Raw genomic sequence first — 72,089 nt, 5'->3', positions numbered from 1 at the left:
TCCATGGAACATCCTTACGCTCCTAAAGCATTTTCCTAGCATTCTTCCAGTATTTCTCCTTCATTCCTCTAGCATGTCCCAAGCATTGTTCCAGGATTAATCAGTGTTCCCTCAGGCTGCTGGTGTGCTGAGACCACCCACTGTCTGTCATGCTGACCAATACTATCTCACTGTGTCCTGGTACTCCCCTGTCTGTCTGTATGCATCTGTTATATCTTGTCTTATATTTAGATTTAAGCTCCTTAGAGCAGGGATTGTCTTTTTGTTCTATTTATACTGCACCTAGCACAATGGGGTCCTGGACTGCTGGTCCATGACTAGGGCTCCTCAGGACAGTGGAACTCAAATAAATTAATAGTAGTTAATATTTTCTGATAAAAATCTTCCATTCATCATTTCCCCTCTCCCACCCCAAGCATTCTCTTAGTATTCCACCAGCATGCTCCAAGCATTCCTCTAGCATTATCCATGCAGTTCTTTAGCATTTTTCTAGCATTGGCACCTAAATTATATGGGATAGTAACAGGTGCTTAAGAAATACCTAGCTAGATTATGCAAGCATTGGTTGTGCATTTCTTCTGGGTGCCCATCCCCCAGCCCTATGCCCCCAGCATACAGGTCAGGTTTGAAATACGTCAGTTCCATGAAAGTCCAGCAGGGTTGACTCAGCTCTTCATTTTTCTAGAGTAAATAAACTGAGTTCCACCCAGTTTATTCTGTGTGTTTCCTTCCAATGGGTCCTTAAAATCCAGCTGCTGCATACAACACTTTCCAGAAGAGTAGGCATATTCTGTGGAGTCCTTCATCAGATTTCTTCTTTTGGCCAAATTTCTCTTCCAGCACCACTCCAGTGTCACCTCAGCATTCCTCCTACATTCCTACAGAACTTTTTCAATGTCCGATGGCGCTCATCACTGTAATATCTGAGCACCTCACAATCTTTAATGTATTTACCCTCACAACACCCCTGTGAGGTAGGGCAGTGCTTCTATTCCCATTGTACAGATGGGGAACTGAGGCACACAGAGGTTAGGTGACTTGTGCAATCCTCTGCATTAAGCCATTATCTCTGGCAGCACTGTATTTAATTATCACCCAGTATTTTTCTAGCATTCACACTCCATTTTTTTTTGGCATTTTTGCCAGCATGGGGTTGCCTCAGTTCATGCTTCCAGCAAGTTGGATCCATGAGACAATACATCTAAAAAGCATCATTACAAAGGGGAAGCATCTCCACCAATGCTACCCAACACAGAAATTTCCACTCTGGATCAGGCCTGAGGCCCATGGATTTCAGTATTTTGACTCCAGCAGGGGCCAGCACTAGATGCCACTGAAGGAAGCTGTTGGCGGAGAGGCAGCGGGACACTCTTTTCCCCACTCTGTGATGTCCTGATGATGCTTCTGGTCTCTTCCCAGCATCACCTGTATGGTTTGTGTAGGCCTAGGAAAAATGGCAATGCCTGCCCCTCTCAGACTACTCAGTTATTAACTAAAGGATTACAATCTACCACGTAGTACCTGTTGTAATGCTAGACAAACCACATGGCTCACTGCTGAGAGTAAGGAGGACATGGTGGCATTTCTAGCTGTCTGGATGCTCAATTTTGTCCCTGAGAGCCATCATCAGTCTGGCATGAGTGTCACAACATTATGGCCTGGCTCTCTGGCCCATGTATATTGGTATAGCTCCACTGAAGTCAATGATGTCATTGGAGATATCGATTTTAGTGGATGGAACTATGTTAACTTACACCATCCAAGGATCTGGCTCCAAATTGCCATTTGAAAATGTTCTAAATTCAGTTGTAAGGTAGCTACTGCTCTAGCATTCATGTCCCCTTGCTAAAAACAGGCTTCCCTAAAGTGGCTACTGACAGTCCCCCGAAAAGTGTTTCACAGTAAAAGCTGATGGAATTAGCAGGTGCAGATAATAGCCATTGTGCATTTAGGTCACAATTTTCAAAGGTGGGTGCAATAGCCAACTCTTTAAAAGGTGGAGATGGGAGACAGAGTCAGAAGGAAAGGAGACAGCCACGTTACAGACAGGAGGAGCCTGCTCCAAAACCAACAACCACATCTGTATTGACATAATTATTTAGAATTTCTACAAACATAACACGCCCAAGTGGCTGGGCCTCCGTCCCTGATGCCAGAGAAAAGGCTTCATCCAAGAAAATTCCATTAAGAAATTCCCCTACAAGTGTCCAAACTAAACACAAGTTCCTTTTAGTTCCTTCTTTCTGAGAGAAACAAGTCTGGTGTCTTGTTGTCAGCAGGCCACTCCATTTAGGGGCTGACCCCTTGCAAAAGCAGCATTTGCATGCTGCCTGCTTTCTTCTTGGCTAAATGCACTGGTGCTCATCAATAGCTCAGGCTGCTCTGCTTCTCTGCAGACTCCATGCAGCCTAATCTCTAGGACTCAACAAAACTGCAATTATATTTGTTTACCTTCCCATCAGAGTCTCAGTCTCTTTTTTAACTGTGTTTACATCAGGTGTTCAGGGACCTTGTGGATCCCAGGAATTTAGCCTTTACATCAAGGAAATTTCAGCTCATTATATTTTAGGGTTAACCAGTTTGTTATCTAACTGGATTCTGCAATCACATAATAAGGCCAAAAGCTGAGATCCTTGTTCTGTTTTCACTCCATCTTTACTAAGACAAAACTCTCATTGATTTCAGTGGGAATTTGTCTGTCAGCACTCACTTTGCACAGGTATAAATGACTACAGGGGATGGTAGGTAGTGAAGAATCTGATCCCATGATCTCCACCAAGGAATAAGAAATCCAAAAGACAATTTCCACTTACAGTGCTCTTTCTCCTTCATCCCTACTGAGTCATCTGTCAAAGGAAATTCAAACCCCATATGTAGTCTGCAATTATATTGGATTGGTTTGTTACCATAATACATTACAAACTCTGGTCTAATCTGCTGTTATATTATGGTACACTCCATTCTCTAAAGCATTTGTACAATCAATCAGTGGCTATACACAGCATATCATTTAAAAACTTTCTATTTATTCTTGTTTCACTCAATTATAGGATAAAATTGCAAAACATAGAGTAGGACTATAATGCTAATTAAGACAGGCATTAGGGCATTTCAGTAGTACCAATCAAAACATAAACTTACTCATATTAACCATAAACCAATACATTTCCATCTCCAGCTCACATGAGTTCTTTGAAAAAAGAAAAAGAGTACTTGTGGCCCCTTAGAGACTAAAAATTTATTTGAGCATAAGCTTTTGTGAGCTACAGCTCTCTTCATTGGATGTATTCAGTGGAAAATACAGTGAGGAGATTTATATACATAGAAAACATGAAACAATGGGTGTTACCATACACACTGTAAGGAGAGTGATCAGGTAAGGTGAGCTATCAGCAGGAGAGAAAAAAAAGCTTTTGTAGTGATAATCAAGGTGGGCCATTTCCAGCAGTTGACAAGAACGTCTGAGGAACAGTGTGTGTGGGGGGGGTGGGGGGAGAAATAGTTTTACTTTGTGAAATGACCCATCCACTCCCAGTCTCTATTCAAGCCTAAGTTAATTGTATCCAGTTTGCAAATTAATTCTCATTCAGCAGTCTCTCATTGAAGTCTGTTTTTGAAGTTTTTTTGTTGAAGAATTGCCACTTTTAGGTCTGTAATCGAGTGACCAGAGAGATTGAAGTGTTCTCCGATTGGTTAATGAATCTTATAATTCTTGACGTCTGATTTGTGTCCAATTATTCTTTTACGTAGAGACTGTCCAGTTTGGCCAATGTACATGGCAGAGGGGCATTGCTGGCACATGATGGCATATATCAAGACTAACAAGGCTGCTGCTCTGAAATGAGTTCTTTGGTTACTTTTCTCTTTTTGTTAAAGTATTTCATCCATTCTCCACTGGAGTGGAGGTATACACAAGCTGTCAAGTGAGTGGCAAATTACATAAAGCCAGAAGTCAAAATCAAATGTTTAATGCCAAGTACAAAGAGACTTACAGTCATGGAGAAATAATCCTCCTGTAATGGATTTAAGAGAGGCATGTTTTTAATTAAAAATTATGATTTGTTCATTGTATTTGTTTATAAATATGAGTTAAAATGCAGTTGACATTCATTTTTAGAAGAACGTTTGAAATCATCTGTGCCATATTCATACAGTAGACAACATCACACAAGCTCTTTAAATTGGAAGGGAGAGCAAGAGGCAATCAGAGCTGTCTATATGATCTACCTAATTTAGGGCAGATCAGGGTGTCTATCTAAATCCATAGTTAGGCACCTAAATAAGTGGCCAGATTTTCAAAGGTGCTGAGCATCTTTGAAATATTCCATTCAAGTCACCAGAACTCCCTGTGTGAGGAAAGGTCCATGCTTTTAGGATCAGGTCCTATGACTGATACTAAGTCTAGAATTATTTTTGTTCAGAATATCTTGAGGATTATATGAAATCATAGGGCCTTGCTTTGAGTTCAAGGGGAGCTATGCTTAAATCCGGATCACAGGAACAAGGGTGCAATCAGAGACGAAAAGGAGTAACTAGGTGAGAAATAAGTCCCTTCAAAATCTCTTGATCAAATTTTGCATACATACATTTGAAGAAACAAAACCAGTGCTACAAAAGAGGCTGAATCTCTGCTTCTGAATAATCACATTCAAAGTTACAGGCCAGAAAAGACTGAATTAGTATGATCATGCTTAGAGAGTGGTAAAATCAATGGAGAATTGGAGTATTTGAACCTCTATGTCAAGGGATAGTTGCTTTTTAGATTGTGTACATGGTTCTGACATATCACAATGATGGGATAGATAGAAAGAACAACAAGGAAATGTACATGTTATACCTTAAACATAAATACAATGTGGATAACAATTAATAGTTTACATTTTTAAGTTTAGGAGTAGAACCCCATTCGAAATAGAAATATGCAAGTATGACTTTCAAAATACATGCAGTTAAATAATATATAAGTAGCACCTGAAGAGGTCTAAGCAAAAACAGCTAGAAATTGTCATAACACTGGACACAGATGATGGGACCAGAGAGGAGATTAGGGGGGATAAACCCACTTTCCCTTAATCAAAACAACCCTCCAGCCAGCAGTTTTCTAGATACTGCCATTTAAGTACTTCACTTTTGGGATGATCTTGATAGCGCCCAAATGAAAAAGTGTTGTGCTGTTGGGGTCAGAAATACTAATTAGTGACTGCAAGCCTGGAAGTCATACGAGATTGTTTCTGAAAAGCAAGAGCCAATGGCAAAGGTTCATAGGTAAGAGTTCCAGAAAGCCATGTTAATAGCTTTGAATCGCCTAACTGCAGGTTAAAAATTCTACATTCCTTCCTCACCAAAAAAGCAGGATACCACCATTGATGTATTATTTTACCCCATTCACTGTGGTGTAGGATGGACTGCCTGCTACGCACAAAAACCTCCTCTGGACTTAGGGAGTGTCAAGGTTCCTTTCCCACTCTGAACTCTAGGATACAGATGTGGGGACCTGCATGAAAGACCCCCTAACCTTTATGCTTATCAGCTTAGGTTAAAAACTTCCTGAAGGTACAAACTTTGCCTTGTCCTTGAACCCTATGCTGCCACCACCAAGCGTATTAAACAAAGAACAGGGAAAGAGCCCACGTGGGGACATCTTCCCCCAAAAATATCCCCCCAAGGCCTACACCCCCTTTCCTGGGGAAGGCTTGATAAAAATCCTTACCAATTTGCATAGGTGAACACAGACCCAAACCCTTGGATCTTAAGAACAATGAAAAAGCAATCAGGTCCTGCTGTCTGTAGGCAAGGACTGTTCTGTCTCCCAAGATTTGTGAGAGCCCCCCAACCTGAAGCAAATACTCACCAGCAACCACATACCACACAACAGAACCACTAACCCAAGAACCTATCCTTGCAAGAAAGCCCGTTGCCAACTGTGCCCACATATTTATTCAGGGGACACCATCACAGGGCCTAATAACATCAGCCACACTGTCAGAGGCTCGTTCACCTGCACATCCACCAATGTGGTATATGCCATCATGTGCCAGCAATGCCCCTCTGCAATGTACATTGGTCAAACTGGACAGTCTCTACGTAAAAGAATAAATGGACACAAATCAGATGTCAAGAATTATAACATTCATAAACCAGTTGGAGAACACTTCAATCTCTCTGGTCACGCGATTACAGACATGAAAGTTGTGATATTACAACAAAAAAACTTCAAATCCAGACGCCAGCGAGAAACTGTGGAATTGGAATTCATTTGCAAATTTGATACAATTAACTTAGGCTTGAATAGAGACTGGGAGCGGCTAAGTCATTATGCAAGGTAACCTATTTCCCCTTGTTTTTTCCTACCCCACCCCCCCCTCAGACGTTCTTGTTAAACCCTGGATTTGTGCTGGAAATGGCCCACCTTGATTATCATACACATTGTAAGGAGAGTGGTCACTTTAGATAAGCTATTACCAGCAGGAGAGTGGGGTAGGAGGAGGTATTTTTTCATGCTTTGTGTGTATATAAAAAGATCTTCTACACTTTCCACAGTATGCATCCAATGAAGTGAGCTGTAGCTCATGAAAGCTTATGCTCAAATAAATTGGTTAGTCTCTAAGGTGCCACAAGTACTCCTTTTCTTTTTACTAACTTAAGGAGTTATGAAGAGCATTCCTGATCTGTTCCCAGCCAAAGCATCACACAGACAGACAGACCCTTTGTTTCCCCTCCCCCCAACCCCTCCCGCCAGCTTTGAAAGTATCTTGTCTCCTCATTGGTCATTTTGGTCAGGTGCCAGCGAGGTTATCTTAGCTTCTTAACCCTTTACAGGTGAAAGGGTTTTGCCTCTGGCCAGGAGGGATTTTATAGCACTGTATACAGAAAGGTGGTTACCCTTCTCTTTATATTTATGACAGGGAGGAACATGGATAGGGGCCAGAAAAGCAGAACCTCATGGCAAGGTACAAATTCTGGGGTTGAAGAGGAGGGTGCTGTTTTTGCTAGTCTGTTGCTGTCCTGCTCAATACAGTTGCAGAAGTCATTACTGTGTCATTACTCAGGAGCCCTTCACTGTTCTCTAAAGATAGCTGCACCTTTGCAGCATAGGAGACATGGAGTGTTCTGCACATGCTCCTTTCCACATGTGGAGAAGGTGAGAAAAGTCTGGGAGGAATGGTCTGGATGGAGAACAGGTAACTGCCTCCAAAGAGTGCAGCAGTAAGTCAGTTGGGCCTTCATCCCATGAAACACTGAACACGTTAAAAAAAGGCAGCCCATTCTGCACTACTATGAATCTCCACCACTGGGCTGCATGGTGCTGTATATGTAACTTTTGCAAGAGGCTTGCTGTCTATTCTCTAGGTTTGTCCCCTTACATTGGAAGCTGAGTGGGCAAGGCTCACATTTCATTCTTCATTTTATACAATGTCATGCACAACCTCAGCACTCACCATATAATGCTCGTCATCCACAAATAAAGTGGAGTAGCATTGCTGGATGATCAAATAACAAAGAATAACAATAGTTGAGAGTTAACTATTTGTAGTGCAGGAGCATTCAGAGCAGCATGAATCACAAGCAACACCCTACTGTGCTAACCATTTCCAAACATAAAGGAAAACAGTCCCTGCCTGAAAGAGTTTATAATCTATGGCTCCAATCATATAAAGATTTTCACAAGTACTTATCTTTATGCACACTGAGTAATCCCACTGAAGTCAATAGAACTAATCACAGAGTGTAAAGTAAAATACATAGAATTATAGAACTGGAAGGGACCTCAAGAGGTCATCTAGTCCAGTCCTCTGCACTCAAGGCAGGACTAAGTAGATCATCCCTGATAGGTGTTTATCTAACCTGCTTTTAAAAATCCCCAGTGATGGAGATTCCACAACCTCCCTAGGCAATTTATTCCAGTGAGTAACCCCTCTGACAAGAAGTTTTTCCTAACGCCCAACCTAAATCACCCTTGCTGCAATTTAAGCCCATTGCTTCTTGTCCTATCCTCAGAGGTTAAGAACAATTTTTCTCCCTCCTCCTTGTAACAACCTTTTATGTACTTGAAAACTGTTATCATGTCCCCTCTCATTCTTCTCTTCTCCAGACTAAACAAACCCAATTTTTTCAAATTTTCCCTCATAGGTCATGTTTTCTAGACCTTTAATCATTTTTGTTGCTCTTCTCTGGACTTTCTCCAATTTGTCTACATCTTTCCTGAAATGTGGTGCCCAGAACTGAACACAATACTCCTGTTGAGGCCTAATCAGTGCAGAGTAGAGTGGGAGAATTACTTCTCGTGTCTTGCTTACAATACTCCTGCTAATACATCCCAGAATGATGTTTGCTTTTTTTGCAACCGTGTTACACTGTTGACCCATATTTAGCCTGTGATCCACTATGACCCCCAGATCCCTTTCCGCAGTACTCCCTCCTAGGCAGTCATTTCCCATTTTGTATGTGTGCAAAAATGCTTAAGGCTTTAGCAGAATCTGGGTCTAAGAAGTATGTGTGTGAGATGGACAAAATCATATGTACAATTTGTATGTACATTTATACTATATTTGAACTCTTCTCCCTGGTAATTATTACTGTCCGAAGTATATGGCAAGTCCCCCATTTGCCCATCAGCATATCGTGGCTGATTCATATAGGTATTGCAGCAGAAGGAGGTCCTGAATGAAGTCTGAAGGAGGAGAGGTAACAACCTGACAACTCAAATGTGGGAGAGTATGCCCTGTGGGAAGATATCCCGTGTATAAAGAAACTGCCATGTGTCTTCCCCCTTATCCTTCCCATTTTCCTCTCTTCCCTTCTGGAAAACAGAAGGACAGCAGAGTGTCTTAAACCATGTTTTATACGGAGGTGTGAGTGCTGTTAGCTAGTGCTGAGTAAAACCTGGAATCTCTGTCCGATGGGAAATTCCAAGATGTAGAAATCTGCTTTTGTTCCAAAGCAGAATGAAAAGTTGAAATTGTTGAATTTCCCACAAAATCAAATACTGTGTTCTGGAAAACTTCATTTCAGGACAGCTGAAATATTTTGTTTTGTTAAAATCAAAAGATTTCCATTTTGGTTTTGACTTTTATATTACGTTATATGCTACAAAAAGCAAAATGACAAGGTAATTTCAAAATAAAAAAGTCAAAGCAAAACTCTTCAATCTGATCACAATGAATTGTTTTGATTTTTTCCCCTGAAACAAAATATAATCTGAATCAACACCTTCCTGTGGAATGTTTTGTTTTAATTAAATTGGCGTTTTCAGACACAAAACTGTTCAATCAGAAAATTTTCCACCAGCTCTATTGTCAGGTCTACAGATCATCATCATCCTAATGATCCATAGTTGTAGCAGAGTCTCATCTTCTTTGGTAACACCTCTGTCCCTGCCACACCCCTTCCTCTACTCCTTCCCAATTTTCCCCTGATGCATCCATAATGTGAGCCAAAGCCCCTAGAAATCAATGGACAGACTCATTGACTTCACTGACCTTTGGATCAGGCCCCCAGCGTGGGGAACGAAGGGCAGACCAGCCCTTGCATAGCTCCTCAGATGGAGCAGTATGCCCTCCAACCAGGTATGAATTCCTCCTCTGCAGAGTTCCACTCTTTGGCACCCTTCTGGGCATCAGAGGGTGCCAACAGCATTTCAAACTAAATGAACAACTTCATCCATCACTCAATACACTGCTGCATTATAATGGGACTCCACATCATCCCTAGAGCAGAAATAAGCCACCCAACCAGCTTCACATCACATGCAGCAAAATCTCAAGCACAGGAATAACACAAGGTTAGGGGCTCAATGTAAGTTTGCAATTACAGGGGCCATTGAAAGAGAAAATGCTGGGCCCCAATGCTGCAAAGCCCTCCATGAAGAAAACTCCCATAGAAATCAGTGCACAGGGGGAGTGCAGGATTCGGCCCCATGGGCCATACTTGATAAAGCAGTACGAATTTCCTACACCAATAGGGAAGGGATCAGGACATACCATGCGGTTTATTGGGGGATTACGCATAACAAATATATTGGTTGGAAACTCATTTTGCATAACAAAATACTCCACTGAAACACAGGGCTAGGCAGAGGCTGGAGCATCTCCCTAAGCATCCCTCTAATGTCAAATCTTACAGAACAATGACATTCACTGAACCAGTAACAGCACTCAGAATAGATTTCCATTAGCAAAATTGTGCCTCAAATTAACCTCATTGGCTGTGATACTGCCCTTGGACTCATGCCCACTCATGAACACACCTTGTATGACCAGGCCCAATTCTGCCACCTTACTCGTGCTGAGTGGTTCCTTACTTCATGTGTAGTCCATATGGACCTGATTCTGACAAACTCACTCATATGGTGTAGTACCGTACTCTGCATAAAATCAATACGGCTACGTTAAGAGTAAGGCGCTACTCACTTTTCTTAAGGGTGATAGAATCAGGTCTCAAAGCGCACTTTGGAAAACTGTGGAACACATGTATGTTCGTATATATCCTCTCCCGTCACATTCACACAACATTCATATAAACAAACCCTCCCTTCATCCATATAAACTCACCCAATGGATTCACAGACTCCTCCACATATATACACACAGATACCCAGACACAATCTGCTATTCTGGATGCTCGTTACTATTGGGTTTGATAGCACAGTGCAGACCTGAGAAAACTGACAGTGTTTTTGACTGGTTCAAAAAGGTTCACTCTTTTCTATGAGAACTGTGGGTCCTTTTGATGAAGCGTGGCTCATCCCTTTTATTGGCCCTGCTGTTCTGATGCAGTCTTTTTTGGGGTACTCTTTTCAAGGAATTCTCTGAAAGTTCAGTTGACCTGCCCTCGGTCTCCTCTTCCAGCACTCCTCCCCAGCTGGAGCCAAGTGTACTCTTTCTTCCACATTTTCTTTTTTGCTCTCTTTGCCTACACTTCCTTTCCACAGGGATCCAGTATTTGCCTCTATAGCCTTCCCCATGAATCACAGTGAATGATCAGCTTAGACCAAATATTAATGCACTCAGTGACACAGATGCAGAGAACAGAGATGGAAAAGACCTATTAGGTCATCTACTCCATCTCCCTGCCAATTCAAGATTGTTTGTTTCCCTATTGTACACATGCTAGTGCTTTGTCCAGCCTTGATTTAAATCGTTCAAGCAATAGAGTTTCTACCACTTCCTTCAGATGACTACAGAACAAGTATCAGACTCTCTGTTGCTCTGCACTTTGGATAGTCACTTAGGCCAGTGCACAGTGAATGCCAGATGGGTGTAAAACACTACGGGCCTCATTCTCATTTACAATGAGGCCATTTTACACTACAGAGAGGCCTTAAAGTAGAAGTAAATTATATTTCCACCTCCCTAAGGCTCTTGGCACTACTAGAGTGATGCAAAGTGGCCTTAGTGTAAATGAGAATCAGGTCCTACCATTCTGATTAGGTAGCATTTTACATCGTTTGGACCATTGGGCTTGATTCTCACCAAAGCCACTTTACACCATTCTGGCAGTGTAAAGGGGCCTTAAAGTGGGAGTAAATTATATTTATACGGACTTTTATAAGTCCTGGATCTGTGTAAAGTAGCTTTAGGATAAATGAGAAGCAGATCCAGTTTGCACTGGTGTAAACGATTGCATAAGAGACGAGGCAGATCAGATCCCGTGTATTTAGCCAAAATTTCCTTTTCCCCATATTTCAATGCTAAACTGTGCATCCTGTTTGCTGTAGAACTCCATCCTGGGCTCAGAAAACTTGAGAGATGGCAAGGGAGATGACGTAAAGTGGTGATTTTAGAGAGCTCTTCAGTCTCTAAACTTCTAAATTGAGTGCTGCTGTTGCCTGACTCATAGACCAACAAGCCTCAGACCTCGCTTTATCTGAAATTCCTTGTTGCTTGTGGGATCAGTTTAGCTAGGATTATCACTAATGCTGCATAGGATCACCAGATGTATTAGCACTGCAACACTATCTAAGACACAGTGCTAGATAACCCTATTGCCACTGAAATCAGTGGGAGTACGTTTAGGACCTCCATGGGTAAGCATGAAGTCAGAGCATGCAGGCATAGAAACACACATACAATGTCAATTTCAAACAGACTACCACAGTCAAATGCTGCACCTAATTAAACACCCATTCAAGCAGCGATAAATAGCAATATATCAAGTAACAGGGAAATGTTTAATGGAATGTCACAGGAATTTGATCCTTTCTTACTTAACAGTAATGATCACAAAAAGGGGAAAAGAATGTTTATTATATTCACAGCTGATACTAAATTGGAAGGACCAATCAACAATGATGACAGAGAAATAATACAAAGGGACATACAAAGGTTAAAATTATAGACAGGAAATAAAATGAGATTCAAATTTATCGGGTCTTTTACTCTTTATACAACAACAAGATCAATGTGAAGAGACCACTAGGCACAGCTGGGTCCCAAATAACTGTGTTTACTAACTATACACAATATGCAATGTCTGCTTACATACATACTGCAGCTCTAATTGGTTTCTGGAAGTTTCTAAGACTACATCTATATCTGAGCTGAGCTGTGATGCCCAGCTTGTGTAGATGTACCTGCACTAGCTCTGTTCAAACTAGCGCCTAAAAATAGCAATGTGGCTGAAGTAGCAGGGACGGCAGTTCAGGCTAGCCACTGGAATACAAACCCCCCCCAGACCCTCTGGCTATGTACTTGTAGGGGGGCATTTCAGCAACCAGCCAGGTGTCCTAGCCACTGCCAATTATTGGGATGGACTATCAGTTATTCTGCTTGCTGCATTTAGGAAGCCTTTGCAGGAACTTAGCATAACTAAGGCAAGCCGGGAGGGGTAGGCAGCTATCACATGTGAGCTTAACTCGACACCCTCTCTGACCTGCTGGGGTAAACGTCTGTGAAAAACTGGAAGTCTGGATATATTTTAGGATTGTTGTTATGGGGAAATACGATTGCCAGACTAATGGCTCAAAACTGCTTGCTTAACTTTTTTTTTTTGTAACTCCTGCTTTTGCCTAATGGTTGATTTTGTTTCGTTAGCTATTTCACACTTTTGATTGACATGTCTTTGTAACTTTTTGGGTATAAGAGGGGAATTGTGGATCTGAGTCAAGCGTATCATTTTTGGACACATCAAGAATATCTCCAGCCACAGCTGGAAGGCTGGCCACTGGAAACCTGCGGCTGAGTCACCCCAATACTGCTTTAAACTCCTGAGGGGTAATCCTGAAGGGAAATGATGAGTTTGGGGTGCACTATAACCTATTGTATTTGTGTGTGCTTGAGACTAAACAAAGCAGTGACTTCGAGTAAAGGCATTCTAGTGGGAGTGCTGGAGACTAATAAAGAGCTGGCTTTAAGTGAAAGCAAGTGATTTTGATTTGTTTGTTTCAGCTAGAGGTGAAAGTAAGCCAGTACTGTCCGGTACGGCATACCGGCAAGAGCCGGTGCACAGCCGACCATACCGGCAGGGGCCAGCTTCCCCAGGCTGGCAATTGAAGAGGGCTCTGGGCATCAGGTGGGAGTCCCGAGCCCTTTAAATTGCCACCAGAGCCCCAGTGCTGGAGCCCCGGGGTAGCAGCGGCAGCCAGGAGCCCCAGGGCTCCAGTGGCAATTTAAAGGGTCCAGGGCTTTAAATTGTGATTTAAAGGGCCTAGGGATTTAAAGCCCCTGCCCCTTCTGGAAGAGGTTCCACCCCTTCCGGTTGAAGCCCCGCCCCCTGCGCAGGACCCCGGCCCTGTGTACCGGTGAGTCCCTTAAGTTACTTTCACCCCTGGTTTCAGCCATATGGCAGACAGAAACGCTGCATCCGCCTTGGTCTGTCCTGATATCACCTCATGGAGAGTAATGTTATCAAGAGCTTTGGGTTCAGGGGAACCCCAGGTAACATACTCAGGTGGTAGCCAAAGCCATCACCCGTACTACCCCAGCTATGCTGCTATTTTTAGTATGTTAGCTTGAAAAACATTGAGCACCACTGGAGGACTCACAAACTATTTAAAGGGATACTACCCAACTCTAATATACTACAAAACTGGAATGTGCAAGATGATACATCTGTTGCATACTTGAAAATACAGAACTGCAGTAGGAGGGATAAACCTGGAAAGCTGTAATGTGGAAATAGATTAGAATTGATAGCAGAAAACAAATTAGGTATGAGCTTCCAATGTAATGGCATAGCTGCCAAAACTTCCTGTGTGAAGCTGTGTTGTATACAGAGGCATCATGTCACAGATGAGGGATGTGATAGACCCTCTCTGAACAGTGTAGGGAAATTACAGTACTTTGCTCAGTTTGGGTCCCCTTAAAATTGGAAAGATATCAGCAAATTAGAGGGTATTCATAGAAGAATGACAAAAATGTTTAAAGGAATGAACAGATCAATGTTATGAGGGAAGATTAAAACAAGCAAATATGCATAGCTTGGCTAGACAAGGATTGAGGAAAAATATGACTGTCTCCAAGTATTTGGGGATGTAGAAAAATTATTTTAGGGTGAAACAAGGAAGTATAAGAGTGATGAAATGTAATTATGAATAGGAACTTTCAGGCCAAATATCAAGAATGAATTGCCTGTTGTTGAGATCTGTGGAATAATCTCTCCCAAGGGAAATGCCAGGCGCATTGTCACTTAGGAGTCAGTTAAAACTAGGACAGGACAGTGGAGAATATATTGTAAGGAGCAATCCCACATTGGCTAGGAGATGGACTTGAAGATAATGGAATCAATCATCAAGCAATCAACTGGCAAACACCTAGACAATAATAAGGTGATAAGTAACAGTCAGCATGGATTTGTCCAGAACAAATCATGTCAAACCAACCTAATAGCTTTCTTTGATGGGGTAACAAGCTTTGTGAATAGGGAGGAAGTGGTAGATGTGGTATACTTCGATTTTAGTAAGGCTTTTGATACTATCTCGCATGACCCTCTCATAAACAAACTAGGGAAATACAACCTAGAAGGAGCTACTATAAGGTGGGTGCATAATGGGCTGGAAAACCATTCCCAGAGAGTAGTTATCAGCGGTTCACAATCAAGCTGGAAGGACATAACGAGTGGGATCCTGCAGGGATCAGTTCTGGGTCCGGTTCTGCTCAATATCTTCATCAATGATTTAGATAATGACATAGAGAGTACACTTATAAAGTCAGTGGATGATTGCAAGTGCTTTGGAGAATAGGATTAAAATTGAAAATTATCTGGACGAACTGGGGAAATGGTCGGAAGTAAATAGGATGAAATTCAATAAGGACAAATGCAAAGTACTCCACTTAGGAAGGGACTATCGGTTGCACACATACAAAATGGGAAATGACTGCCTAGAAAGGAGTACTGCAGAAAGTGATCTTCGGGTCATAGTGGATCATAAGCTAAATATAAGTCAGCAGTATAACTGTTGCAAAAAAAGCAAACATCATTCATAGATTCATAGATACTAAGGTCAGAAGGGACCATTATGATCATCTAGTCTGACCTCCTGCACAACGCAGGCCACAGAATCTCACCCACCCACTCCTGCGAAAAACCTCTCACCTATGTCTGAGCTATTGAAGTCCTCAAATCATGGTTTTGCAGGATTGTTGTAACTAAGACACAAGAAGTAATTCTCCCACTCTACTCTACACTGATTAGGCCTCAGCTGGAGTATTGTGTCCAGTTCTGGGCACCACATCTCAGGAAAGATGTGGACAAATTGGAGAAAGTCCAGTGAAGAGCACCAAAAATAATGAAAGGTCTAGAAAACATGGCCTATGAGGGAAGATTAAAAAAATTGGGTTTGTTTAGTCTGAAGAAGAGAAGACAGAGGGGACATGATAATAGTTTTCAAGTACATACAAAGTTGTTAGAAGGAGGAGGGAGAAAAGTTGTTCTCCTTAACTTCTGAGGATAGGACAAGAAGCAATGAGCTTAATTTACAGCAAGGGAAATTCAGGCAGGACATTATGAAATACTTTCTGTCAGTGTTGTTAAGGGCTGAAATAAATTGCTGAGGGGGGTTGTGGAATCTCCATCACTGGAGATTTTTAAGAGCAGGTTAGAGAAACACCTGAGACCAGTGGTCTAGATTGTCCTGCCATGAGTGCCGGGGACTGGACTAGATGACCTCTCAAGGTCCCTTCCAATCGTATGATTCTATCAAATAGGTCTTTTCCAGTTCTGATATAATATTATGGTTTTGACATGGTTTTCTCTCAAACACTGTATTTCAGTTGCCGTTAGGAAGTAGCAGGGGGGAAGTAAGACTGATCAACCCAGTTCTTAGTACCATTTGCATTTAATAGAAAACTCTTTGGTGCATCTGATCGAAGTCAGACAGTGTGAACACAAAGGAAAGGAGAGGACGCACTTTTGTGCAAGGAGCAGCCATTAACGTGGTTCTTGTATTTCTTCACTGTAGGACCTGGGGAACCACAGAACCAGCCCACAATGCTAGACAACTTGGGCATGTCAGCTGGGAACAAGCCTCATAGTCTGGGTAGATAGATTCAAGCTAGTAGTAGTCTGGACATTGTGTCATGGGCTGCAACTCAGGCGCTCACACCCAGGGGGTTGGCTGGGACGCTATTTTTAGCATGCTAGTTCCTCTACCTGGGCTAGAAAGCTCGATCCCAGCTGTAGTGTAGACATACCTGTGACATTACACCCCATATTCTTCATAGAAATGTGGTTATGAGATGAATATGACATAACTAAGACCTACTGTATGCAAGATGGCTCATGTAAGGTATCATTGGAAAAGTTATGATTTACTGAATGTGATTATCCAATTTGTATGCATGTATCATTTCTGTATCTCAAGTCAGGCATATTGACCATGTAACAAGTACAGCTGTGTGTGTGTGTATTTGGGAGACACCCACCAGACAACCGGCCATCACAGCCTTGTTGGCCCATTAGGAAGAAACAATAGGACTGTGAAGATACTAATCTCTCTCCTTCCTGAGAGGCATCCTGGGACGCAGCTCTGACACTGCCAGGTCAGGTGGTCCTGTCGCCTGGTACAAAGTACCACCTTGGACACTGCTGGCACTTTTCCACTGTAGGGGGATGGGAATAAAACAAAGGATTCCCGCCTTAGGCAAATCCTTTTTAAGGGCTGGGGAGGGGATTGATCTGGACTCCTTCCCAAGAAGAAGGACTGCTGAAAGAACCTGAAGGGACAAAGAAACTAATCTAAAGGGAAAGGTAGGGGTGAGTCCAGTCTGTAAGAAGAAGAAACTGGAACTCTGAGCTACAGAAACTCTTCATCTTTTTGTAACCTGTTTCTTTAGAGAATCAAGCTGAGTTTGCGTGTTTTGTTTTACTTGCTCAGTAATCTGCTTGGTCTGTTTGTTATCTCTCATAACCACCTAAAATCTGCCTTTTATAGTTAATAAACTTTTGTATATTATTAAACCCAGTTTATGCAATTTCTAATTGGGGTGGGGGTAAAAGTTGTGCATATCTCTCTTCACATTGAGGGAGACGGTGAATTTTTATGAGTTTGCACTGTGCAGATTTTTCTATACAGCACAAGACATTATACCTTTGGGTCTGCACTCCAAGGGAGGTGGGCATCTGAGTGCTGGGGCAAGTCCCTTAAACTGAGTCTTCCCAGAGCTTATCTCAGTGTCTGTGTCTTTCTGCAGCTGGGTGTGGCCCTGCCTGTGTGTGTGCAAAAGGAGGCTTAAGACCCCGGTTCAGCGAGACAGGGTAAAGGGGGCCCAGGCTGACAGAAGAGGCAGGCTCAGTGGTGTCTCAGTACATCAGGTGGCACCTTAAAAGGGAGCAACCTGTCACAACACCCTCAAAGGTCATAGAGAGGAGGGGGGAGGAGCAGATGGTTGGCCGACACCGTGCCCCTTCCCACCAACATGTGGACTAAGGCTCAAGGACGAAATGCATGCTGCCCCTCCCAAACGCGGGTGAAACACTGTTCCTCAGGGTGCTCCCCGGTGCCACCAAAGATGTTCTCCCTGCCTGGGTGCTCCTCAGTCAGACTGTCTCTGGTGGCACACGGCTGCTCTGCTCCCAACTCCATCCTGGCTGTGGCTCACACAGCCCTTTATAGATAGGTTTGGAAGGATTAGATTTGGGGTAAATTTCATCCTTGCAGAGCATGGTTTACCTGCAGAACCCCAGATCACACAATGACACTTAGACAAACCAAGGATTTCAGTTACAATAACATACTTGATAGCTAGCTATATTACCCCAATAGCATAAGAAAGGGAGAAAATTGGACATGGGTATTAAATTTGTTCATGTGAAACAAAATAGCTGGATAAAGCAAAGTATTAAATCACTTAAAATACAAAATTAAAGATCTTATTCGCTGCTCAGTGATCTGTCCATTATAAATTCACCTCTCCCTGAGTGTAAAAACAGAATGAAAAACAATAAAGTTTTTATTCTCCCTGTTCTTTCCCCAAATCTCACTCCTCCTCGATATAATTGAACTCTAATAATACACTCAGGTACCAGAATAAAGCACATTACTTTGTCCTTATGCCTCCTACAGTCTTGCCTGCTGCTGAAATGAATCCCGTAATAATTTGGGGGATGTTAGCTTTTTTTTAAAATATATAGCCTAGGGAACATGAATGTTTTTGTATTTTTTTATGGCTGGATTATTTGCCGGTACAGTAAGACGGGAATGTGGAAAGAACAATGGTTCTGAGACTTTTTTTGTTCAAACCTATTTCCCTAGATGGCAAGTCCAATGCAAACAGGGAAGAACAGCTGATTAGCTGCATGTTTGTAATACATCTCACTAGTACATCAGACTTACAGTAAGTGACAGCACATTTTAATGCATTTCCAATATTATGTGCTTTCAATATTTTTATCAGGAATCTGAATCAGCTAACTACATTTGAGACATATATCAATTTAAATAAATGCATTCCTTGTAAATGTACACAGAAACCAAATGCCCCTAGGGAAAAAAAAAACAAAAGTGTTATTTGCAAGGTCCAGCCATAAACAATTGCAGTTATTGATGCAGCATTATTGATCACCCATATAGATAACAGGCTCACTTATAGAGATAATAAGAGTGAAGTGCTATATTTGTTGTTTTTGTTACATTTGCACACACAAACATGCCAAACGCACTTTTAACTAACTAGAGGAGAATGATGTTACTGGAATCAGAAAGCAAGATGAGTCCGTCTTATTTAAAAATGAATATAAAATGCAAAGGGCCAGATTCTGATCTCACCAGCAGTGAAAGGGCTTAAACCAGTGCCCATTTAAGTCAATGGAAAGACTCACCCATTGACTGATCAGGCCCTAAGTCTGGAATAAATCAACTGACTTCAATGGCATTATTCTAAATCTACCCTCAGTGTAACTCACAGCAGAATCTGGCCCAAACAGTTTAATTTTGACTGTTATTCTTACGTTACCACCACCAGGTCCTTAGTCAGTTTTGACTTAGTCCTTAATCAGGCAAACTCCATTGAAATAAAAGGTGTTTGCCTGAATAAGAATTTAGTAAAATTGGATGATCTAATACTTCCAGTCTTGGGAATGGCTTGTATATAGAGGAAAGGAATCTCCTCAGTTTCCATTTCATAGAGTTTCCTATTCACCCCTGCACTGGGAAAGACATGCCCCCACTCTTCAGCAGGAAGGAGAGAGGCATCCCATCCTTTTAACTAATGGAGCCCCCAAGATCTGTATAGCTCTCATGGGTCACATAGGAAAAAATGTGTCAGATCCAGGAGTAGAACCATAGGTCCCTTGAGTGTAACACATTTGCCTCAGCCACTTCCCCAAGCCAACAGTGATTAATTATTGGAGATCACCCAGAAAATAAAACAGACAGAATGAACAGCATTTATGTGGAGCCTTCTGAATTATTTAGGCACTTTGTTTATTTGGTAACAATATTTTTTTTCCAATTATTTCTGTTCAGCTGTAAGTTTAAAGGATAAAAAAGATCAAGATGGTCTTTGTGATTTTAATATTTCCCCCCTCTCCGTTGACCTTAATCACTGCATACTTATCCCACAGAAGCATACATATGGGACAGGTTTCTTTATGAACATTTTTTCTCCATTACTTCTGCACAGTGGTTTGTTACTGCATAGTTGCTCACGTGTGCACGATGTTTCTTTATTTCAAGGTTGCTGAGCTTGCTGGTTACTGTAGGATCTCTCCATATCTGCCAATGGTTTGTTTTTGTAGGGCTGTTTCTGTGTGTTAGATCTGTTGGCAACGATTTATTAAGAAAAGAATGGAAGCATTGGCTTGGGAAAGAAAAGCAAGTCAGGAATTACATCAACATTGTCAACGGATGCAAGAAACAAGAAAGGTCAATTTTTCAGCCTATGCATTTCAACATGTAATATAAAGAGTAAGTGTATAATGCATGTGCATATTACAAGTATCAACCGCCCACAAATGATCACTTAACACATTTTCACATGAGGCAGGAAATAAATTCCTTTGGCAGCCCACCAAATGTGTGCTAAAACAACGAGGAAGACCTGTGAATCAATGCACAGTTCTGAGTTGGCACTTTTTTTCTTCACTTTAATCAAATACATCAATTTGTAAGCTCTTTAAGCAGGGTCCATGTCCTCATTGGTCTTTGTACAGCTTCTCACTGGGGCCTTTGGACACTACCATCATATCAATATTAAATAATAATCTGAAATCATTTATTGAAGAAAACTTGATTAGAAAGGTTACTGAAATTGCAATCCAGCATAGAATATCAGGGTTGGAACGGACCTCAGGAGGTCATCTAGTCCAACCCCCTGCTCAAAGCAGGACCAATCCCCAATTTTTGCTTCAGATCCCTAAATGGCCCCCTCAAGGATTGAACTCACAACCCTGGGTTTAGCAGGCTAATGCTCAATCCCTCCCCTCCTGCATTGTAGCCATCTGTTTTTCTGCATCCTACTCCTTCTACCACATACAGCAAAATATCCACGTTTCACTAGCACATTTCATTTCTAAGTAGATCCTGGCCCAAATACTCACAATCTTTGGTTCTGTTGCCTCTGAACCCTATTAGAACATTTTGCCATCTGTTACCCCAGCAACAGATGTCCCCATGATTGACAGATCAGGCTGAATATAATTTATCGATGCCCCCATATACTCCACCACTCCAAATTTAGCAGTTCCTAAATAAGCTGTGCCTAAATCAAGCAGAGTACAACGAAAGCATCTTTCATATTGAAGTTTGTTCACATTTGAGCTACCCCAGAGTGCTGCATTCCAAATTTAAAGAGTGCCTGATATCTTCAGAGAGAGCTATTAAGAAATTAAAAGACTCGTTTTCAACTCAGCTGCAACAAACAATCAGAACAATGAAGGCGCTCTGCTCTAACCGACAACAGATTTCCTCTTAAATCGGTCTGTTTACTGACAATATACAGCGTGGATGTACAACCAGTGACAGCAAAATGTTCAAGATCACAGTCAGAGAGCATGCTGTAAATAATACACACTCACCAGAGGAAGGATTGCCAGATCCTGTGCCCCTGTAGGCACAGAAATAAAAGCTTCTCATATTGTGCAGCTGGGCAAGGCTGGCTGTTTTTCCACTGTACCAATCCACAGAGATTGATGCTACCCAGAAGTAAACTTTTCCATTCTCCTGCTATGATAGTTCAGAGGCTAAGGATTTCCAAGGGGTGGTTAATCAGGCAAAACAATGCCTTAGCACACTGAAATGGGTAAGTGATTGATTGCACATTAAGGGCTATAAAGTAGCTGACATTTATATAGTGTTTTTCCTCTTGAAGATTCCCAAAATGCTTTACAAACTTTAACGCTGGAATTATTTCACTCCGCATTGAAATCCAGACACTTGTCTGGTGAAATGTAACAGCTGCTTATGCACAATGAGGCTACACAACAGCTGGAGACAGGTAGTGAAGAATACCATGTAGAATTGAAATTGCAGGGCAGATTTAGTTAGGAGGGATGTAAAAAAACACTTTGGAATTTGGCCGGCATGCCACAGTTAACACCACCTACTCGTGCTCTTTGAAAACCTTTAATAACTCCAAGTGATCAGAACCTTCGTTTTATGTCTCACCAAAATGATAGCATCTCCAACAGCACACTGCCCCCCAGCACCGTGCTGAGGCCCTGATGCCGCACTGAATCTGAGCAAACTGCTAAGTCACCAACACCACATAAACTTTTCTATCCTGGGGTTTCTCTGGCGGTCTCCTGTGTAAAGGATGAGCCTGCTGAATTTGTAAGATCAGTTGCACTATATGGTGGGGAATGATAAGAATCTCTTTCAGGTCTTGCAGTCCTGTTTTTCTGCAGGCAAAGGTTACCAATCCCTTCATCTCAGGGGTTGATTCAAAGCCCGGTGAAGACAATGGGTTTTAGATCAGGCTTCTGAAGAGCAGAAGTCTGCTCCCCGGTGGCAAAGTGACAGATAAATAGCCAGATGTTGTGGGTATCTGCAGAAACCCCCCAGATCTTGCTCTTTCATATACCGTAAAACAAACCCACATTGACTAAAAAGGAAACTGTTTCACAGTCATGTAAAGAAACAGGTTTTCATCACTCACATTACCCTCATTTTACCCTCTGTGGTGTGACAAGAGCGAAAAAGCTTAATTCATCACAGAACAAACTCAGACTTTTATGCTCCATTTCTTTGGGTTCCTATGTGCTTTCATTAGCTCATTATACCTAGCATAGAAGATTGTTTTACTGTAAACCAGGATGTATCTATAGCCCAAATACAGTATTGCTAACCCCAAATGCTCAAAATTGCCAGCCAGAAACATCATGCGATTTGTTTAAGAACAATAAATTTGGAGTTCCTTTTATCTGCCTTCTGGTTTCTGAGCCTGTAGGATGCATCAAACTTTTCTCCCCAGTCATGAGGGCTAGAAACGTTTTTTTCTTTTAAATGAAAGCTGAGAGGCTCACTTAATCCAATGCCCCCCAAGAGCTGGGATTTTAAGCAAAACATCAAATATCACAAGACTCACAATAAAATTACAAGAGTTGGCAACACTGTAAAACCCAGGAACACATATAGATAGGAAATGAACAAATATAGACAGGCAATGAATAATAAGTGGGAAAGCAACAGAATTAAAGTAAAGCTTAGTGCTTTACACACCAGCTCTGTTCCGGGCTGAGAGGACTAGTTGCAGGAGGAATTTCAATGTCATGCTAGTAGCCTGCACTTTCACTGCGGTTATTTCAGCTCTTCCCGTTCTGCAGACTTCCACTGAAACGCTGCAGAGACTCTCCGATCCGAATGGTGGGACCACACTGCTAATCAAAAATCACCCTCTGCTTCTGGATGCCTCCGTTTTTGGGTGGCCAACTTGAGACATACAGAGGGGGATTTTCAAAGGGTTCACTGTGTGCAGTAACTCTGCTCCGCTGGGAGCCAGCGAGGGTTTTACCACCGACTTCCAGGGGAGCAGAGTTAGGAAAATCCCATCCTTTTGCACACCTGGAATCAGTGTACACTTGGGAAAACGTTGGCCTTAGTTCATAAATGGTTTTGTTTTTTTTTAAATAGTCCTTTTATCCTTTTTATAATTATAGGGACAAATTTACAAAACGCAGGCAAGTTGCTCTTGGGCAGAATCTGCACATTTGTAATGGAACCTGCTCTGTGCTTTCATCTGAATGTTGAACACCTTCTAGTCTTGTGTTGAGAAAATATTCAGTGCAACCTGGGACAAATTGCCCACTATCATAACCCCACAGGAGGATTCGACCCTAGACATTTTCCCTTGGAAGGCATACCCTGTGTACAGGATGTGTCATAGCAATCTTCAGTAAAACCTCTGCAAGGCTTTTTAACAGGTAAGTAAACTGAATATTAATATGTGGCAGCCCCGTGGAACGATACATGGAGTTTTCCTGGTGTCTCGTGTCACGAGAACTAGTTGCACATTTTGTGATGGAATATTTTCCTGTGGGAAACTGCCAATTCGTCAAAAGTGAATCATTCTGAGGAAATGTGCCAATTTCAACAAAATTTTGCTTCGGAAAAAATGGAACAAAGAGTTTTAATAAGGTCAAAAAGTCCCATCTCTGATAATGTCAAAATGTTCAGAATGGAATGTTTATATATTTTACATTTTAATATGACTTTTCATTTCTATTTTTTAAAAACACTACAACAGTATTTATAAAGTCAAATTTAGAACAAAACATTTTTTCTTTTATCTAAGCAAAACACCGTGGTTGACCCCAAACAACCTTTTTATCGACATAATTTCATTTTGTGGGAATTTTTGAATTTGCTTTCGTTCAGTTTTGGAATGGATTTTTTTTTTAAAAAAAATGCCCACATTTCTAGTTCCCATCCAGCTCTCCATATCACTAATCCACATAGAAAACAGTCACTAAGTACTTCTTAACAATATAGGGCCTTATGCCGATTTCACTTCTGTGTTATCGTTGACTTCCATGGAGTTTCTCACCGGTGTAAGATCAGAATTAGGCCTGTACTGTTCAGGAGAACCTTGACAGTGAATTAGGCCTTTGGAGACATTATATGTAATGCACTAATAATCAATGGGTTGTGGATTTTTCACTGTCCAATCAGGACTTGGGATACAATAGTACATAGTGATTCCAACAGGGCCCTGTGGGGAATAACCAGATAAATGAGTTTGTGTTCACATGCTAATGATCCAAACAATCATTAGCTGTTAAATACTGCCATACATATTTTGAAATTATCTGAGGGCTAAATCCTCTGGCTCAAGTAATAGATGCAAAATTCTATTCTACTTCGATTATTATACCATGCCTATCACCATGGTATCTGGGTATATTCCAATACACATTAAGTGACATGACTAGCATCTGTAATGTATGGTTCTGTCTTCCTTTTTTCAGAAGGCCCTGAAGAGATAAGCCTTGGTGTCACTCCCCTGGAAGGGCCAGGGGATCAGAGCAGGAATATATACGGATGGGGCTCAATAAGCTTTGCCCCTAGACAGCACCATTCAATCTACACAGCCATTTAGAGGCAGGGAAGGACTGAGCAAGAAGCAAAGGCATGGCCAATGGGACCACACAGACTCCCTCTGGATCTATATTTATATACTGTGGCCCCGATTCAGGAAAGTACATGAGCTTGTGCTTAAGTCCATCCCCATTCAAGAGAGCACTTCATCACAAGCTTAAATCCCACTGACTTCAAAAAGGACTTATCCACATGCTTAAGTGCTGTCCTGAATAAGGAATTCTTCCTGAATTGGGCCTCTATGGTAGGCTGTGGGCAGTTCTGCAGTCCAGGGACTGCAGTAGCAGCCATGGAGAAGCTGCAGAGATGTCTCTGGGGAGGGAGGGCTTTTGCCGTTCAAATTCTGGTGCAGTCCTCCTGCATACAACTAGTGTATTCACGCTGGGTTTTGGGGACCAGGATTTGACCCTATATAGCTCTGAATGGTGTGTTTCTGCAATCATTTTGATTTTTCCTCTTTGTTTCTCTTTTTTTTTTTCAGTAAAAAACATAAGTTCAAAGAATCCAATTCCTCTCTCTGCACCCGCCCCCAACTGTTACAGTGAAATGCATAGGACCAAATCATGATCACTTCACGCAGCTCAAGAACATTTGCTGTGCACAGGGGAAGTATGCAGCACATAGAAGAGATCAGAAACCCCTTTCCCAGTTTGTGAACATGGCACAGAGCAACTGTCCATCTCCTCATTGACTGGTACTATAGCCTCTGGGCTGAAGCAGTTTACACAAGCCAATCTTCAGTTTCACTGCACAAAGATAAACCAGAGGGTCCACATAGCAGCAGTTCTACTGATCCCACCCCCAACCCATCTCTAGCCTGTCCCACAACCAAATCCTCCTTTGTGAGTCAATTGCAGAGGCTTCTGCAGAACTATGCTTCATGGCATGCAATGGATATGCAAGGAGACCACTCCATGTCCTGTAATTCCACCATGTTCACAGCCACAGGCCAGTCTGTCTTCCATATTTCTTCACTCACGATTTATTGTCATAAATACCATTCATATTACTAGCCATTATCCATGGATCTTCCTCTACCCCAAAATCATTTCACCCCCTCAGCCAGCTCCCAGCCCCACTTCCCTAGGCCCCATATCTGTAAAATAACAGACACAGGCATTTTCAAAGATATATTACATTTAGCTGCATAACTGCCATTCAACGTAATGAATTCTGGCTCTAAGGTTACCACTCCTGGAGGGACATTAAAAAAAAGTCCGGGGGCAGGGAACCTGGGGGCATATGGCTCTGCAAAGTTGCTCATTTAATAAATCATTAGCAGTCACATGAAACTTAAAAAAAACCCAACAACAACAACAAAACCTTGATGAATAGAAAGTTTCTGATTTAACCTGTGTTTTTGGAACCTTGAAAGATATGCAAGGACTGATTGGCTGTCTCAAGACAACACGGATCAGTGGGTCTGACAGACCTGCATCACAGATTATTAATGGAATTAGCTAGGGAAGTTCCTGAACCACTAGAGTCATAGAGAAATAGGGGAAGAGCAAGAGGATTCCATTCTCAGTAAATAATGCAATACGTATTAAGAGGAAAACCTGTATACTTCTAGGGCACAACTCTGCCTTCAGTTACCCTGTGCACTCACCCCTGAACTCAGTGGCAGTTCTACATGTGTAACCAAGAGCAGGACTTAGTTCTCAGATGATACCATAGCTATATGCAGCATGGTTTTAGCAAAACCCAGAACTCATGCTAGAGAAACCTGATCGTTTATTCTGAGAGAATTTCAAAATGAATGGGAAAAAGGATCACAACCGATACAATACAGCTGGACTTCAGTAAACCATTGAATGCAGTGCCTCAAAAAAAAGACTTGCTTGAAAAAAATAATTCAAATTTTTTTGAGTATAAGCACTTTTTCACGGTCTGAAAACTGGGTGAAGGAGCATAAACAAAGGGTAATAATACTGTACATTGTATCAAGTTGGCCAAAAGTCTCCAGTAGGGAGTTGCAGGGATCAGTATTAGCCCTGGTTTTACTTAACATCTTTATTAATGATCTAGGAGAAGTGGCAAATGCTATCGGCAAGTTAATTAAATTTGCTGAAAACGCTAAGGGCCACATTTGGCTCTCAGTTATACCAGAGCAACTCCCTTGATTTCAGGGGTTTGCAGTGGCATAAAGGAGAGCAGGCGATATTGCAAACACCTGTGAAGGCAGAGATACACTATAAACTGGGAGAGATGGATGCAGGAAATAACACTATGAGAACCAACCTGGGAAAACTGCAAGCTAATCAAGGGTCTGATTCTACCATAAGTGGTACATTTTTACTAAAGCACTTCCATTTTCAAGAATATTTGGCATAATATAATGCTATTATATGTAAGGTGAAAGAATTAAGCCCCAAGGGAACTATTAATTCGAAACACTGATATATAATAGAAGGGAAATCACTGGCAAAACTCACTTTGTGCCTGATTCTCTACTGCCTTGCACCTAGGTCATCATTTATACTTGTGAGTATAAAACATTACCAGACCGGAACGGTAGTTTTAAACACCCACATAATTGCACAGGTATTAGCTGACTACACAAGATGTAAGACATCAGTGAATTAGGTCTAATTACTTGGATGGGAACAGGATTGAGCCTTTTGAAAGCACTAATACCAATTCAAAGTCCCTTCGGATAACATTTACCAGGCTGGATCTGAACTTTGTAATGCAATATGGCTTAAATTGACAGTGTCCCTCTAAAAGGCTCTGCTGGGATTCTGCCTTAAATACTATGCTGGGTCCTGGACACTTCAATACCAAAAAAGATGTCAACAAACTGGATGAATTCAGAGAAGGGCAACAAAAAATGCTTGAAGAACTCAAGGGATTGATTAATGAGGAAACATGTCTTCATAAATCAATCTCTAGAGACCTTCAATCACTTTTGTTGCCTTTCTCCAAATTCTCGGCAACTTGTCAACATCTTTCCCATATTAAAGGTACAAAGTAGAAAGAACCAGACTGAAAACACACCAAAGGAGAAGTAATAGATAGATGAAGCATTTGAAAGATGTAAACAGCAATGAGGGAGAAGAATTGTTTAGAATGGTACAAGGAGGTAAAAACAAGAGTAATAAGATGATATTGAGAAAAGGCAAATTTAAAAAGGAAAACATTCTAAGGGCAAAATCTTCTCAAAGGAAGTGGAAATCCTCTATTACCATTTCTTCTTCTCATATAAAAGCAGCACAAAGGGGGAACCAGAAGATCCACAAATTGAGGAGAGAGTCACAGAGTCTGATTTGGCTCTCACACTGATATAAACTTCTGGATTGGATAAAATGCTATAGGGAATGAAGCTGTAATGGATCCTGGAAGATGGCTGATATAACTGAATACGTCTTTTCCATCTCTAATTTCTCTGATGCCATGATTTACTTTACTGGAAGTTGTGTGGCTAAGTTTCATGAAAATCTTTGAAAACATCAAAATAAAAGCAATTAACTATGGATGGTCAAAAATGACCCGTCAAAACCTTTTTCGGTTGAACACTGGACTGTCGAATAAATGAAATTTTTCAAAGAAAGTGTCTGATTTCCTGGAATATTTTCAGTTTTTCATCCAAACTTTTTCAGTTGCGAAAACTAAATAATTAAGTTTTGGGTTTTTCAACACACAGTTGAAAACTTCAGCGGGGGAGTCGGGGGGAGGACTTTTTCCAATCAGCTCCAAATGTAAGCTCTTTGGGGCAGGTTCTGTCATTTTCTAGACGTGTAAACAGCACCCAGCAAAACAGCACCTGGCATTGACCTGGTTGGTCTTTAGATGCTACTGCAATACAAATGTTAATAAATAACAATGATAATAATAATAATGATTTAAATCCATAAAAGGCACTCATGCTGCATTAAGGCTCCATGATTAACAACAACAGCCCGTCCCACCGTTCTGTATCAGTGGGACAGTAATTCACTGTCAAGATTCTTCTGAACAGTACACAGGCCTAATTCTGATCTTACACCAGTGAGAAACTCCATGGAAGTCAACGATAACACAGAAATGAAATCGGGATAAGGCCCTATATTGTTTACATGAGGAAAGGCTGAGACAGGATTTTAGAACTGGGTCTTATTTGTGAGTAGCTCCCATAGTCACTGAGGAGCATCTAGCCCTGTTTGGACTCTTTGGGAAGACTGGCAGAACATAGGGGCAGCCAGCTAAAGATGAGTTTTCACCAAATATTCTTAATCACATGAGTTTACAGACTCTAAGTTCCTTCAAGAATATTGCTGAGATTCAATAAAAATGAGTAATTGTCTATTATCACATCACAGAATATATACACAGTGTCTCCTCTCACCTATGCCAGCTTTACCGTGGTGCACCTGCACTGAACTGCTGCCTAAGCTGTCTTGATCAAATATGTAAAGATAGTGATTTTGATTCTCCTCTAAGTTCTTGTCTCTAAGAGACATGGCCATGCCTTTCCCCCTTATGTGAACAGGGAAGCACCTAGATATAGTGGACTCCGCCCCACTAGGTGCTGTACAGCAGTGCTTTGCAGTCTCTTTCCGTGGCAGGATGGAAGGGGTAGCCCAGTGAGTTTGTGACAAGGCAGGTTCATTGATCAAAGCCACCACGCAAAGAGGACAGAGTGGTCACAGACTCCAATACAGCTGTGCAGGTGCTATTTACTCTGGAGGAGAGGATTCTGTCCACTCCTCACCTCCCTCCCCCCACCACCGGGCCTCCAAAGAGCCCCTGCATATGGTCAAGCTTTGCAGTGGGGTTTAAGATTTGGCCCTAAAACACCGATTTGTTTTGATGAGTGGCAAATGCATCATGAGGGAAGATTCCAGGGCCTGAGGTCTCCCATTAATCCAGTGCAAACCTGCTATACATAAGAATCAGGTCCCTGGTATATTGCAGTTTCTGGCCAACATTTTTCAGTTTTCAGTGGCTGAAAATTGGGGGAAAAAAATCTGTATTTGGGGTTTCAGGGTGGGTTGGTTTTTTTTAACAAAACATGGAAATTGTCCACTGAAAATTTCAATGAAAACAACAAATCTTTAGTTTTTGTTTAAGTGTTAAGGATGTTAAAAAACAAATCCACATTTTCTAACCAGCCCTATTTCTCATGCTGCATTTGTTCAGATAGCTTCTTGGTCACCACCAAGCTGAGATTTCTACCTGGCTGAAGACTGATAAACAGGTGAGAGCAGAGAATCAGGCCCTCTTTCTTCTGTTTTGGCTGTTTGTATTTATTTAAGTACAAGACCCTGGCCAAATTGCAGGCAGAAATTGTTTTCAATGTATCTTTTTCCTCCCAGCTGAAGATTCCTGCCTCTATCTTCCCTTGGCCCAGTTAGGAGCATTGTTTTTAGTTGGTTTCCCCCCCTGCATTTAGTGCCACTCAAAACCAATTTGATCCCTTCTGTACTTTCTCATATCGTTGCTCCAGCAAACATACTTCTGAAACTAGCAAAACATTCCTTCCAAGTCCCCTGGAAATCCGATGTCAGGTCAAAAGGTTTCTCTGAGTCAGGAAATCTAAGATTACTTTTTCTGTTACTGCCAGCTTAGAAACTTCTAACTCAGGTGCAGGACAAAATTCTGGGCTCCTGGGCCTGGCTGTGCCCTCTCTTACACCGGTGTAACGATGAACTGCAATGGAGGTACCCCTGGTTTACCACAGCACACAAAAGAGCAGAATTGAGCCTTACTCTGTCTCTGGATATTTGGATAATATGGTAAGATCTGCTTCAATCTGAGACCCTCAGCTGCTAATTCACAGAATGCAAGCTTGATAGATTCACACTGTTCTTGGGAAAAAAGAAAAGGAGTACTTGTGGCACCTTAGAGACTAAAAAATTTATTTGAGCATAAGCTTTCGTGAGCTACAGCTCACTTTATTGGCTCACGAAAGCTTATGCTCAAATAAATTGGTTAGTCTCTAAGGTGCCACAAATCCTCCTTTTCTTTTTGCGGATACAGACTAACACGGCTGCTACTCTGAAAACTGTTCTTGGGATATGACTAATCCACTTTTTTCTATTTGCTTCAACTCCAAACAGCAGCAGTGAGTATTCATTGAAACAGCATCAAATAACAACTGTGAATAAGAAAGGAGAGCATCATTGGACTGTCCCAGCATGGTCTAAACTAAAAATCCCTCTAGTGGCTGGGGGGAAAACGTGTTCTCTGCATCATGCATCTCACATCACAACAGAAAAAAAAGGAGCTAAGGAATTCCTGATTCTGGATTCTGGCTGGCTGAAGGCTGGAAAATTGGTTTGGTTTCTGCAAAGATCATGTGCTCAATTCAGCTCTCATTTACATCTGTGTAAATATGGGATAACTGCAAGCGGTGGAGTTACTCTGGATTTACAACAGTGTAACTGAGATTTGGCCCCATGTATTAACTAGAACTGATCAGAATGTCCCCCTCCACACACAAAATTTTGATCAAAAATCAAAACCCAAAATATTTGAACCCCAAAATGCCACCGGCATAGCTCAGTTGATTCTAACCAGCTCAGGCAGTGTAAATAGGAACATACAGCGATTTACCATATTGGATCAGACTATTGTTTCGTAAAGGGCCTGTTCCTGCAAAACCTTACTCCACTGAAGCCAATTGAATTATGCTGATGTAAAGCTGGGGGGAAGAGGAGGGGGGGATCAGAATCAGCTCCAGTGGGAACAGTCACATGAGTAAGGATTACTTAGGTGAAAAGGGGTATGAAGGATTGTGCCTTAGTTGTGCCAGAATTGTGTCCAGGTTCTTGCAATGGCCCATATCTGAACCTTCAGAGGAAGGAAGGAAGGAAGGAAGGAAGGAAGGACCGAGACCAGGCTCCATCCCAAGCTAGAATGTCTACACTGCAATTTTATAGCCCCGTAACCCAAACCCCACAAGCCAACGTCAGCTGACATGGGCCAGCTTCAGGTGTTTTATTGCAGTGTAGACATACTCTTATAGACCAGGGTGTGACCTAATGTAGGGGGCAGATTATCCCACATCTGCCTGCTGCAGGGTGCTTCCTCTGAAACACCTGGTCTATCAAAGACAATGAACTAGCAGTTATATGTGGACACAAATGTTGGCAGGTGCAAAGCCAAATCTCCACGTGCTAGTGTTTGCATTCCAAATTAACTGTGACCAGTTATTTGTGGGTGCAAAATGCCAATTTTCACAGTTTGGTCCAGTGTGAACAAAAATAACAGAGTCCGAATTCCTGGATTCCCTGGGAACTCAGAACACATGCTTCTTTTTAGAGGCTTGCAAATACAATGGGGGATGTTCTTATACTGACACACAGAGAACTTGTGTATCCAATTCCCACTATATCACAGAACTTTAAGTACAGCAGTACTTGCCCTTAGAATTCTAAGGTCAGGGGTGCAAGCCAAGTTTACTCAACTCCTGTCTCTCTCCCTGCTCCTAAGTCCACACTTCTCTCTCACTGTTCCAGAACGTGATCCCTCCCACCTTCCCAGCCCTCCCCAAGACAGGCAGAAGACCTCAACTGGCCCACCTTTGAATCTGCCCCCTTTCACATGCCACCTACTTGTGTGGCTGCTTGTGTCAGCCCTATGTGAACTCCTGTTCTAGAGGAATTCTCCCCAGATCTCTTGTGGCTCCTGTAGGCCTTATATCTCGCCCTAGCAAGAGACAGAAAGCAGAGGCCAGAGAGGGTGGGGCTGGAGTGTGGCTAGGGTCCTGTTACCAATGTGCAGCACCTGGCAGTGTCAGCTTGGGTGGGGGGAGGAACACATGCTATACCTCTGAAAAAAGGGGTAAGTGTACTCCCCAGTGCCCTGTAGGCATTGTGTCTGTCTGAGCACTCGACGGGTACTGGGATTCCAGCGGGGCTATCCAGGCCTTACAGTTCCACACCAGTTCCCCTGTGCAGCGCTACTTTGGCTGTAAAGCCACAACAGAGCCTTCAAACCCTTGTTTCTAACTACAACTGAACTCTAATCCTCATAGAAGTCATTGCACAGTAGGCCCCAAATCCTGCCCCTCCTGCAGGTACGCCATGGTTCTGCTGCATAGGGGGCAGGATTTCAGGAGCTCATGCAAAAGGTGAAAATCTCCTGTGTTCTGTGGAGCCCAGCTCTCCAGGGCTTCCTATATGTCCACAGGGAGTGGTTCTGTGGAATCAGGAAAGGGATGGAGCCAGTGGATCTACTCTTCTACTCCGTAGAATTACCACCCACTGACCCTACAAAGTTGGAGGAGTGTGTGTGAAGGCTTCTCCATTCCTAAAGCTGGAAATGTATAGCTGCCGAGTGAACCCATGTCTGCTCTACAGCCTAGGAGAGGGCAGATTCCTCCCCTGCTGCCCCAATAGAGAGCCCCTGTGCCCAGCTCAAGTTGTCTGGCTTAGTGCTGGGAAAAGAATTCCCCTCCCCCCTGCCCCTGGGTTCACAAAACTACTTCAGGACCACTTACCGCAACATTGGAGATTAAAGGCAAAAATCACTTTTCCTATCCGCATGGTTGATCTGCAAGGTGGCATTACAAGCTACTCTCTCAAAGAGGCTGCACAGGTGTGGAGAACAGACTATTGGAGTCAAGACCCACTGCGTGGAACTGAAAAACAAAACTGTCCTAAGAATCATACTGTGCTCTATTCCTTGCTACTTTGGAAACCTCTCACCAAAGTTATTGACAAGCAAGGGAAGTTGGTCCAATAAAAGATATTTCCTCACTAACCTTATCTTAGCAAAGGAAATTGTTACTCTGATCACATGTGCTGGGCTGCATATTTGTAGACACGGCATTTTACCTAGCTGTGCGTCGTAAAGACTGGGGCTAAAACAATTACTTGGTAGGCTGTAATTTAGTCAAATGATATCAATAGATTAGAGTGTGTGTGCAATATTTATGAGCAAAGAGAGAGAGCAAGAGAGACATGTATTAAATCATTTCCTAGAATATCCATAAAAAGACTAACATCATCTCCCTGCTTCTGTTAAGCTTCATTTCTGCGCTACCCAACACAAACACAGCAAAAAGAAATAAAGCAGAAAGGGACCCATGCTCCCACTTCTCTTGCAAAGCAAATTAACCCGTAAAAGCCAAACAGAACAAGTGGCAGCTAACAAGATTCATGCTTAATATCACTGCTCAACTACTTGCATTCCCCCCATCTTTCATCTCTGCATTGTCAATTTAGATTGTAATCTATGTGAGGGGAGGACCCGGTCTTCATATTTTTCTCTAAAGCACCTAGCATACTTTTGATGTTACTGTGTATAAATAATCATGCATCATTTCAAATTAAACCCTGACCAGAGTTGCTAAAGTAATAAAATCATAAATAATAATAATAATATGTTTTATTAATAATAATATTATTAGCACCCAGTGACCCCGATTAGTGTCCCATGATGCTTAGCACTCTGCACCAATGAAGGCAGGGACCCTGTCAGGTTTGAAAATACACATGCTGGTTTTGTATCACTTGCCTGTGAAGTGATATTTGAACCATAAAAATCTACTGCTGCCTACAAGGTGTTGTTAGTATAGTTATTGCTCAGAAATATATTAAATCAGCGGGTAAGGTGCTGTGAGCACACTCTACTCCCACTGAAGTCACTGGGAACTAAGCGCACTCAGCCCTTTGAAGGATCACCCCCACTGTAGATGAGCATTCTCAGTTGACTGCCCTCAGATGCTCTCAGCACAGATAAGCTGTTTTTGCTCTACAATTTAAGGTCCAAAGCCTGCTAGCTTTCTTCATGCTAGAAGTCTCATTGGGCCCCTGACTTCAATGGAGCTAGGCTGATTTACACCAGCTGAGGATCTGATTGACTGTAGATCTGCCTCCCTAACCCACGCACATAAATACAGATTTCATCCTATGTCCATCGCTCCCAAAGCAGAATCTTGAGTGAGAAGTTGAAAAGAAAAGAAAAGAAAAGAAAAGAAAGACTGCATCAACCTCATGCTATGTCATGAAGACTTAAAGACAATGGGCTACATTCATCCATGCTGTAACTCCACGGACTCAATGGAGATATGCCAGTCATGCATGTGGCCCTAGGTGCCTTTATTATTTTGTGACGCACGGATCCTTTTTAATGATTTAGATATACTGTCATCATAAAATCCTCTGACCAAACCTACTGAATATGGCCATAAGCTGTTCTCTCTCTCTCTCTCTCTCTCTCTCTCAGGACTATTAGAATTTCACTGTACTTCTTCCTTTTAAAAATTTAATGAGCTCATTTGTAAGGCCATGGTCAGGTTTTCAGTTTTTTGTGTCTCGAGACAGCTGGGGAGAAAAAACCTCACAAGAAGTATATAATAGCTTCCTGCTTATTTATCACTAAAGCACACACATGTAAGGCAGAGAAGAAGAGAAATGCTCCTTAAGGGATGCAATGCTATGAAAAGGTCTGACTGTTTCACTTGCCGCATACTTATAACTGCGTGATTCACATGGAAAATCTGATTCTCCTTTAAACTAAATATGGCAGTGAAAAAGGGCCTTAACGTGGGCATAAATTATGCTAAGGTCTAGCCTACACTTTAAAAGGTTTGTCAGTATGGCTGTACTGGTATAGCTTTACCAGAAAACCTTTTCTAGTGAAGACTAGACCTTAGTATAGTGGAGATGCAGCTTCGACTGGCGAAAAAGTCCTTTTCTCAGTATAACTTATACCAGTTCTCTGAATGAAATAGCTAGTGTTTTACAAATAACAGTAGGCCTTTTGCTGGTATAAAAGTGTAAAAAAAAAATAAAATCACACCCCTAACTGACATGATTATAACAGCAAAAGTTTCTAGGGTAGACTTGGCCTTATACTCACTGACCAGAGTGGTATAAAGCAGCCTTAGAGTAAATCAGAAGAAGGCAAAGAGTATATTAACTCCCAGGAAAGCAGATAACATCTTCTGATGCTACTAAACTAACTTTTCTAGATAGTTGTTAACAACTAACCCTCTGTAGAACTCCAGATGTTAATAAGTTAACTTGATACCTAAAGTTCTGAAGAAAATTTAGCTTTCACTGTAAAGGTCTCCAGAATAGTTAAGGTCTCTAGCAATCATTCAGATTCTTACTACACTACTCTCAATTAAGATCCCACACACGTACAATAGACAGAGAGAAAAAAAACATAATGCTCTGCTAAAATATCACTATGGTTGTGAGATTTATGGGCTACATCAAGGAAATGCATTTATATATATCAGTGCATCCCACCTCTCACTCCATTACTTTAAGGCACAAATGTTACATACAGTCACACAGTTTTGTTCAGACACCTATACCACTGACACATGAAAGAGAATGTGAAATGACTTTAACATGTTGTTCCTTAAAAAGTTCTGCTTATTTTTTGTATGAAACACAGTCCTGATTCTCCACAGCCTTGCTTCTTGTATTGTCATGCATATCTGTGCAAGTTGGATGTAAAACACAACCACCTCTGAATGGTAAAGCTGATTGATACCAGCCAAGGATCTGGCCTGTAGTGTATTTTACGTAGGTGCAAATAACTACATAAGGTGCAAGGCAGTGCAGAATTGGATCCTACAGTCTTAAAATCTATGCTTGTATCCAGTTCCTTGGGGAGAGCAGGAGAAGAAGCTTAATGGTATCACTGAAAGAAATGCTCCAGTGCCTATTTTACAGACACACTTGGTGTTCCAGCCCATACTATGGTATTGCTGAGGATGTATTGATCAGTTCTGAGGCTGCACTGAAGTGCAGTGCAGCTTGGTGCATTTCGGTACAAACTTTAAAGCACTATAAAATGGATTTAAACAGAGACATGTGGACACAGAAACAATTTATCGCATCAGTGTCAGCAGAGTGTATGCTTTGAATATGCATTAGGAATAATACTGCTGTACTATAGAGCATTAGCCAGCTTTCATCTGCTATTCTTAATTAATAATTGAACATACTCCATACCATAGAGTTTCAGATTGCTTTTGAGTTTCCTCCCAAATATACAGTATAATAATAACTTATATTAATATAGCATCTTTCATCATGAACGCTCCCAAAGCACTTCACACATTTAATAAACTGACATGCAAGCTATAGCCACCACTGAACTGCAGCTCCTTTTGAGGTGAAACAGCAGCTTTTTAACACCACACAGCAAAAACTATACAACGTTTAGGAACAGCAAATGAAAAAAAGGACAAAAGGATACTATGCCAAATTAAACTGCAGGCAGAATTTAAGTAGGCAAAACTCCAATTGCGCAGGACACCAGAAAATGCCATGGAATCTTTAATGACCACAAGTAGTCAGGCCCTTGCTTTACTGTATATATGTCATCCAAAGGATGACACAATGCTTCCTAATGCCATGCAGGGGAATCAACTCAATACTGGTTCAGACAACAGAATCACCTGCAGAATCATCAGTGCCACTGTGAGCATCACTTTCATGTTCCTTGGAATTCTCTCAAAGCAACGACCAGGTTTAGCTTTTATGTCTTAACCAGGTTCACAGCGCAAAGGCTGCAGACCAACATTGCCACTGATCAACATTACCCTCAAAAGAGCTCTAGAGACACTATATGACTATGACAGATTTCAGAGTAGCAGCCGTGTTAGTCTGTATTCGCAAAAAGAAAAGGAGGACTTGTCGCACCTTAGAGACTAACCAATTTATTTGAGCATAAGCTTTCGTGAGCTACAGCTCACTTCATCGGATGCATTCAGTGGAAAATACAGTGGGGAGATTTATATACATAGAGAACATGAAACAATGGGTGTTACCATACACACTGTAACGAGAGTGACCACTTAAGGTGAGCTATTACCAGCAGGAGAGCAGGGGGGAAAAAACCTTTTGTAGTGATAATTAAGGTGGGCCTTTTCCAGCAGTTGACAAGAACCTCTGAGGAACAGTGGGGGGTGGGGAGGAGGGGAATAAACATGGGGAAATAGTTTTACTTTGTGTAATGACCCATCCACTCCCAGTCTCTATTCGAGCCTAAGTTAATTGTATCCAGTTTGCAAATTAATTCCCATTCAGCAGTCTCTCGTTGGAGTCTGTTTTTGAAGTTTTTTGTTGAAGAATTGCAACTTTTAGGTCTGTAATGGAGTGACTAAAGAGATTGAAGTGTTCTCCAACTGGTTTTTGAATGTTATAATTCTTGACGTCTGATTTGTGTCCATTTATTCTTTTACGTAGAGACTGTCCAGTTTGACCAATGTACATGGCGGAGGGGCATTGCTGGCACATGATGGCATATATCATATTGGTAGATGTGCAGATGAACGAGCCTCTGATAGTGTGGCTGATGTGATTAGGCCCTATGATGATGTCTCCTGAATAGATATGTGGACACAGTTGGCAACGGGCTTTCTTGCAAGGATAGGTTCCGGGGTTAGTGGGTCTGTTGTGTGGTGTGTGGTTGCTGGTGAGTATATGCTTCAGGTTGGGGGCTGTCTGTAAGCAAGGACTGGCCTGTCTCCCAAGATCTGTGAGAGTGATGGGTCATCCTTCAGGATAGGTTGTAGATCCTTGATGATGCGTTGGAGAGGTTTTAGTTGGGGGCTGAAGGTGATGGCTAGTGGCGTTCTGTTATTTTCTTTGTTGGGCCTGTCCTGTAGTAGGTGACTTCTGGGTACTCTTCTGGCTCTGTATATAAATCTCCCCACTGTATTTTCCACTGAATGCATCCGATGAAATGAGCTGTAGCTCACGAAAGCTTATGCTCAAATAAATTGGTTAGTCTCTAAGGTGCCCCAAGTCCTCCTTGCAAATACAGACTAACACGGCTGCTACTCTGAAACCTGTCATTACGCAAGGCACTGAATTTAGCCGTATGGAGTGGAAATCTATCAACTTCATGAAAAAACTCATACAGATACAGACAGACATCATCTTCCTTTCCAAATGCAAACAGATGGACATCATATCAAAAGGACTGAAGGTAAAAAATCCATTACAATCTACATATCACACAGACTATGCTGACAGCTTGTGCCACACGCTCTCAAAGAAACTGCTGAACTGCCTGATCAACAGCCTCTACAGCAAACAGGGAAAGATTAAGAATGAGCTCTCAAAACTGGATACTCTCATAAAAAAACCATCCTTCCACACAAACTTCCTCATGGCTGGACTTTACAAAAACTAGACAAGCCATTTACAACACACACTTTGCTTCTCTACAAAAGAAAAAGCACACTAAAGTATCTAAACTACTACATGCCACAAGGGGCCACAACAGTGGTTCCCTTAACCCACCCAGCAATATTGTTAATCTATCCAACTATACTCTTAGCCCAGCAGAAGAATCTGTCCTATCTCAGGGCCTCTCTTTCTGCCCCTCCATCCCCATGAACATGATACAGTTCTGTGGTGACCTAGAATCCTATTTTCGATGTCTGGAAACTACAATCCATCGGATTGTACTCCTTTTCTTTATATGCCTATGCAGTCACTGTGCATCGCCAATAGCTACTACTCTGATATTAGTGTCTTAGACATTTCATGAAGTAATGACAATTAAAAATCAGAATAATTTACTCCACACGAAAAACCCACGAATAGTAAAACATCATTCATTTAAAACAAGTCAGCTTATAATTTAGAAAAATCACACCAAGGAATCCCCAAAACTAGCAAACTTCCTTTCTTCTCTCATCCAAACAAAAAGTGCCCACGCCAACCAATCAAAGTGAAACCTGGTCAACAGAACAGAACACAACACAACACAGCACACATTTCAATGGAAAGTTAGCTTTTCCATTCAGTTTTTCAAAGCCCTGAAAAAAGAGATGTGTGACAGAAACAACACAATGTGAAGTACATTAGTTGAAGCTGTAGGGACCATTGTAATGGGCAATGTATTCATCTCTATGTATTTCAGATAAAATTCATTTTCAAATGGTTTATTTCTCTCAAAAGCCATTAAGACAATTAACATTCATTAAATAAAGTAACCAGCAACACTCAGCTAGCCAAAAAAGGAAGCAAAGGAATCCATTTCCCTTGTATTTTCTTAATTATTGTAGCACATTTGCTTAAACAGTTCCTACCAGCACCATTGGGCTGGAGATAAACACTACACACTGAAACAAAACACCTATTGTATTCTATATAGGTTCTGATACTACACTTATCAATAAGATGGAAAGAAACAACTATTGTAATCTGCAATATTCCATTCACAAAACAAGGATACAGATCTCTTGGTAGATCTCAACTCTCATGATGAGTCCAGCACAGGGCTAGGGACCATCGGAGCTAAGAGGATCTTTCATGAGAGCTTAGTGTAGAATTTTACACACATATTTTTATTCTGATGACAGAATCCAAAAACTACAATATTCCAGTTCTTCTGGGATTATTTAACCAATTGCAGAAATTTCCAAATAAGAAAGAGAAATGTTTCATGTCTATATTTTATTCTGATTATTCACAGAGGAATAGCATGAAGAATCCTTGAAGAATAGCATGAAGAATCCTTCTTTGGAGGGTTGTGTTTTTATTGGTTGGTTTTTCTGCCTCACCAACCCCTGATTATTTTTAATAAAGATTTGAGTTACACTGAGCTATAGGTTTGATTCCGTTCTCACCTACATTGGTATAAATCACAAGCAACTCCACTGAAGTCAATGGAGTAAAACCAGTGTGAAAAGAGAAGCAGGCCGTATGATTTTAGATACAAACACTAAAGAGTAAGACTTTGGAAATATAATAGGTCTCCCTGTAATGTTGTCATTCACCGAACACTCTGTAGTTATTGGAATGAATGATACAAAATGTGTTACTTGTTAACTGACAGCCCTTAACCACTGAAATGGCAGAGGATACCCCCTGCCAATTCCAGTTAAATCAAGGAAAGTTTGGACTGTTGAGCTATCAGAAGTTATTCATCATGATCATTCATATCTTTCAAAGTTTTTGAACTGAAACTTATGTAAGGATTACAGGTCTGATTCTCCTCTCATTTACACCAGGTTGACATGAGCGTAACAACAATGTAGTTGCTCCCAATCTACACTGCATCTTTGGGTATGCCTACCTACAGTCAGAGGTGTGACTGCAGCATGTATGGACATAGATCAAAGCTAGCTTTGATCTAACTAGCTGGAATAATACCAGGAAGCCACAGCAGCATTGGCTAGTCCCTCAAGTGCAGTCCTAGGGTTCCAGGTGGGTTTGTACAGCCCATACTGCCGTACACTGCTATCGTTACTCAAGCTAGCTAGCTCAAAGCTAGTGTGGGTATGCCTATATGTGCTGCAGTCACATCTCTTATTTCAGTGTGGACATACCCTGTGTGCTGAGCATCAGGCCCTTCACTTTAACCAGATGCAGCTGATCTCACTCATAGTGAATTATAAAGAGAGAGCCTCTGCTGCTAGCCAAGTAGAATGATAATGCAATGCTTCGGTGCAAACTGCAATGCTTGTTACATTAGCCCTCCTCTTGTGCTGCTTGAAGCCCTTCCTATGCACTTTCGTCTTGCTGCAATCGATGGGAGCTCTGTGAGCCGAGGGACTGCAGGCTCAATAGTGATGCTGTTCTGCGAAAATACACGACTTCACTAGACTTCAGAAACTAATGTGCCAGCATTCCCACCTAGTGAGAGGAGGTCACCAAATATAGCACCTAATACTTCACTTTCATCTTGCTAGCTACACAAGGTTTCTATTCAAACTGTAATTATTCTCTTTTTACTGGAATCAAATGTAAGGTATTTTAAGAAGCGGTTAGAAAAGCTGGATGGGTTGAAGCACCGTTGCACTAACACTTGTTCGAATGCACTGTAAAGTGAGCATTTTCGAGAAAGACTAAACTCGGCGTATACAACAGGCAATTGTCATAGGCCTTGAGTACCGTTTATCAACTTCTCATTTAAATTCAATTTACGTAAGACCGGATTCATCCCCTTCTCTTTCAGCAGTGGGGAAGGGAGCAAAAGAATATTGGCCTAACCCACAGCCCATTTAAGTCAGTGGAGAGACTACCACTTGCTTCACTGGGCTTTGGACCGGGCCCTAAAGGAATACAGGAATTCTCTCTAATGTGGATCTTTACAGAATACGGTTCATGAAGTGTCTAGCCATACCAGATTAGTCCCCTCAGTACACAGTACTATTCCTGACAGTGGCGAGCACCAGATGCTTTAGAGGAAGGTATAAAAACTCCATAGCGGACAATAAAGAGTGAATTTGTGTGGGGGGGTGGAGGGTGAGAAAACCTGGATTTGTGCTGGAAATGGCCCACCTGATGATCACTTTAGATAAGCGATTACCAGCAGGACAGTGGGGTGGCAGGAGGTATTGGTTCATATTCTCTCTGTATATATAAAGTCTGCTGCAGTTTCCACGATATGCATCTGATGAAGTGAGCTGTAGCTCACGAAAGCTTATGCTCTAATAAATTGGTTAGTCTCTAAGGTGCCACAAGTACTCCTTTTCTTTTTGCGAATACAGACTAACACGGCTGTTACTCTGAAACCTGTCAATAATGTAACAGCATTCCTATGAGCAAAGTTTCTTCCTGAGCTCAAACACCTAATGGGTGGTTTATGCCCTGAAACATGAAGGTTGCCATTTAATAGCTACTGTAGCAATGGATACATTTATTATACATAACTATATATACATAATTGATGGATAGGTGTAATAATAATTGTTTTATGAATATAATATATTCATTCATAAAGCAGGTTTCAGAGTAGCAGCCGTGTTAGTCTGTATCCGCAAAAAGAAAAGGAGTACTCACGGCACCTTAGAGACTAACCAATTTATTTGAGCATAAGCTTTCGTGAGCTACAGCTCACTTCATCGGATGCATCCAATGAAGCGAGCTGTAGCTCACGAAAGCTTATGCTCAAATAAATTTGTTAGTTTCTAAGGTGCCACAAGTACTCCTTTTCTTTATTCATAAAGCAATTATTATTCCATCCATTGATCAAATAACTCTTGTGAGTTGAATAACTTACAAGTGTAACTTGAGGGTAAATTAAATTCATGTTCAAACTGTGGGTATTTTTAGAAAAGTTATTATATAGAAACGGCACCTTGTTACCTAATGAATCTGCTCGCTGTCTCTATTCAAAGTCTGCTGACTTTAGGGACAAAAATAAGATTTGATTACTATTTCCTTCTTTTAGAGCTGTGGACTCAGCACTGATATGAGAGAAGGAGCGGGATCTTCTTCTGCCTTGTACATCATGAATACATTTGTTAACTAAATTTCAATTGCAGAGCCAAATTTTTCCCTAGGCCCTGTGATAACTCAGTGTCAACAGTGGAAGAAAATGAGGTTGCACACGTGTAACTGAAGACAGAATTTGAACAACAGATGACTGGTGATGTATGGAAGGCAAGTTTTCAGGACTGGCAGTTAGAAAAAACCATCTTTACTTGTATAATGAGTAAATATGATGCAGAAGAGCTGACACACAATAGACATGGAACCCCACAATGACATTTTCACAGAGCCATTCCTGAAAGTAGAACCACTGTTTGGGCCTGACCCTGAAAGCCCTGCCTCCATGTGTGGAATCCCGTTAAAAGCCCCAGTTCAGCAAGGTACTTAATAAAATACAATAACAATATTTACATTACAATAGCACCTACTGGTCCCAGGCCCATTATGCAAGGCACTGTATAAACATTAAACACATAAATAAAGTCCTTCCATTAAAAACATCCAGGGTAAGTATAAGATGAGGGAATACAACAAATGGAGCGGGGGGAGGAGCGAGTGACATGCAAGGTAAAAATGAGATGATATTGGTCAACATGATGAGCAATGCAAATCAGCTGCCTAGTCATGGTCAACTTTTTGTAGGCATCATGGCAGAAGGTTTTTATGCCAAGCTCTTCCAACGTAGAAGGGGCAGCAGGGAGAAAGTGTGAAGGTGTTTGTTGGAAAATTTTACAAATGAGCACTGAAGACTGGCATTCCTGGCAGAATGCAGGCAGGGGCTGATACCTGGAAACCAAATAAGAGGTGATAGGTAGCAGGAGACAGTCCATGAAGGGCCTAAAAAGGGAAGGCAAGTAAATACAGTTTGATGGGGTGGAAAAGGAAGAGCCAGTGGAGGGACACAAAGAAAGGAGTGATGTAGTTGAATCAAGGATCCAGGAAAATGGTCTTTGCTGCCACATTTTGAATAAATGTAAGCCTACAAATATGGGATTTATTAAGGCCAGAGAGGTAGATGTTGCAGAAGTCAAGACATAAGATGATGAGGGCCCAGACAAGAATTTTAGCTGTGTGGATGGCTAGGAAAGCCTGATCTTAGAGGTGTTATGCAGGAAGAAGCAGCAAGATTTAGACATGACCAGATGTCAGTAAAAATCAACAGGACTGCCCATGTACTTAAAGTTTGGCATATGCTTAAGTACTTTGCTGAAGTACCAACGTAAATGGGAGTTGGCGACTGAATGGTTTGCAGAACAGGCCCCTTTAAGAGTATTAACTGAAAACGTTACCATTAGTTCAACCAGACAAACTTTTGTCAACTTACACCTGAGATTCAATGAAAGTAAGTATATATTGTGACATATATATATGGCCATTGATATAATTTCCTCTATATTGTCAGGCAAATGTAACTACAATCAGTATTCAATCATTTGTGTATCTCCCTCTCACAAGGCATAAGAATGTCTACTGATATTGCCTGTCTTTAAAGTTCAACTTTGGATACACAATACCTTTGGCATGAAAGAGACACCAGATACTCAGTATCTGATCTCATTTCCTTATTTATATATAACATAATAACTAGGATAAAATGTCACATTCACAAAGGAGCAATGGAACAACCTTTAAGACAGCTGACGTATCAAAATTAAATGTCTGCAACGTCCTCACACATCCATGTCAAATAACAAAGGCATGCCAGCCATTTCTGCATTGGAAGGGTTTGTGTGAAATGTTCCTAAGAAAAAATGTCATTTTCAGGAAAAAAAAAATCTTTACCCCAACCTGCTTTGATTTACAAAAATCAGGACCGTAATGACCTAGATCGTTGTTAAAACTTTTGGTTAAAGTTAGCATTTATAGAGCAAGGCCACACAAGATTAGTTGCAAGAATGGATCCAATATATGCAAATTGTTACCAACAAAGATTCAGTTACGACCAAACATATTTCCCTCAAAGTCAATGTCAGCACTCCTGTCAACCTCAGTGGCAGCAGAATTTAGCCCTCGAATTTCAGTTGGTTTTACTTGTGTGGGGCCAGTGAAGTCAGTGGGCTGTGGATCAGGCCCTTGGACTTAATCACCTTTCAAAGTTTGGATCTAAATTCAAAAGGCTTTCAATGTCCACTACAATCCTGCTCTCAGCGAACCTCATTTCCCACAAGGTACATCGCAATTTCTTAGTTGCTACACCTTTCAGCAAAAACATCAATTAACCAACCACTGGCTTCAGACAGAACTGTCTAGCAGGGAGAGGAGAGAAACTCGACTCCAGCCAATAACAAGTCAGGATATTCCTGGGTAAGATACTTAAAGATTGTCTTTAATTAACGTCCAGTATGAACAGATGAGCAAGTGACAGAAGCAAGTCAAATTGCATAGATGAAAACTATGCACTTAAATAAAAAGTTAGAAACTTGTAACTTTAGATGCCCTAAAACTGACAAAATCAAACTATTTAACTGCTGTAAGTTAAAATGAACAGTAATGTAACAATGAGATACATACTTGACTCAAAGTGTAAGCAATTTGCAAATTGCGGAAATAAACAGAGCTATGTCAGCTTAAATGGTTTGTTGCCCTGATGGTGCACTTTATATAAATACTATTCAGTTTCAATATTTAACATTGGTAAGACTTCATCTTTAAAATCAGAGGTATGTCACAAAGTCCATATACATTCCTGCCTACAGCTGTTATTTACAGTTTCAAACCAATGTCCTGAAAAAAAAAAAAAAGTAGTTTACAGGTCATAGAAAGGAAATACATATATCATTTTAGCAGGTTATCTTATAAGGGTTTTTTTGCTGCATTTAGTCATAAAAATATCATTTTTTACTTCCATACAAAAGCAAAATATACATTTGATCCCAATTACATTATAGAAATGTCACTGAAACAACAACATTAATCAAAGACTAATGCATCTAAAGGAATTTAATGCCACATGTACTCACTTTAGTTATCGGAGAGACTAGGAAGGGAAAGGGATTTTTTTGTAGCCTTGAGTAATACTTGCTAGTCTCTAAGAACAGGTGAAATGAACAGAGCTACAGAGATACAAATAGGATATTTTCAGACAAATTTCAGTGAAGACCGCAGCTTTATTTCATTCTTTTACAATATGAAGGTGCAGTATTCACTGATAATAAAAATTGCTGGCCTTAGTGAAGCACAATTCACCTACGCCAAAAAAAAAAAAAAAAAAAAAAAAAGTTAGAATACCCTGAAGTTTCCTGATGTAAATAAAGGCATCAACACATTTGATTAATCTAAAGTAGTATTTTAGGACATAGCAAAACAATATGTGCTATACCTGTCCTGAGAAAACTCCAACAAAAATAAAAATGTAGTTCCCTGGTTAAAGCACTTTAAAAAGTATGTTTGTTCTGTAGTTCCCATTCTTTACAACAATGTTGTGAGACTGCTGAAGAGAACCTGCTATTTCTACCTGTGACTTAGTTCTGTGACTAAGAGACCCCCTAAAAAAGAAAGGTGAATCACACTTTGGAACTGATACTGCATACCCTGTGCATCCAAAATTCCAACCAAAGTTGACTGAAGTGTTGAGTATGCATGAGATATAGGATCAAGCCCAGAACGGGAAAGCACTTTGAAACTGTGATATGTTCCTTTTCTGTTTTATGGGTGAAATTAACCTTGAATGTCACCCTTGTAAGTACAGGTAATCAATCTAAAGTCAAAGGAAGAAAAAAAGAAAAACATACATTAGGCATGTTTTCGCATAACCTTTTCAAGCTTTCTTTAATAAATTAAGTGATGAGTTTTTCTTCTCCCATTTCAAGTTCTGTTTATTTTAATTTCAATACAATGCAGAGATATCCAAAAATAAAGAGAGTCTGTATTGTCTAAAGGCAGGCATTACTTGGGAAAAATGACCTTTGATTCCTTATGTTTATCTTTAAAATGTTAGTTATGCATTTTATATCACTCATGTTTCAGCTATATTGTAATGGGGAAAAAAATGCTCTGTACATTTGTTTAAATAAAACGATGGTCTTTTAGCCAAAACTTGAGAATTAAATTTGTCCCTGGTTCATTTGTCTATCTAGTGCAATCTTTAATTAATTACGGTATATGTAGCTGATCTGCTAAGAAATGCTTGATCCTTGAAATCCCTACTTGGGTAGAATTATTGAAACCAACAGTTCTATTGTCTGAGCAAGGACTACTGGTTTGGGCACCCAAGCCCCTATTCTGCAAACAGCTAGCCCAAGCTGTTGGCTGTGTTACCCTGGCTACAATGCTATTTTTAGGCTGCTAGTTTGAGCAGAGCTAGGGTGGATACCTCCATGCAAGCTGGGAATCACAGCTCCCATCTCAAATATAGACATACCCTACATGCACATGCTTAACTTCACTTACAAGAATAAAGTTAATCCCATGCATTTATGCAGCATTTGTAACAGGAAGTTAATTGCCTTGCATCATATTCATCACTAGTGTAACTTTACTGAAGTCAAGGAGCTTAATTTAATCATTTACACCCAGATGAACCAGTTAAGTCAATGGAGTTGCAAAGTCAAACTGGTTGAAGTACTAAGAGAACCAAGTGTGTTGACTTCAGTGGGGTTACCCCACCAATGAATTTGGCCCTTTATTGTAGCATTCCTTCTTCCACCAATTCCAATAAGAAAGGTGACTACAAAGCCTTTTGTTTTCATTCTCTCTTGAATTGATCACCTGTTGTTGTTTAGCACACTGCAAAGATTTCAGGTTAAGATCACAGTGATTGGTGATATTTCAGACAACTCTAGCACAGACAACTCTCCCTAAACCACACTATTGAATTAGGGCCTCTTTCTCTCCTTTGGAGAGACAATGAATATGCCATCAGCCCATTTCCAGTCCTCTCCCACTGGAGGAAACATTCATTTTAGAGGTCAAGCCATTCACCAAAAGAAATACAGTAGAAAAGAAAATGTAAAAAAGAAAAAGACATTTATTGGTAAGAACAGGCAGTTGTTAAGTGCACCTTCAGGCCTACAAAGACATTTCAGCACATTTAGTGCAAAGGGGTGAGAGCTTTTTTTGTCATACTTGCCAAAAATGCATGCCTATGCTACATGAGGTTAATCCCTGTACTCCATACTTATTTAGTTCTTTTGTAATGAGCTATAAATGGGTAAGCAACATTCAGACTCCCCAAGCCACCCCAAACCCTAATGATTCACCCCACCCCCTGCTAATAAAAGACTCACTGCATGCAGCACTTTTCTCTTTACAAACGCAGGATAATCATCCATCTGGTAGTTAAATGAAGGTGCGGCTACCCACCTACTGTAGAAACCATGTTGCTAAAGTGAGGCCTCGTCTCTCAGGTGCTACTTTCTGATCATCAGTCCCACCGCACTGAACTGATTATTGCTGTTTTGAACTGAATGCAGCATGCAAGTCAGTCTGACCACGGGAAGTTGTATCCTCGACTACGGAAGATCGTGACCACCAGATTTTAATTCTGGTGGGAAGGGTGTGTTGTGGGGGTGGGGGTTGGGAAGGAAGCTTTACCTCATCTATCTGGAGAGTTTAATGCCCTGTTCTATCCGATGCTTTGCAGTTCTTTGAGATCCCTCTGTCCTTGATCGGAAAGTGATCATTAATATTAATAGAAGCCACACGGTGAGACGTCAAGTCTTTCTGTAAACCTGGCATGTTAGACTTGTGCATAACTGCAGAGTTAATTTTTTTTATTTTACATTATAAGTGCCTTGATATGTAGATGATGGGGGTGGGAGTAAGAGGGGGCCTGTACAATGGGAAATGGCTCAACAGCAGCTTGCCACATGCTAAGTGCAGAATGAAGATTCTCAACATTGTCCTTTAAAGAAAAAAAAAAGGATTAGTGCCTATGTTGGTTAAGATTGAAAGTTTGTCATCTTCCAAGGCCTATTGGTCAAGGCTTGCATACTGTAGAAGATTCCTTCTCCCAGCACTGCTACCGTCCATCAGGTCACAGTGGGGACGGATGGGAGATGCTGGAATGATCTGCAATAGGATTTAAAATCTATGGGATTTCTGAGGGAGTTTAGTGAAAGAGGGAGGGAGATAGGGATGTGTGCTTGGCTGGGAAATGGGAAGCCTCTCTCACCTACCTCCTGGGGAATCCAAGGGGAAAGAAAGGTGCAGCCCTCCCATCTGGTTGCCTGCCTGTCGATGCTGCAGTAAGTAATGGTCCTTCGTTCCTCCTGTGTTCAGCCCTTCCGGGGCAGGCTGCCAAAGAGCCATCTCAGGGGAAGGAAAGGCAAAAACGATGAGGGCAACGCTGTCTCTATAAACAATCTGGGAAAACTTTGAGTCTTGCATAAATATGATTGTGACTTATTTGGCAGAGGCAAATGCTGAGCCCCACAGCATCATATTGCCAGGGGAAGAAAGATGTCCTAGGGTGCTGGTGGTCTTTGCTCTCCTCTTCTCTCTCTCTCTCTCTCTCTCTCTCTGTTGTGCCTGGAGATAGCACAGTACATTCCTGATGTTTGTTGGTGACTTGCCCCTTCCTTCACTACTTATGATCAGCTCTATTCATGGAGGCACTTTCAGCGATTCAGTAGATAAAGGATAAAGGCACTAAGCAACTATCTAAATCAATCTGTTGAGTCTCTTCAGTGCGTTTTAGGGAGTACAAAAGTCTATAGACCTCAAATAATGACTGCAAAAGAAAACTGCTACTGTGATTTGGATGTATACAATAGATAAGTTTCATTTACATTCTGAGACTGCACCAAAAGGCATTTCACCTACAAAGGATACTAGTTCTTAGGTGTTGCTATACATAACTTGACTTCTTAATTTTCCATATAGTTTTCCCTTTAAGGGATGGGATATGTTCCTTTCCAACAGTGCCTGGACAGAAGCCAACACATTTCCCTGAGCAATGCAGGAAACTCATCAGGTCTCTCTATTCAGTTCTTTCTGGCCCTCAATCCAACAGGGTGCTTTATTAATTATTAATTATATTATATTATTATTATTATTACTGAATTCATGCATTAATCAATTCAAGCTACACCTTAGTCATTTAGGCCATAATGCTGAATATTTGAACATGCTTAGATCTCCAAAAGTTATTTTTCCTGTTTGACTAACATACATACTTAAATACAGTACTTTAAATTACTAATCAAATATTTAATAAATTAAGGAGTGCACTTTTGGTGAATGCAAATCAAAAAGAAAAGAAAAAAGAAAAGATAAAGAACCTATTTTTAGAAGATTCATTTCAAACAAAAGCTTATCCCCTGTTGTCTGAGGTAACGTTTCAGGCATGCGATTATAAAGTAAATAGTATCAAATTCAGACATGCTTATATTAAACTCCATTGTGCTATCTTGCAACAAAGGGGCTAAAAGTTTTGCTTCCAGTCCTGGAGGGGGGGGGGAAAGTGTGTTTAAACCATCTGCTCTTAAGAAAACTTAGCAGCATTGCAGATGTCTTGTCTTTTTTTTTTTCTTATAGAATAGTTCTTCTATGTTAAGGGTGTATACAGCAACAAGACCAGGCTTACGTGTATTTTTAATAAGGTGCTGCATGAATTTGTAGATTGGAACTACATCATCTTTCACAAAAGAGGGGAAATTCACACTTCAGTTGATCAAACAGCAGCAAATGCTTGCTGCATATATTTTGCTGAAGTTTTTTATCTGATGCACTTTCTTGGACGCATTGTGCAGTACTGGAATCCATGCATATTTTTATATCTCTAAAATTGTCTATTGTGTTTTGTTTAAAATTAAGTTAAACAAGCAACTAGGATGAAAAAAGAAGTTTAGATTTAGAAGCATATGATTGTTATTTATCACTAGACTAGTTCAATAGTTATCATTTACCAGTTGGAAAATACCCTTTAAAAATAACCAAAAACGTTATCTTTCATGGATCCTGAAAACTTCTTGATCGCTGAGCAAAAATTCGCAATGCAACAATGCATTTACGATATAAATAAAGCATTCAAAGACTACTAGTAAAGCATCTACAAAGTGTGACCAAGTCACTTAAAGTCTTCAAGCTGAGAGTTTTTGTTTTGTTTTTTTTACACATCAGTCAGCAGTTTGTTTTTATTAACACAGTTTTGATTGGCTATGGTGCAGTTGCCAGTTCTGAGATTAGCCTCTCTAAAATTGTCTATGCTATTATTCATATCCTCTTCGATTTCCATGTACTCAGATTTGCTGATTGTGGAGGAGCTACGGCGACTCAGATCACTGTGAGATGCTAAATTGGGGGAGCTAACATGGAGTAACTGAGCCTGTTCTTCCCCTTCTGTTTCTCGGTGGTAGAAGTAGTTGAAGTTGGACACAATGACAGGTACAGGCAGGGCAATTGTCAGCACACCAGCGATGGCACACAAGGAGCCTACGATTTTGCCTCCAATTGTCACAGGGTACATGTCACCATATCCCACAGTGGTCATGCTTACCACAGCCCACCAGAAAGCATCAGGGATACTTGTGAAATGAGACTCAGGTTCTTCAGCTTCAGCAAAATACACCGCGCTGGAGAACAAGATCACCCCAATGAAGAGGAAGAAGATTAGTAAACCTAACTCTCTCATGCTTGCTTTGAGAGTTTGTCCCAAAATCTGGAGGCCCTTAGAATGTCTGGAGAGTTTGAAGATTCTAAAGACTCTTACCAGTCTGATGACTCTCAGGATAGCCAGAGAGGTGGCCTGCTCCCCCTTTTGGGTACCCTCCTGCTCAGCCATCTCAGTTCCTAGGGTGATGAAGTAGGGGATGATGGCCACTATGTCAATGAAGTTCATGATATTCTTGAAGAACTCGGGCTTGCTGGGGCAGGCGAAGAAGCGCACCACCAGCTCAAAGGAGAACCAGATGATGCACAGGGTCTCCACGATGAAGAAGGGGTCGGTGAAAATGTTGGACTTGTGGATCACGGTGGAATTGTCAATGTGGTGCAGAGTCCCTGTAAAGTCCTTGTCCTCCTTCAGATCCGGCAAAGTTTCTAGGCAGAAGATGACTATGGAGATGAGGATCACCATGACTGAGATTATTGCAATGACTCTGGCTGGCCCGGAGCTCTCTGGGTACTCAAACAGGAGCCACACCTGGCGCTGGTACTCCTTCTCAGGCAAGGGCCTCTCCTCCTCCTTGATGTACCCTTCATCCTCCCGGAATTTCTCCATGGCCTCCTCACCTAGCTCATAGAACTTGATCTCCTCAGAGAACATGTCCAGAGGCACATTGACTGGCCTGCGGAGCCGGCCTCCAGACTGGTAATAATAGAGGATGGCATCGAAGCTGGGCCGGTTCCGGTCAAAGAAGTACTCGTTGCGCAATGGATCAAAATACCGCATGCGCTTTTTGGGGTTGCCCAGCAGAGTGTTGGGGAATTGGGCTAGGGTCTTCAGCTGGGTCTCAAAGCGCAGCCCGGCGATGTTGATCACCACCCGCTCGCAGCACTCGTGGTCATCATGGGCGTCTGGCTGGTAGCTATCCTGGGGGTGGCCTGGCAGGACAGAGGTCTCATCCATGTTCTCTCCAGCCATCACGGTCATGGTGGCACAGGGGGTGGGGGAGTCTCAGGGATATAGAGGGACACCTTGGGTGGGGGAGAGGGGTCTGAAATGGAGAGCACCAAGAGGGGAGAGCCTCAGAGGAGAAGGATGGGGGATCTGGGATGCAAAGCCTTAGAGGGGGTAAGGAGGGGTGGTGGATCCAGAATGGAGAGCTTTAGGCGGGGGGACAGAGGATGAGGATCAGGGATGGAAAACCCCAGAAAGGTGAAGGACAAATAGATGAGGGGAAAAGGGCCTGGGGATGGAGAGAATCACGAAAGGGAGGGATAAGGGGTGGAGAACCTCAGAGGGGAAAGAGGAGAGCGGAGGGAGGCATGAGAGGTCCCCTGTGTGTGTCCCAAGGAGGAAGGGTTTGTGGGGTGTCAATCACACACAAACCCCAGGCTGGGCTCTTGTCCCAGCTGGTTCCTTTTGCCTTTAACAGGATCCTGCTGCTTTTCTCGCTGACTCGACCATCACTGCTGCCGCTGCCACGGAGTTACCACCAAAATAAATAAATAAAAAGGGGGGCTGGGATGCGATTGCTTGCAATGCCAACACAGCAATTTCCACGGGCCTCCTGCCTCTTGGGCTGGGGGGATAAAGCTGGCTTCGGGGCAGTCGGTGGAGGCTGCAAGGGGAGAGAGGGGGAAAGTAGACAGGTAAAAAAACCACCACACGCTCAGCTGGGCTGGATGGGGGAAGACAGCAAGAAGCATCATGCTCTTCCCATAGTGTTAACATCCCCGTTCCCACACATTCATACATCGGGCATCCTTCCGATGTAAGGACCTGGTCCAAAGCCCTCTGGAGGCAGGGGAAAGCCTCCCGGTAACTTCAGAGGGTTTGCAGCAGCCTGCCTGCACTTCCCGCGTCTCAACCCCCCTCTTGCAGAAACTTAGCCGCCTCCAGCCAACCCGGTTCCGGGGCTGCGGGGGGGATCGCAGCTGCAGCCCCCTTTCTGCAGCAGGGTGAAGCCACAAGAAAAAGGGGGCCGGGGGGGGGAGATCTGGGCTGGGAGGGGCGAGGCAGAAAAGCAGAGCGCGAGGTCTTCCCTTACCTGCCCCCGGGTCAGCTGGAGGGACGCGGACCGGGAGACCCTGCCGGAATGCGTCAAGTCGCAGCCGCAGCGGCCGCATCCAAAAAGCGCCGCAGCCAACTCGCCCTCCTCCTCCTCCTCCTCCGCCTGTGCCCCTGCCGAGATCGCTTCACAGGGCTGCCAGCGAGAGGCTGAAATAGTCATCGGCTAGCTTCGGCGGCGCTGGGGACCAGTCGGGTGGCGATGGGGGGCCGGGGGGGGGGAGAAAGGGACACCCACCCGAAAGGATCGCGTCCAACCAACAGCCAGGACGCGGCGAGCGCCTCTCGCTCTCCCCTCCTGCCTGTGCCCTCAGGAGAGCCGGGCGGCGGCGGCGGCGGCAGGGGACGGGCAGAGCCGCAGCCCTGCAGCTGCGTCCCCGGCTAGAGCAGCGGCGGCGGCGGCAGGAGGAGGAGGAAGGCGCGGGCCGCGCGCGGCAGAGGCGAGGCGGCGGCGGAATACGGGCAGCGCAAGGAGCAAACTCGAGCCATTCCTTGAGGCTGCAGGATCAGCAGAAACCTGAGAGCGGTGCGGTGCGGTGCGGGGGGGAGGAGGGGAAAGGGGCGATCGCACGTTTCTCCCCTCCCCCCCCCCTCCCCCGGTGCCATTGGAGCAGCCTCCCGCCCCCAGCTCCCGGCGGGGTTTAAACCCAGGCGCAGCAGCCGCCACCCTGGGTCCGAGCGAGCGCTGCAAACGGGCCAGGCGCGACGCAATGCGGGCGGCGGCGCGGGCCAGGCGAGCAGAGCCCCCCCCGGGCGTGCGGCCCGCGCTCGGCAGCAGCTCGGAGGGCTCCCAGGCTCGCCGCGAGGTGCAGCGCCCCGCTCCCCTCCGGCCGCAGGAGCAGCGAGGCGCCGAGCCAGCCCCGGGCTAGCCGGTTCTTGCGGGGTTGACACTAACCCGGAGCCTGGCTCTTGGGTTAATCTCTTTCTCGGGACGATTCCCGCCTGGGACCTACGGCGCCCTTTGGGGAGCAGGTCCCCCCCTTCCTTCCCCTGCCAGTCACATCTTTCAACCCAATCACTCCGCTCGGACCGGCTCCCAGCAACTCCTCACCGCCCGGCCCGGGCTGGGACTGGCTCCCCAGCCGCGCCGCGCAGGCAGGCTGGTAGCGCAGCCGCTTACCCGGGCTCTGCCCCCCGAGCTGGGCAGCAGGACACGCTCGGGGGTCGGGCTGCCCCCCCTCCCCCAGCTCCTCCCCCGCAGGCCTTCGCCCGGCGCTTGGCCCGAGCAGTGGCTCGGGAGGCGATGCGCCTGCAGTCCGGGCGCCAGCAGCGGCTGCTGAGACAGCGCCCAGCCCGGGGCAGCTGCCAGCGCAGCCAGATCTGCGGCTGGCTCTTCCGCTGCATCGGTTCCCGGCCCCTCCGGCACGCAGCCGCGGACTCCGGCCTTTGCAACGGGACCCCCTTTCCCCCGGCCACGTGCTCGCTAATGGACCGCGCTCCACTCTGCCGGCCGCAGGGGCCTCACCGTGGATCCAGTGCAGTGTGCATTTGATTGGGAGGGCAGCGGCAGCAGCATCTTACAGGGACATTGCCCTTCATGCTGCTTATCCCGCTGAATTGATGAATCACATAACTCGGAGAAGACCTATTATGTCATCCGCTTTTTGCAGGATTGGTGCCTACAGTACATTGTATAAGAGCTGGCTGCTCGCTTTATCAAACCAGGATAGGCGATCAAATGCAGCCCGGGCTTGTTTTCTTCCATTCTTTGTTTTATTGCACAAATGAGTGTAATTTGAAGCACTTGGGGCATATCCACGTTTAAGAGGGCTGGCCTCATTAGTGTTTCACTGCATAAAACATTAAGCGCAATTAAGGTTGCACTTGGCAGCTTAAAAATGGCTAATCACATGACTCCGTGGACCTTCCCTTCCCTTCCCACTTCTGAGGTCCGCCTATTTATTTCTCCTGCTTTCTTTGAGAGAGGAAGGGTAGTTTTAAAATCTTCTAACAGTTTGTCCTATCTCTGCTGCCAATCAGAGCTTGGATGGAGCGATGCTAATCAGCACTACTTGCGGCAGAAATGCATAGGAAGGGATTTGCCACAAGGCATCAGGTCATTGGGCAGAATAGTCCACTTTAGTGCCTTTTTCAGTGACCAAAACTGTGATGCTTTGAAGGTAGGGTGAAACACTCCACAGTTCTCCTGGCCAAGAGCTATAACGAGGAAAATCCTTCTGCTACCCCAAGGCCAACCATTTACACCCTGAAAGAGGAGATCTGATTATCCTGTCTTTTCCTCCTTAATGATTAGTACTCTCTCATTTGCAATTTAACTATTATTTATTTGTATTGCAGTATTGCCCAAGAGACCAGCTGTGGACCAGAACCCAGTTGTGCTAGGTACCAACACAGAATAAAAAGACAATCCCGGCTCCAAAGAGCTCAGAAAGTTATTCAGCCTTTTTTAAAAAATCAGCAACTGTATTTGACTCAACATCCTCTTATGGCAGTGAATTCCAGTGTCCGACTACATGCTATGCAGAGCTGGCTGCAAGATATTCTTAAAATGGTGTATTCAATACATTTGGCTATTTTTGCATAAATAAAACAATGAACATATTTGGAATATTCACCTTATTCTAATGCTTTATAAAGGTTACTATATTTTTTTACAAGTTCAAAATGTGGTGGATAAGGATGGTCTTGTGAATAAAGCACTAGGCTGAAAGTCAGGGTTCAGAATTCAAAACTCTGTTCTGCCACTCTGTTCTTGTGTTAGCTTGGCCAAGTCCCTCAATTTTCCTGCATCTCATCTGTGAAATGGGGATAATGGTGCTTTCTTTATCTCAACAGTTTAGATTATAAACAGTTAGGGGCAGAGACTGCCTTTTACTATTAGGGCTGGGTGGGAAAAGGTTTTCCTGTCCTGTGAGAATTTTTGAGATTTTTCCCATCCCAAATCAGGCCAAAAAGTTCAAAATGTTTTGCAAACCTTCAGATCAATCAAAACATTTTGTTTCAATAATTTCAAAATGTTTTGGTTCAGTTTTGACCTTTTGAGTATAAATTAGGTTATATTTCAAAACAAAGTCATTGCAAATGAAACAGCACATTTTGACAGTTTCTGAACATTCCAGTGTAAAAACAAAAGGAGACTCTGATCAATTTTCATAATACCCTTCCCTCATAATTTTGAATACCTTAATCATTGCTTCTTGCTGATAACTCAAATGCTTCCAGCATAGCTGATTCAACAACACATTAGAAAAAGTGCATTATCAGGAGTAGCGGGATGGGGCCACTGGCAGTCTTATTACGGAATATAAACTACCGTACAGTAGGATTGTGCCTTGGAAGACAAGGAGATCCCATAACATGTTACCCAAGCTACTTATCACTGTAAATGATGAGACAGGATCTGGTGTTGCAGCAAAGTCAGGTTGCTAATTTTAGATACTCCTTATGTTATAGAAAAGGCAGAGAAAATGACCAGAAGAAATCACACATGTAACCTAAGGCAGCAAATTCAGAAATTTACCATTATCCCCCTACTCTTGCATCTCAGGAACAAGGAGAAAATTCTCTTTGTTGGGTCACAAGTAACAAAATCTGTCCTACTTGGCCATGAGGTTAGGGATTTGGGGACATATTTTTAAGAGTACTGTACTGTATTTAGGTGCCCGAAGATCAGACAGGTGCCTAGTGTGATTGTTCAAAAGCAGCTAGGCATTTTCAAAAATCCCACTACACAACTATATGCATCTGTATGTACCTAAATATGTTTAAATATCTATCCCTTGGAACTTTCTGCACAATTTAAATGAAAAAGTTTGTCCATTGGAAGACTTTCTTGTAGAGTAAGCTAGAGGTCGCCCTACTTTTCTGAGACACATGGAGGATCTGCCCTTGTAGTAAGGTTTTTTTTAAAAAAAAAACAACAACAATGTAGATGCTGACTAAGGACTTTTAGGGCACAGGGGGGATAAGAAAGATTGTATGGAGCAAATGTAATTCTGAAGTTGGATTAGAAAGGAACCGATGGACTTCTGCATTTCTGAGGCATGCATTACCTTCTAATGTGCAAACGTTGGGCAACTAGCTGGCTACTGCTGACAATGAACAGAGCTGCAGCAGCGTTTTTCATGACAATACCATTCATTGTGGGTCTTGACACTCTAAATGTGTTAAAGAAACTGGACATAAAACAGTGATTCAGACATATCAGAAATCATGGGGAAGTCTTCCAAGGCAACTGCTGTGGCATTTTAAAAGGTGGTCCTACCGGGGCCAGATTTCCAGTTAGGCATAGTAGGCATGTGCCTAGGGGGTGCCAGCATTCTAGGGGCACCTTCGCTCTCTAAAACTGTGTGCAACATGCAGGTCCGCTGTAGGCAGGGGGGGCGCTGAAGATGCTGTCCCTAGGGGCACGTAAGGTGTAAATCCAACCCTGGGTCCTACTAGCTGGGGAAGGCTCTTTCCTCTTGGGTTAAGGTCCGCATGGACTCAGAACTACAACAACCCTTCTTTTGCACTGCATGTAATTCCTCTGATTTAGGGCTTCTGTTGTTGCCCACTGAAGTCTTTCATGTGAGCCAGGTTTCTCTGAGATTAGTATTCATAGCCCTTTCTTATCAGAAGCTCTGCCACCCAGCAGCATTCGTCCTTGATTTTCTTTGCTGGTGAGCCCTGCCCACCAGCTTCCCCGTGAAAATCCTCCTCTGAAGGAATTTTTGCTTGCTGCACTCTGTTCCTCTCTCCCAAGGAGTCTCTTCTCTAGCCCAGCCCCACTGGACATAGCTTCCTGATATCATGCCAGGTACTTCCCTGCCTATTAACTGCTTCCCAGTTTCTCATTGAACCCATCAAAAATTTGCACAGAAGAAATTATTTGCACACCGGGCCTGTCAAAAAATAGAGGGAATATTGGTCCCAGGTGAACTTGCCTGGCATCATTCCCCCTGGTGGAGCCTGTCTCTCCTTCACCAATATGCCCAGCACCCATAAGAGTCTAAACACCCCCACACACACACTTCCCAAACATCCCCTCCCTCCTTCCTGTCTGATGTTCATGCTGGATATTCACTTTTTATAGCATTCAGTCATAGTTAGTAACACTTAACATAGCTGGAAGATCAAATCAGTTAGGGCAAGTTATTTTGCAATCCCAGATTTTGCGCATCACATGCAAAATCCCTCCAGAACTTGTTAAATGTGAGGCCTGGACTTTAATGACACTTTTCACATGGTTAAAGTAAAGCACGTGCTTAAGTGCTTTGCAAAAGCAGGACTAGAGCGATCAGTACCTTACATGATCATACTGATAATGGGTATGTCTGGGTAGAATGGCTCTTCCTTGCAAAGTGACTTTGTGTAGAAGGTATCATGTTTCTCTGGTTTCTGCATCAACTTTGCTCAGTTTGCAATTTTGAAAAACGAGGGGTGGGGGGTTTCTGCCTAGCTGCCAGTCCTACAAACTCACTCTGGTTTCTGATAGTCAGGATGGGTTCTCTCCAGCCCATGAATCATCTATAATTGAGGTTCTGTAAGACAATTTAAGACCTCAGCTACAACTGAGAAACCTCATGTTAAGATTATACCCTGTGACGGTAACACTTGTGTAAGCCCATCAATGGGTTTGAACAGGTAGAACTGAGGACATAACCCAAAAAACACTAGAGACATTGTATAATATGTATAATCTCAAGGCACTGTACAAGAGAAGCTAAGGGACTAATTTGGCCTACAGAGCCTCTATCGCTGTTGATGATCCGTGAGATGGAAAGAACCCAGTTTGACTGCCAGAGCCCAACTTAAGTTTGTGGTGCTGACAGAACATACATACATACACACACACACACACACATATATATAACTTGCAAAAACCCTTTAAAGGTTTTTTGCCCTCTTTAAACACTAATTTATGAGCCCTGTTACTATCTTCCAATCGTATTCGATATTTCTACTACAAGGATAATCAAATCTCATGCTTCAGAACACACCGATAGCCTGTGGGAGACAAAAATGATTTTCCCCTCATGTCATAGCATTGTGCATTTTTTTACTACCTTCCTTTCATGCATCAGGTATGGGCCTGTGTCAGAGATGTCAGCCAGGACAGCAATTCCTGTTATTACATGGGGCTCAAATGATAGCCTGGCTGCACAAACATTCAGGGGAACAAGAGTGTTTAAGGAACCCCGTACTCCCCTGCATGGGCTATCCACATTGCTGGAGCCTGAATGGGGAGATGAATAGACACTACCAGGTTGGTACTCCCCATCCTGCATGGGTAGGTGGACTGTGGGTGTGCACAGGTGGGAAGTAGGTGGAGTAATGTGTTGGCTGATGAAACCTCTCTCATTCAGAGAGGGAAATTTGATGTGTCGGGGAATGGCTCAATCTGCTTACTTCACCCATAGACCAGCAGGGACCAAATTCTGGTTCTGAGAGATCTGGCTCTTGCTCTGCTCCTAGGGCAGTGCAACTATGCTCTGCTCCTGATCTGGGCTGGATTGTAAAGGTCTAATCCGGCCCACAGTGCCTGACCTAAGAGTACAATAAGATCAACAACATAAACCCATTCACAAGTATATTCCTAGATAATAAAACCCTTCTAGTTCTTTTGGAGTATAAATAAATATACACTCATTTTTTTAAATAATAAAATTGTGTATATTAATACCTCCACCTCCTTCCACTTTCTCTGCTGTCTGGGGAGGTTCCTTCGCAGTAGCTTCATCTGTCTAATCTTTTATTGAGTACCTGCCCACACAGGCTGATTGCTCCTATGAAATTTTCTGATGGCCATACATTGATTCATTACGAACGGTTTCTACTTCCCAGGAATCTGCACTCTGAAAGCAGTCTTTGTAGAGGGAGGCTCTGACTTTCAGTTTGCAACAACAGGTCCTTTCTGTGATTACACTGGCAGCCTTATGATCCTAAATACCATCGTGTATTCACTGCATAGAACTTCCTTCCTGATCCCTAGGTCAAATTTTTAACTGTCCATGCTCTTTACACTAACCATTATGGACTGACATACTTAAGACTGCAACTTGAATTCTGAGCACAATTTTAATCCTTTGTGATCCTTTGTGCTTGAAATGTTACAGGAATAGTCTTTGGCGAGAGGATAAATTGTATGGAAATTCATAGGCAAATTAGATAAACCATTTCTGAGACAGAGGGCTCAACTAATATCACTTACAGTAGTGTAAATTCAGAACAGCTCTACTCAGTCAATAGAGTTATTCCAGATTTACTCCACTGGATCTGAGCTCAGAATGTGGCCCATGGACCTAAAAAACATGTCGTTTGAAAAATCTTCTAATGCCCTTTTGTCACATCATATCTCAAAAACAGCTTGGCGTGGAAGCTTCAAATCAATGAGATCTAATGCACAGGACTGGTTTGCAGTGAACAAAGGATCAGAACCTTTGCCAAGAGTCTGAAAGAGCTCTGAACATCCACTAACGGTGCAAAGGAGGTCTGAACTTCTGCCCAAGGTTTGAAAAAGGTTTTGGGAAACAATTCTTCCCCACAAATGTACTAATTCCTGCTGATCTGCTAAGCCATTTAGGCTACGTCTACACTACAGTGTAAGCCCAAGGTTAGTAGAACTTGCGTTAGCAGACCCTGCGTTAACCTAGGGCTTGAGCATCTACATCTGGCAATGTTGGACCATTGCTATATGTCCTCCCAGATAGTAGGCCAGGACAGAGACTGATGGGCCAGAGAACCAAGACTCTCCTTCCCATTAAGGGGTAGTCTGCTGCAGCTCAGCAAAGGAATGATGGGCAGGACACAGAAGCAGTTAAGAGAATGCCAAACTAGGCAGGCAGCCTGCTACAACAAAGGAATTAAGGATATGACCCTACTACGCAGAGGCAAGCAGGATTGGGTCCAACCATCGAAAAGCCCCACAAAGAAATGGCAAAAGGCAACAATCCACCTTGCAGTGGGACACAGGTTCTATGAGATAGCTACAGACTCAGGACAGCAGTGGAGACAAAGCAGAAAACAACTGCGCAGTAGCAGCAGACAGAGAGCACAACCAGAGAGATGGGGCCAGGACCAGGACCAGGAGGAATAAGAAGGAGCCGGCCTGACACAGGAGAGTCAGAAGAAAGTATATAAGCAACACAGAGGACCAATAGGATGCCACCCAACACACTGAAGGCGGCCACAGTGTAGAAGTTCCCTACCAAATGCTGGCACAAAGGACACAACAACAAAGATTGTTAGATGGAAAGATGTAGCAAGCTGCATGGCAATTGGAGGGGGGAGCACAGGCTGCAGGAGGGAAGGTGTTTGGAAGAGGGACTAGTAAGCCAGACTGTGTGCACATGGCTTGAATAGGAACTGCAGAATATCTGTAAATAGTCCTCTTAATAAAGAGTCAGTTTAGTTTTCAAAACATGGCGTCGTCATGTTATTACCCAGCATGTGGTACACGAAGCAATGAGTATGATGCCCCATAGTGAGTATTTGCAGGATTGGGCCCCCAGATTGCATTGTGTTCTCGGTTTAGAGAGGACTTTATCCCTCTCTTTTAGAAGCGTGACATTCCCTTTCCAAGCGTTCAGGGACACCTGCCTAGCCAGGATGCTTGTTGTGTACATAAAAGTCAGTAGAACTGAAGCACAAGCAATTTATTTGTTCTAAAAGAATCTTTAAGAAACAGAAATTGTGACCATTAATATGACTTAAAGTGAAAGGTGCAGATGCTGTTTGTCCCTTCTTTGGGCACTCTTAAAGGGTCCATAATAGTTCCAAGTCTTAGCCAAACTGAAGACAGTAAAAAGTCCCTTGGCGACCATCAGTGCCCAAGGATTACACTTGTTGCTGTGTAAATGCCTGCTGCCCCAGTTACTGCCTCCCCACAACCGCTGCTCCACCCAGGCTCTCTCTCTGATCTCTTGCTCCTCCCTGGTCCAGAGTCCACCCAGATATGGATTTGTCTGGCCTTTTCCTTACCCCATGACTGAGTCTGTCTCGTACCCTTTCCATATCTCTAGTCACTCATAGCAGAAGGGGTGGATAACTTGGATTTCTACAACACCCCATTGTTGGTGGGTTCCATACCAGTGATGAGACACCTCTGCCCCCACCTTACATCTCCCCTGACAAACTCAAATACATGGATATACTTGGGTACCGTGATGTCTAGAGAGCCAGTAAGAGAGCTCAATGAGTGTATAGAACAGTCTCCATCCCTAGGTATCTTTCCCCCTTGCTGTGGCACATCATTGTTCTAGCCACAAGTTAGTTGCCTTTTGAAGTTCAATGGCTGTTGCTCCAATGGCTTCCACATCCCTGCTGCTTATGAATTGGGTGGACAGATGTAAAAGGGAATTCAGCTACATGTCATCCCTCCTCTACCCTGCTGCCTCAGAGCCATAGTCACATGCCCTAGTTTTGCACATGATTATTATTTGCCTGATTGTGTTACTGTCCAAAGGCTCCTCTCAGGATGAATGCTTGTTGTGCTATACACTGTAGAAACACACAGGTAGATGCAGTCCCTGCCCTGAAGATCTCAGTCTAATTTTAAACAAGATGCAAAACAGCAAGTGTGACAAAACATAGGTAGGAAGGGAGAAGGAGCGGAGCAGTTTCAGTGTGTGGAAAGCTTGCCTGCCAATATCTACTTTTTAATAATAAATGTTTTATGGATAACTGTTTATTGCGAAAGAAGAAGACTAACAGCTGTATATGTTAAAGGATACTGAAAATCAGTTCAAAGCTCTAATCCTCTGCTGTTAGTAGACCTGACTGCTTATTGATATCCAAGATCCTTTCTGTTCAATATACTGAGGGATGCTCCAGAACATCTAACCACCTCTCATAAGGACTAATGTTACTGGTACACATAACATGCAAATGTAACTTAATTTTCCTCTGGGCAATATCCTTGGCCAGAGAGTTCTCTCAACCACTACCATGTTCACCAGGTGCAAACTTGCTGTACACCCTCTGTCAGCATGCCTGTACCCAGAACTGGCCCTAGACCAAATGGCACCCCACGTGAGGAGCGTCTTAGGTGCCCCCCGCCCATCTGTTGAACACCTTATTTTTTATTGCATTTGCAGCCCATTTCACGACTTTGATGCACAATTTGCATGCATGATTTATCCCTGTCATATAAGATGATAAATCTGTACACTAGGATCTGTATTTATTCATGACATATATAAGCAAATAAAAAAACTGGTTTCCTCTAAGCTTATAGAAACTTTTTAATTTTAAGAATAACTGAAATGTACTAACATCAAGAATTGAACTGTGCACCACCATCGGGTGGACCAGTGTTAAATAGAGTTACAGTAGGTGACAGCCTTAGAATGTTAACCCTAGTCCCTTAGTTCAAAAGGTTGCCCTTGTGAACTGAAGCAAAGCGTCAGAGAGATCCAAAGACTGGCCAATGGCATTTTCAAGGAATAAAATAGCAAGTGATGTCAGTCTCTTGTCAAACATCATCAACCAAAGATGCGTTTTAATGAGCCTGAGCTTCAAAAAGCTGCACTCACCACTCATGATTGTGACCAGCAGCATGAGCAGAATCCTCAGAGCTCTCCACACATTAGGAAAAGTGTCCTTCAGTTCTGCATCATGAATGAACTGGGGAACTTGGAGCAGAGAGTGTTTTCCATGTGGCAATATGTAATGCATGTTGTCAATTCACCACAGAGGTCTTTATCATTGACATCTGAATATCCCCCATGTGTCAGTGTCCGGTGAAGGTCTGTACAGTTGTTCAAGAGTTTTCCTGTCTGCTGGCAGCTTACTAAGGTCATACAACTCCTCCCCTGCCAGGTCTTTCTGTTATGCTTTAGTTGTTCAAACCTTTCCTTAATGGACACTCAAGCTGTGTCAACAAGCGAGCAAAAACCAAACAAACCACTCTCTTGATTTTTTCTTCTGAGCTTCCCATCACCTCATCTCTGTCCTCTGTGATGGGATCCCGGCGTACAACCTACAACTGTGAGACCTCTGTGCCCTCTTAGCTTTCCAGCCTAGACTATGTCTCACAATGTTTTGCCACTGACAAGCAGCAAACCCCTCCAGGCACTGTTATCACTCAGCCACCAGCATGCAGAGGCACACCCAGCCAAGTTGCATGAAGGCTCCCCAAGTCCCTCATGAACCATACACAGGGAAACACCAGCAAATCTCCCAAGCCCCCAGCCTTGCAACCCAGGAGTATACCATCTTACACTGCTCAAGACCTCCTTGTAAGCAATGCAAGTTTATTAATTAGTTCACCATTTCATCAAAGGAAAGTGGACATGCACCAGCCTTTGTAACCTGAGCAGATTTCCCAAGCACTTTAGACAAACTCACTGGTAAGGATAAAATATTAAAGTCAGGTTATTGACTACAGAAAGACAGATTTTAAGTAATTATAAGTGGTAGGCAAAAACGGTCAGAGATAGCTACCAAAGAAAATAAAAAAGTATGCACACAGTCTAAATCCATAAAAACACCCCTTTTTCATGCTTTGTGTGTATAAAAAGATCTTCTATACTTTCCACTGTATGCATCCAATGAAGTGAGCTGTAGCTCACGAAAGCTTATGCTCAAATAAATTGGTTAGTCTCTAAGGTGCCACAAGTCCTCCTTTTCTTTTTGCGAATACAGACTAACACGGCTGCTACTCTGAAACCAGCCTAAATCCTAAACCTTATTAGACTAAGCAGTATTTAGACCAAGCAGTTTTTCTCACCTCACTGGATGTTGCAGGTAGGTTACAGTCATTAATACACAGGCTTTCCCTTTAAGCCTGACATCAGTCTCCTCAGTTCAAGTCTTTCTCTTCCCAGTATTCTTGTTGCCTTCAGAGTAGGTCAAGGAGGAGAAAGGTAAAATCATGATGCCACTGTCCCCTATTTTATACCTTCAGTCCATGGGCCTGGAAAACACTAGCCCAGACACATCCTGATGGGCTTTGCTGAGTCACGGAGTTGAGCAATCCCCATAGTGTGGTGCTTGCACAACTTCACCTGAATTGTAAATCCCTTGTTTACTATTCCCCTGCTGGTCAATGGCTGGTGATGATCATTCAGTGCCCACCCGGGTGCTGATCACCTCCTTTGTTGTTGTCACTGGAGAACTAGCAGTGAGTGACTTCCAACTCACAACATATTTCAACAAACAGCCATACATCGAAATCTCACAACTTCATGCACATAATGATATACATATTTTGACAGAACAATGGGTTTCAGCGGATCATGATCTTTCATACGATATCTTAGATGGCATGCTTTGCATGAAATATCACAACCACATACGAATGATGACTATGGGGTTATAGGGTGCTACTTTAAGGTACAGTGTCACACCCTCATAACCAAACTGTCTCTTTTTCTGATAAATAAGAGTTTCCTTGGAGACAGGTGCAATGCCTCAGTTTTCCGCCATTTCTTTCGCAGTAGTGAGGGCATCTTCAAATCCGTTGTCTCTGTAGACCGCAACAAAATCAAGACAGCTTCTCAACAAAGTAGTAGCAGTCGTGATGTTCATTGACTGAGTTTGTAATGCCTCGCTTACAATGTTTACTTGGAATAGGATATTGTGCCAAACCACAACTGAGAGCAAAAATTTGAAGTCAATGATGTTGTTTGCCAGGCTTTGCGCCTCGGGTCGGATTATGGCCTTGGCACTACTAAACTGCGCCAGTTCCATCAGGGTGTCGTAAACCTCAGTCACTGGCCTTATGCTGTCAATGCCACTCTCCCAGCAAGTGTCATTTAGCAGCTTCACGGTCAGATTTGTAACACTGCCCGTGAGGACCTTCCACCTGATAGTTGATGCTGAAAACAGGCCGTATATAGCCTTGTAGAACTCCCAAGACAGATACTGAAGCTAAAGAAGATGACGCTACATCTGATACAACCAGCTTGAGGGAATGGCAGCCATAAGGCATGAAGAAAGCTCTAGGAATCAGCGCAAGGATCCTTGCCTGGATGCCACTGTTTCTTCCCTTCATGTTCGTGCCGTTGTTGTAACCTTGGCTGCAGCCGTCCTGAAGCTTTATTTTATGCTCATTCAAAATGTACATAAATAGTTCTGTTAGGCCTTTTCCACTACAGTCATCCACAGACCAGAAACAGATAAAGTGTTCCTTTACTTGGATACAACCATCCTCGTTGTCAACAAATTTTACTGTAAATGGCATCTTTTCATTGTGACTAATGTTGGGAGTGCTGTCCATTATTATGGTGTAGTACTTCGCTTTGCCATACTGCATCAATATGTTATCAAGCACCTTCCTTGCCATAAGATCAATCAATTCGTTCTGAATTATTTTGCTGCAGGAATGCTCTATAGCTTCTTTATGAACTACTTGACATAGGTGCTCATGCATGACATCATTGTATTTCCCAAACCAAGGACATTACTGTTATGTTCAGTGAACAATTTATCCAATGACCCCTAGAAAGCCAAATTATTCTTTGCAAGGAAGAGGGTAATTGAGATCAGATGCTTGAGCGTGTTCTTCCAGTGCTGGGTTTCTACATTAATAATGCACTGGTTTTCTGCATCTACGCATTTATTTAGCTTGAGCCTGGACTTGACCTCCATCCATTTGGAGTAGGCCATAAAATGGTTGGGTGACTTTTCATGTTGTTCCAGAGTATCAGCTAAGTTATGCCAGTAATTACTCCCAAAAAGCGCAAATAATGATTTGGCATTCTTGTCAAATATTTTGCAACAAAAACAGAACACTTTGTCAGTTGATTTTGAGTAAACGAGCCAACGCCAATTCAGTTTCTCACCATTCTTGAGCACTCTTTCACAGTGTGACTTTGAGAAGTGTCTCTTTGGCTCATTTACTGGAAATGTCATATTCTCAATTTTGCTCAGCACATTCAAAATTGTATGATCAATATCAGTGGAGTTTAGGATCGCCGGCTATAAAGCAGGACCTGATGTATCAATTTGTGGTGTGCAATTTTTCTCACTGCTGTTTCTTTCATCATGTGAGGCTGATTCTTCTTTATCATTTCTCACCTTTTCATGTAAACCAGATTTTTGTGTGTCATTACTCTCCTTTTCACATGAGCCACATTCTTTTTTATCATCTCTCTCTTTTATGCTGTCAGGGAAACCGGAAGATTCTCCATCATTTTTCTCACATTTTCATTCCTTATGTTCAGGTAAATCTGCTAATTCCTTAGTAATAGGACTTCCATCATTTATGCTTTGCTCCTCAATTTCTTTTGCACTGGGACAATTGCTACTGCCTAAAGCCCGGTCTATGATGTTCTGTTTCAGATATTTTCCCATCAAATTTGCCCCTTGCTGCAAACTAGATTGCAATTGAGCTTTTCACTTACTATAATGAGGTCCTGAAGGCTTCTTTGGGGGCATCTTTTATTTTCTACAGGGGAAAACAGACAGTATTAGGGAGAGCAAAAGTCTATGTTCCACAGTCTTAGAAAGTCATCAAACATTATGTGTAAAGCAATGAAAAAAAAAGTAACAGTATTTCTTTTATATTGTTGCATAGACAGAGGTTCGGTAGATATCTCTGATGTCTCATTAAATATGTCCTTTATTAGTCACTAGTTACACTACTTACTTCAAGTCTTAAAACACAAGTACACTTTCACAATTACACAATAAAACAAAGTTCACTATATCGCAGCTGGGCACTCACTTCACTTCAGTTCATTCTTATATCTCACTGACTGGCAACCTCCCAGGCCTTATATACCAGAGAGGGCCTGGCTGACAACATTCTAAGAGGTTCAAGGAAAATGTCATTCTCAGAAAGAATGGAAGGTCCCATGACATTCTACAAAGGGCCAGAACATTCAAAGAGGTTAGTGAAAAATGAATCCACATACAGAATACCTGAAACATTACTTCAAACATTCTATTTTCTCTTTTGTCACTAACAACAAAAACAGGAACCCAAGCACAGCACCCCAGGTGGTCATCTGGGTCACCTGCCCCTAAATCTGGCCCTGTCTGTACCAAATCTGCCTAAACCCCTAGGTGACTTGATAATAGGGCTGGCAGGATTGTTCGTTGTTGTGCGTGGGTTGAGTCCCTATCCTGCTCTCAGCTCAGCATATATACTCTAAGTTAGTGTCCTCATCCTTTTCCTGGTGTTTTCCCTTTTTCTTATTCACACCACACCTGCACCCCTTCTCTCCTGCCATATCCCCCGCACTTCCCTTTCCTTCCATTTCGCTTATCCCCTCCTAAGTAACCCCTCCCCAACAAAAGATGTGGAATTAGCATGATGTTTGCTGCCAGCACCCTATTTACTCTGTGCGTTCTACCCTGTGTCTATCTAGTTTATTTAGATTGTAAATTCTTCAGGGCAGGGACCCTCTACTACACGGCTTTTGTGCAGTATCTAGACAATGTGACTCCATTCTTAGGTACTACCACAATAAATATGATTAATAATACATTCTTAAATTTAAAACATGAAGAACAAACATTAGACTGACCTTCCTCCTCATGTTTTTTTTCCCTGCAGGACCTCATGTCTCAACTAGTCCCTCTCTTGCCTTAGACTCTCCACTTTTTTACCTTCATATGCTGGAGGAAATTAAAGCCACCTGGTCGAGCTGCCAGAATGAGTCAGCAAAACAGACCAACATCCATATGCAGGGGCTAAGACCTTGACCTCTTGCCACAGTTGTGAACAACAGATTTGACAAGCTTAGTCCTTTTTTCTATTTGTGAAATGATCCTGAGATTTTTATTCATTCGTCTGTAATCTGACTTCATTTAAAGAATAGTTCTTATGAACATATGTGAGCCTATGGACTGTTTGCAAACTGGGTTCAGATTTTTTTTTAAAATGAGAATACCCTGTTTAGGAGTCAATGTGATTAGTTCAATAAAGACATCTATCCAATACAATCAGTGGATGAAAATCAGTTATGAAGTGTATGTCCCTTAAGAAAAAAGAAATAAAAAATGACGACGTTTTAGAATTGAACAATGTTCCCATTCGTATTACTGTGGCTAGTTTTCGTCACCTGGCATCAATAAAACTATTGCAGAGATTAAAAAGCTGCAGAGAAGGGCAACAAAGATGATGAGCGGCACGGAGATACTTGCATATTGTCATATACCTATGACCACTTGGGACTTCACATACATCACTAGGCTGCATGCTGTGCCACTGGCAACTTCACTGCACCAATGGCAACAGAACTTGAAATGTTCTGCTCTGAAATCAAAGGGAACAAACAAATAAATGAAAAGAAAAACTCTATTAAGAATTAGTAGTAGTATATGGCCTTTGAGACACAGTTGAATCTATCCAGTAGAAGGCAGTGGTACACATACGTATTGCAGTATTATGAGAGACTCCAAAAATTAGGCTTATTTAGCATACAAATGGGAAAACTTAAGGGGAATTAGAATATCACAGTATTCAGTCTTAAGCAGGATATTATACTAGTGCCTAGAGACCCCAATTAAGATTAGGGCCCCATTGTGCAAGGTGCTGCTGTAGGTATGGATGAATCTTTTCATACTATCCCATGGAACAAGGGGTTACTGAAATTAACAAACAATTAAAGGAGTTATTTCGTCACATAATGTGAAAGTCACCATAGTATTGAGGACGAGCATAAGACGTTCCTCTAAAATCCACTTAATCCCTGCTTCGAAGATTTAAATGATGCTCAGGAGATGCAAAGGCCTTGCACAGGTCTTCGGCACAAAAGTTAGTTTTACCCACAATACATAATCAACCTCCCTGTGGAAATCTCTGCAACAAATCTGAATGAGTGAAATATAATAGCTAGATTTCAAGAAGGGCCGGATGATGCTCTGACCAATAGTGCTGTCTGCAGCTATGAAAGCTAAGATACTGGTAATCAACTCTCATGTTTCAGGGTGTACACAGATCACCACAGGGGACAGGAAGGAATATTTGTCCCTTACCGATATCACTGCATCTTTGGCATGGGCTACATTGAGGTTGAGGGTGAAGGGGCAACCTTCCTCTGAGGCACCAGGAGTTCCTTGGTGTTAAAGGCAGGGGGTCGCACTTGATGGCTCAATGGCTTGATCCCACACGACAGCTCCTATTTTTTTGACAGAAGCTGATATACAGATTTGTTTCCTGAACATTCTGCAAATTGGCAAACCAGCCCAAAATTATTATACTAGTTAAATACAACTACTTATCCATGTGGTAGCCAAGCTGCAAAAGGTCAGATTGAGATGTCTTTTGCATACTGTTTGTGATTTTTTCCCCCTTTTAGGTCTCTTATTTGTGCTTTATTTAAATATATCTTATTGTTCCTCTTGCATATTTTGTTGGCAGGCCCTTTGGCAGTGATTTCTGCCTCCATCACAGCTCGGATCTTGTGGCAGCTGGTGGAAAGGTTTGCTTCTGATCTGTAATTCCATCAAAGAATGCTCCTGAAAATACCATTTAAACTCGTCAAGGTGAATGTGTGCTTCTAGTTTATATTTATCTGTGGGTCTGAGCTGCTTTGATGCTGAAGAATCTGTAGAAAAAAAAACACCCATGATGGCCATGAGCTCTAGCGGTAAGTTTCTCTCCAGAGGCGACTGAACTCCTTGTTACATTCTTAAAGAAAAATAATACCCCAAGAACATGGATCTGAATTGGTGATTGCAATTCGACTGTTTTGAGGACGGATTAAGATTCAGGGGAACATTAAAGCAAACTCCTCAGCATTTTTATACAAACACTTTCTATCCTTTATTTTGTTTCATTTATTTAACAGAAAATAGCACTGCTTGCACCCTTTGGGCTTATCCAAAGTTCAACCCCTGCTGTCCCCAACTTGGGAGCTGCCCCAGAAGAAGCCCCCATAAATCTTATTTCTGTACCGTACAGGAGGTGAACCCCTGGAGTCCAACACTTTCCTCTGTGCATTAGAACCACATTGGTTCTTCTACCTTGGTGACCTCTTGTGGAGAGGTTCTGGCTGGATATGACCTATAGTGCCTTAAACTTTGTGCTGGACTGATCACTTCTGAGAATGAAAAGGGCCTTGCCTCAGCCAGCTTTTAGAGGTGTGAGAGTGTGTATTAGCTAACACCTGCTAATGAGCACATTTTAAGAGTCTAGAATAGACAAGATTCATCATCTATAGCAAGAGCTCACCTGGTTGAGTAAGCCTAGGGTCTCCCCCAGAGTTAGCAGCAGGAGCAGACCACATGACCTCCAGTTCTGTGCTTTCATCAGGGGACCACCCTTCCTCTTTGAAACTGACAATCTCTGTTAGAGCAGTGGTTTTCAGCCTATGGTCCGCAGACCCCTGAGGGTCTGCACATTATGTGTAAGATTTCCAAAGGGGTCTGCACCTCCATTTGAAATGTTTTAGGGGTCCGCAAATGAAAAAGGGTTGAAAACCACAGAAAACTGAAAGCAATATTCTAGATGAAGTCCTAACATTACCAGTGCAACCTAGAGGGAAGGACTTTC

General features: G+C 42.5%; 1 protein-coding gene and 1 long non-coding RNA gene across 9 annotated transcripts; one reads left to right on the top strand and one right to left on the bottom strand.

Moving 5' to 3' along the window:
* Window positions 1-45,418: 45,418 nt before the first annotated feature.
* On the bottom strand, window positions 45,419-54,468 carry LOC140899388 (potassium voltage-gated channel subfamily A member 1). 8 transcript variants are annotated; one of them, XR_012155306.1, is made up of 5 exons: window positions 53,682-54,467; window positions 51,740-53,252; window positions 49,206-49,338; window positions 46,050-46,142; window positions 45,419-45,813 (listed from the first exon to the last, which is right to left on the bottom strand). XR_012155306.1 is itself a non-coding variant. In XM_073314871.1 (4 exons), the coding sequence occupies exons 2-4, from the start codon at window positions 52,619-52,621 to the stop codon at window positions 45,793-45,795; spliced, it is 996 nt and encodes a 331-aa protein (XP_073170972.1). In that variant the 5' UTR covers window positions 52,622-53,252; window positions 53,682-54,468; the 3' UTR covers window positions 45,419-45,792. The 8 variants fall into 8 exon arrangements, 7 of the variants coding, with proteins under 7 accessions (XP_073170972.1, XP_073170928.1, XP_073170983.1 ...); XM_073314871.1 differs by lacking the exon at window positions 49,206-49,338 and having other exon boundaries at window positions 53,682-54,468; XM_073314827.1 differs by lacking the exon at window positions 46,050-46,142.
* Window positions 53,598-56,274, top strand: LOC140899404 (uncharacterized). The gene is made up of 2 exons (XR_012155309.1): window positions 53,598-54,227; window positions 56,000-56,274. It is a non-coding gene; the product is annotated as an uncharacterized lncRNA (long non-coding RNA).
* Window positions 56,275-72,089: the final 15,815 nt, after the last annotated feature.

Source organism: Lepidochelys kempii, chromosome 1 (genome assembly GCF_965140265.1).
Source record: "Lepidochelys kempii isolate rLepKem1 chromosome 1, rLepKem1.hap2, whole genome shotgun sequence".
Lineage (NCBI taxonomy): Eukaryota > Metazoa > Chordata > Testudines > Cheloniidae > Lepidochelys > Lepidochelys kempii.
The sequence above is the reverse complement of the archived record's forward strand: the minus strand, read 5'-3'. Positions and strand labels throughout refer to the sequence as shown.

Excerpts from the sequence above, each read along its gene's own strand:
- LOC140899388 (XM_073314818.1), bottom strand. The coding sequence starts at position 52,621 with ATGACCGTGATGGCTGGAGAGAACATGGATGAGACCTCTGTCCTGCCA.